The 71,777-nt window shown below is 39.9% G+C and overlaps 4 protein-coding genes and 1 long non-coding RNA gene across 6 annotated transcripts in view; 3 read left to right on the top strand and 2 right to left on the bottom strand.

The window, feature by feature from the left end:
* The first annotated feature begins 4,701 nt into the window (after positions 1–4,701).
* On the top strand, positions 4,702–12,706 carry cd3e (CD3e molecule). The gene is made up of 6 exons (XM_002932900.5): positions 4,702–5,013; positions 7,824–7,847; positions 8,400–8,609; positions 9,261–9,422; positions 11,495–11,538; positions 12,344–12,706. Exons 1-6 carry the CDS (start codon positions 4,965–4,967, stop codon positions 12,404–12,406), a joined length of 552 nt encoding a protein of 183 aa, XP_002932946.1. The 5' UTR covers positions 4,702–4,964; the 3' UTR covers positions 12,407–12,706.
* A 5,726-nt stretch (positions 12,707–18,432) lies between these two features.
* On the bottom strand, positions 18,433–23,576 carry cd3g (CD3g molecule). Its single transcript, NM_001142083.1, has 5 exons — positions 23,452–23,576; positions 22,926–23,126; positions 21,714–21,845; positions 20,135–20,175; positions 18,433–18,769 (listed from the first exon to the last, which is right to left on the bottom strand). Exons 1-5 carry the CDS (start codon positions 23,519–23,521, stop codon positions 18,719–18,721), a joined length of 495 nt encoding a protein of 164 aa, NP_001135555.1. The 5' UTR covers positions 23,522–23,576; the 3' UTR covers positions 18,433–18,718.
* Positions 23,577–29,797: 6,221 nt separating this feature from the next.
* On the bottom strand, positions 29,798–30,735 carry LOC116412324. Its single transcript, XR_004223666.1, has 2 exons — positions 30,461–30,735; positions 29,798–30,047 (listed from the first exon to the last, which is right to left on the bottom strand). It is a non-coding gene; the product is annotated as an uncharacterized LOC116412324 (long non-coding RNA).
* Positions 30,736–40,183: 9,448 nt separating this feature from the next.
* On the top strand, positions 40,184–53,502 carry ube4a (ubiquitination factor E4A). 2 transcript variants are annotated; one of them, XM_012967018.2, is made up of 19 exons: positions 40,185–40,382; positions 40,570–40,746; positions 42,593–42,705; positions 42,790–42,942; positions 43,065–43,224; positions 43,622–43,824; positions 45,062–45,253; positions 45,500–45,833; positions 46,056–46,182; positions 46,898–47,205; positions 47,410–47,542; positions 48,613–48,800; positions 48,991–49,091; positions 49,201–49,314; positions 50,163–50,337; positions 50,571–50,751; positions 50,857–51,004; positions 51,331–51,488; positions 52,160–53,502. In XM_012967018.2, exons 1-19 carry the CDS (start codon positions 40,265–40,267, stop codon positions 52,296–52,298), a joined length of 3,222 nt encoding a protein of 1,073 aa, XP_012822472.1. In that variant the 5' UTR covers positions 40,185–40,264; the 3' UTR covers positions 52,299–53,502. The 2 variants fall into 2 exon arrangements, with proteins under 2 accessions (XP_012822473.1, XP_012822472.1); XM_012967019.3 differs by lacking the exons at positions 51,331–51,488; positions 52,160–53,502 and having other exon boundaries at positions 40,184–40,382; positions 50,571–50,771; positions 50,857–50,949.
* A 16,932-nt stretch (positions 53,503–70,434) lies between these two features.
* The window catches only part of atp5mg (ATP synthase membrane subunit g), a gene marked incomplete at its 5' end in the record, with an annotated part of 4,837 nt that continues 3,494 nt past the window's right edge, over positions 70,435–71,777 (top strand). Inside the window, 1 exon segment of the mRNA NM_001170504.1 lies at positions 70,435–70,625. Within this exon segment, the coding sequence (NP_001163975.1) occupies positions 70,562–70,625 (64 nt within the window).

Here is a 71,777-nt window from a genome sequence, read left to right as displayed (position 1 = left end):
AAAGATTGCATATGAAATTTATTTGTTGGCATTCAGGCTAATATAAGCACTCTGCATGCATTCAATATGTCATAAGACTCCCTAACAGTAAGACAACCCCACAAAAAACATACGTTTATGGAAAGCAGACATTCTGCCAGATCAAAAATGGTGAACACCAAAAATCTGTAACATGTGTTTGTTTAACAGAGAAAATCAAGCTTAAATTAAGTGTTAAACATTGAATAACAACACTCCAAAGGTGTTGACTTAAGTGATCATATCCTTACCCGACTGTGCTTCTACTTACCGACCAAGCTTGGTCATGGAGCAATTAACAAGATCTCATTACTAGAACTACAACTCTCCACTGCTTCGTTCCTTACTTATTGTTGTTGCAGGACAGATTTCTAAATAATGTTAATATCAAAGACAAATAGAGGTTGTAATAGTGTAATTTCTTAGCTGTATTATGCTGTTTTTTTCTCTTTCCCTAAAAGACCTATTCTAACAAATCTAAAACAGAAGAGGGCAGTCTAGAGTTAAGTGTCTATTTATTTGAACTTTTGCACAAAGAATCAATAGTTGGATGTATATTTAATATATTGCATTTATCACATCAAAAATGGGGAAATATGACTCTCTGCTCCAAACTACCAAACTGCAAACATGCTAACCATAGTGTTTTTATATAAACATTTTGCACATTGTCCAAAAAGCTGGCTTTTACAACATCATATGCCCCATATCTGCTTACATATCAAGATATAACATTTTAAAGTCGAATGCCAGGTGTCTAAGGAACGGTTTGATGCCTAATAAATAGGATTACAAAACTATATGGCCTGTTCATAAATGAAAATACTGCACAATTTTCACATGCAAAAACAAGAATCCACAATACATAAATACACAGGGAGTAAGTGCCATGTACATGTGGTATGTGACAAAGTAGGAAGGAGGTCCCTGCCCCATAGAGCTTACAATCTAAGTGGTTGGGTAACATACATGCACAAATTGGAAGCATAATCACTGAGATTTCCTGCTCGCTCTTTATGTACATGTGTGTGACGTAGGAGCGGTGAATGCAACTCACCTGCTTACATCACACGAATGAGCATAATGATCGAGTTGTGGCACTTGCTCATTATGCACATGTGAGTGCCACAACATGGTTGTCTGACCCAGAAACATTGTTGGGGGCTAATTGTTTTCCCCAATTGTAGTGTGGGCCTTATTAGCCGTCACCTCTGGTGGGTGAAGCAATTTTAGGGTGATAGGTGTCCTTTAAAGGGATACTGTAATGATTTTTATGGGCACCTGTTGTACTACCGATGGTTGCACTCTTCAAGGAACAGTAAGAATAATTAAAGTGTTTTAAAGTAATTAAAATATAATGTTCTGCTGCCCTGCACTGGTAATATTGGTGTGTTTGCTACAGTAACACTACTATAGTCTATATAAATAAGCTACTGTGTAGCCATGGGGGCAGCCATTCACGCTGGAAAAAAGGAGAAAAGGCACAGGTTACATAGCAGATAACAGATAAGTTCTGTAGAATATAATGGGGTTTTATCTGTTATGTTCTATGTAACCTGTGCCTTTTCTCCTTTGAATGGCTGCCCCCATGACTACACAGCTCTGTTTATATAAACTATAGTAGGGTTTTATGGGCAAACACACCAGTTGCACCAGTGCAGGGCAACAGTACATTATATTGTGATTACTTTTATAAACTTTCATTTTTGGTGTTACTGTTCCTTTAATCATACCTAATCGGACACAGTGGTATTGCACTGGCTGCTAGACTAAAGGGCGTGTTTGAGAAGAACTGAGTATGCTCAGTTAGCCAAGAGACAAAGTCAGTTACTATGGAGGGGAAGGGGGGGGGGGCTTAAATAAAGAGAAGGAATCATATTTGATTAAAGAAACAGCAACACCAAAAAATGAAAGTGTTTTCAAGTAATTAAAATATAATGTACTATAGCCCTGCACTGGTAAAGGTTGTTTGTTTGCTTCAGAAACACTGTAAACTATAGCAGTGTTTCTGAAGCACACACACAACTTTTGCCAGTGCAGGGCTATATTTGTTACTTTGATACACTTTCATTTTTTGTTGTTACTGTTTATTTAAGAGGAAGCTGCAGTCTTACTAGTAACCTCTGAACAACAGAAGTGGCAGGTAATTAAATATTTTAAAGAGACTGTTCACTGATTAATTTTTTTTTGTGGGGTTTGTCCTTTAAAAAATACATAAATATTTAAAAAAATATATAAGTAAATTGCTTAGAGTGCTTTTCTATGCACTTTTTTTGTTTGTTTTTTTGTTTCACAGCTATTTAGCTGTTTATAAACTGCTAAAATGATGAATTTTGTAGCAAGAAAGCCACCTGCTGTTCAGTTCTTATGACGGTACAGTCAAGCAAAATCTACTCATCAGCCTTAAGGTGGCCATACACGTAGCCATTTCGATCTTTTGTGGGACCACTAACGTTCAGGGCTGAATCGTCAGAAATGGTGGTAGAAACAATAGAAATTATACCTCCTTCTGCTGATTCAGCCCTGAATGATTTTGCTCGGGCGCCTGATCAAATCTTTTAACCTGGCCAATCGTCGAGTTGACCGATATCCGCAGCCTTTTGCGATATCGGTCGCCTCGTCGAGCTGCCGTACACGCACCGAATATCGTACGAAACAAGGGTTTGTGCAATATTATCGGTGCGTGTATGGCCAGCTTTAGATGACTAGAGTCCTAAGCAGAGCAATTGAACAGAGTTCTACCCTTTTACTTTCCATTGTGCTTCACATACAGCTGCTCTGATTCAGTGACATTAGCGGCATTGACTGGAGCAGGAGCAGGAGCAGTGACCACCACTCTGCCAGGCATGCCTCCTTTTGTAGAAGAAATACCAGCCTTTGTATATTCTTATTTTAATCTGATATTTTATTAATAATATTGGCATTAACCATCATTTTTACCAGCCACATAGCAACCCTAGCCCTAGAGAGCAATGATGGTCAAAACACCAGTGTGTCATACGATTTATAGTAGCTGCTATTCATTTGTCAGTTGTTCACTGACAGTTTGTTTCATAAGATAAAGAAAACCCTTAAGTTTACACAACATTCCCATACTGGGGTTTTACATCAGTTATTGCTGCTACCTCTCTACCAACTGCCAGAAGATGTCCTTATTGCATAAAAGAGCAGCACCACAGCAAAATATTATTTTTTTCCAGCCTTCATATATTCTTAGTTTTCTTCCCTATTAATAACATTGGCATCAACCATCATTTTGAATTGTATTCTAGGAATAGCTCAGATGAAAGGAATAAGATGGTGTGCAGTGCTCAGCAATAAGTACCCGGGACTTATGTGTTTTTTAAAGAAGAATGCCAGCCAGGGACGATTTTAGTCAATGATTTGACCTGAGGTGGCTCTTGAAGTCTTGCCCCCAGACACCCAAGCACTTACCTTTACTGCACCAGAGGGGGTCCTTAGGGCCGTGACACACAGGAAGATTAGTCGCACTGCAACAAATCTACATTGTCGCGGGTGACTAATCTCCCCGCAATGCCATCCCACCGGGTAGAATGTAAATCGCCGGTGGGATGGTATACGTGGCGGCTTCGAGAAATCGCAGCGCCAAATATGCCATGCCACCCGTGATTTACATTCTAGCCGGTGGGATGCCATTGCGGGGAGATTAGTCACCCATGACAATGAAGATTTGTCGCGGTGCGACTAATCTCCCCATGTGTCACAGCCCTTAACGTTATCAGGAGCAGCTTTTTGCTACCTCTGGTGACTAATGGGGTGCTTCTGTGTGAGGATAGGTTCTCACGCTACCTCATGGCAGAACTGCACCTGTCCTTCATATTAGTTTAAAACGAATGTACACTTACTTGCACTTGCCCAGTACATATTCTGTATTTGCATTAGAAGCTATAATACAGTTCATTTGTTCCATTTCTCAAGTAGCAATGTATGTTGTCATGAAAGGTGCTGTAGGGCCCAGTTTTATATAATTTTATAATGCATAAGGGCTTAAATATAACTCATGGTCCCTCACACCAAGAAGGTTGATATAAATAGGAATATCTTTGCATACCGGCCTGATTCAGATGCAATTGTCCACATTTACTGAGGTGCCTAAAGCTGGCCATACACTGAAAGTTCTGCTTGTTTGGCAAGGTCGATATGGGTAATAGTGTACTGATCTGCCCATATATCAGTCAGACAGACCACTCTGAGTGCCCCATACAGAAGCAGATAAGCTGCCAAGTCAGATTGTCAGCAGCTTTTATTGGTCCATATATGGCCACCTTAGTTTAGAAATCAGCTAGCAGCTTTTAGCAAAGCTTTTGTAAGATATTCTGTCCATCTGATATACAGTATTTGTGCCTCACTGGGAATACTACCAAAAATGAGGGATCTAGCTGCACACATGTAATGATTTCACAGTCACCCAACAATCTGGATTTATATTTGAGTATCTGAGTTCAGATTATTATAATTTTTAAAAAATATTTTCACTAGGTACACATAAATATGTATTCTTAACCTATGTTCTATTTTTGTGAAAATTAGATTGCTTAGTTTCCGGAAAGAAAACATTTTTTTCTCAATCAGGCCGGAAAATCTGTGTGGTTGCAAATGTGGGTACGCCTCTGTACATCTGGTTTTTAGCATGTTTGAGTAGAGACATGAACAGGTGCCATATACACAGTGAGACAACACAAGAGACAAACTGCAGCAAGAGCAAAAAAAAAAAAGCTAGGGGAAGGTAGAATAAACAACAGAGAGAAAGAGAGAAGGGCATTGGTGAGAGAAAACTGACAAAGGAAATAAGTTAAAAAAGCAAAAATTTGTCTGAAAAAAAAGAAGCAGAAAGACATTAAACAGAATCTGTCCAGTAGATGTGACAAGAGAAAAAGGAGAGACCGGTAAGAAGTAAGAGAGAAGGAACATTACTGGTTTTGGAAATGAAGCGATGGATCCTGGCCTGGCTACTGGCCTTCATTCTGCATACTGGTGAGTGTAAAGGAATGGATAGCCCAGGCTTTTAGGGGGCTACAACTACCAGAGTAGCAGGTGGCATTAAGTGGGATGTGAAACAGGTATCACGTGGGAATGGGCAAATTGGCCAAACAGTAAGACCCATGGGCCTTCAGCATACATTAACCTGGAATTCCCAGCATTCTCCCAGGCCTTCTGTGAATATCAGTTTAATAGCAGCCTGCAAGCTGAGCATCATTGAAAAATATACTGGACACATTAATGATTACTACACAATACATGTATGGTATCCCTTATCTTGACAACCCATTATCCAGAAAGCTCTAAAATACTAGAAGGCCATGTCTCATAGAATCCATTTTAAAGGACATATTAACCCTAAATATAATTTTTTGCCTTATAAAAAGAAACACAATTCAAAGCAACTTTACAATATATATTCAGTACACGTGTAATGACCATTGTAATGGTATTTAACTTATTTGTATATATAATTGCTATTAAAAGCAGTGCTTGTCTGTCCTTTTCTATTCTCTACCCTGGTGGCTCTGGCATTTGAAACAATGTAACACAAGGCAGCAGACTGACAGACCTGCCTTGCTGGAGGACACTGACCTTTGCAACATTATTTAAAAAGTCACAACCAGGAGTTGAGCAAATGTTGCTTTCAATAGCAATTACATTTACAAATAACTTTTAAAGCACTAAATAAATTCATAAAGTGAAAGTTGCTTAGAATTATGTTTCTTTTATTAGACATGTCCTTTAAGCAAATACATCTAAGCTGTAAAATGTATTTCCTGATTTTTGCCCTTTGTAATAATTAGAAATGCACCAAATCCACTATTTCAGGATTTGGTGAATCCTGAATATTTCATAAAGGATTCAGCCAAATTCCAAACCAAATATGGACCCTAATTCACATAAGGTAGAGGTAAAGAAGCATTAAAATGAGCTGTGCATGTAGAACATGAAAAAAATGTGTGATTTCCTTGTTCAACTGACCACAAATAATGTAATATTAAGGGTTTGTTCAGCCAGGCACTTGTCTTCAACAATAAAACCATATTCTGTACTTGATACTAACTAAGCTGCATGGATCCATATTGGTAGCAAAACAATCCCATTGGGTTTATTTAATGTCTACATTTTTTTTTTCCAAAGTTTGAAAATCCAAATTATGGAAAAAAAACTTTAAGCATTCCAGATAATAGATCCTATATCTATAGTGTTTTGGTGAAACTTTTACCTAGTGATGCTGGCAACCAAGGGCAAATGCCTCCTTTACTTACCGTTTCCATCAAACAATTCACAGTATCAGTTTTTTGCATCCTAATTAGTTGATATTATTATCAGTCAAGATGCTAACACGCCAGTTTTCTTACTGTTAGTTAGTTAATTATGTATAACGGTTTTGTGCTTTATATATTATATCTTGTTAGGGACAGGGCATACATGGCACTGGCTCTGCTGCTCTCAGCCTGGGTTTTTTAGGCAGGTAGAGAAAAGTGAATCCACGCCAGGCCCAGACTGGCAATATGTAGATTCCAGCAAATGCCAGAGGGCTGCCGCAAGATGCCATAGACAGCCACTGGGTATCTGCACTGACAAGTACAGCTTCCACCTGAGGGCAGGTACACAAAGCAAATTTTGGCCCTGAAATGCCTGCTTTCACATTTTTCAGGTAGATCTTCACTCTGCTCAATGTACATGCATTCAGGCAAAGCTATGGAGGAGAGTAGATCAGCTTTATGGGCTTTGCCAATAAATGGATTTCCTACAAACTTGGCACATAGTTATTGTATACAGGCTTAGTCTTAGAAAACAGGTTGGACTTTGCCCTTCCCTGAAAAATTGTTAAGATAAGTTAAATCTTTTATATCTACAACAATTTATGATTAAACCAAAATGAGAGGAATGTCAGCCATTTCGCATTGCACACACTGGTTGGGGCCTTCTGTGCCCTTCCTTGCATCTGGCTCACACAATTTAATTTAGTCTAGGCATGTGCATATATCTCGAAGCTCATGCGCCAAAAGGAAAAAGGGCATGAATTGACGTGTATTTGCAGGCAGCCCAAACAAGTGCAGGCAATGCGAAATGGCTGACAGAAAACCAGCCAAAAATATGACTTATCTAGATACTGTATATACTACTCATTTAAAGCAAAGCAACCACAAACATAAATGTTTAAACGAGTATATCTTAATTACACATGGCATGGGGGAATAACCCCATCAAATATGTTTTGTATACTCATCAATTGAACCTTTTTTGAAAGTTTGTCCTGTCCATGTACATATGGAGATGTTCTGGTGTTACTTAGTACATACGTACTATGTACAAGGAAATCGTGTATGATTTCATCTTCTCAATCTTTCATTTAAGTCAGCTGTGCAACTATTAATATAGGTAAAATAGGGGAAACATAGGGAAAATGGGGAAAATCTGAAATTGAATTAGAAGATATGTTTATTTCATCAGACTGAATCTGGCAAATTGTTCTGTTGTGCCAAATATTAAACACAGTTCTTTTGTTACACTGGAAATAAGAAGATATGCTGGTCTATAAGGATTTTGTTTTGTACAAGCCTCTATCTTTTGGGAGTTGGTCCCCAAAGCACTGGTCAATAAAAATAGATAACATAACAAAAATGTGTCCTGTTTCAACCTAATAGAATTAACTGACAAGATCAAGCCAGAACCATGAAATGGGATTTTAGCGGAAGACACATGGAGCTATCAGATCTGAAAATAATTTTTTATATTTGTGTATATGGTTAGTGAACATACAATATATTAATATATCCCTTCTTAAATTTTAGAATTCCTGTCTGCTCAGACAGAAGGTAGGTGATCCTCAATATACTATTTCTCTTGTCTTTCTGCTTTTCTTTGGATTTCCTCCACACATTATTCTCATTCTTCTCTAGAGGCCACATGATGTCTTTATTTAACCTATTTCTATATCATAACCTCTCCTCTGCTCCCCCACCCAGTAACTTCTCATAAGGGGTCATTTACCACTACACATGCAGAATCACAAAGGGACACAAAATCATGACCCTTGGGGGCCCATTTATGATTGCCTAAGCTTTCAAGCCCAAAGCTTGGGCAATCATAAATCAGGCCCCTTGTTCATTTAGGTGGTGATCCACTCTGTACCTCACACCATTTTAAAACACAGAGACGCACACAAATTTATTTAACATGCTGGGTAGGGTGTTAAGTGAGAAAAAATACGGGGTATTGTGCCCATTTTTTGCACTTGGTGCCCTGCCTTGCAAATTGTAAATAACCCCTATTGTCTGTGACTTTGTATTCTGTGATGTAGCCTATCTTCTCTCTCTTCTCGCCATACTCATGTACCTTCCTTAATTTTACACCATTCCTTTATACAGATAATAAAGTCAAGGTAAGCATTTCAGGACGGACAGTTAAAATCATGTGCCCCTTGGAAAAACAGATAATTATGAATAAGGCAAAGACCGAATTGGCAAAACAGGGAAACCTTGAACTGCTTGAATTTACTGATGAAAACAATGGGATGTACCAGTGTATGGAGAATGAAAAAGATGACTCCCCAGCATACCTCTACCTGAAGGCCTATGGTAGGTACAAAGGAATATAAGCATTTGTGGATTCAAAGTGCTTTATGAGATAAAACCCCACAAAGGCAGAGAAAAGAAAAAATATAATGAAAAGACTTTCTTAACATTCTTTTCAGGAAATGAATCATAAGATACACAGAAACAGTTTATGAGCAATATGGCCTCATTTATTAAAGGCTGTGTCTTGTTCAAAACTTAAGTATGACTGTGTTATGGTGATGTTACCAGCAGCAAGAAGTAATTGATACCAAGCAGAATCTTTTTGGGCCATTCAAAGCTTTAGGAGAAGACCTGTTTCACATATACACTGTACTGAAATAACAGCAACAAGTAGGGGGGGGCAAGGGCAAGAGCCTGTCTGATCTAATAAGAGATTTTGAAGTATTTCATTATATTACTTATTTTTCCACTTAAAGAATATAGCTATTAGTATAGTAATATAATATTAGTAATAGTAATTTAAATATAGGAGATTCATAGTTACATAGTTACATAGTTACATAGGGTTGAAAAAAGACCATTGTCCATCAAGTTCAACCCATCCGAGTAAACCCAGCACACAACCTATACTAACCAATCTATACACTCACATACATAAACTATATATATACAACCAGTAATACTAACTGTAGATCCTTTTGTTTTCTTTAGTATGTGACAATTGCAGAGAGGTCTCCATTCCTGTAGTGGCTGGAATACTGATTGTGGACTGCATGGTAACTCTGGCAGTGGCTTTTGTTGTCTATTTTGGATGCAGAAAACAAACTGGGCATCTGAGAGAGGGAGGAATGTCTAACGGAGCCCGGGCTAAAGGTAGGAATGTGAAATGTTGGATTCATTCAACACTTACAATTAACAGTCATTAGAGGAACCAGTTATATGAACCATTAAGAAATCCACTATCCTTTGTCCTGTACAGTACCTCACTCTGAAATGAATTAATCCATATACCGCCACCTAGAGCCAGGGACATACTTACCTGAAGGATGTTGGGAGGATGCTGGGGGGAGCTGGAGGATGTTGGGTGGATGCTGGAGGGAGCTGGAGCTGCATTGTTCACCCCCTGCAGTGTTCACACCTCAGGCTCAGGCTGTAATCACCCACATTGTTCACCTCTTCACACCTCAGACATTGTATGTACTGCCTGGACAATGCTGCCTGTGTATAGGCAGCATAGGGTAGGCAGAGTATGTCACATAGGCAGCATAGGGCAGGGAGGGTATGGCACCCACAGGCAGCATAGGACAGGCAGAGTATGGCACACACAGGTAGCATAGGACAGGCAGAGTATGGCACACACAGGCAGCATAGGACAGGCAGAGTATGGCACACACAGGTAGCATAGGACAGGCAGAGTGCTGCCTGTGTGTGCCATACTCTGCCTACCCTATGCTGCCTGTGGGAGGTGAACCTGGCAGGGGTTTGTTCTGGGAGATTGTTAGCAGTTGGAAATAGCCATTAAATGGTCCCTAAGGTGTGTAATTATATGCTGGGGGTTACTGTGCTATTCACAGGGGAGGCATATGGATTTAAGGGTATGTCTTAATATGACATAATATAATTATTTCACAAATGAATGATGGTTGATATCCCTGCAGCGACGATTGTGATAAAATGGGTGTGGTTTAAAATGGGGGCGTGGCCAAAACTGGCTTCCATTAGCGGCCCTCCACCATGTATGTGAGAGAAATACCACAAACCACAAACTTACTAGCCACTAAAAATGAAAATAACAATTTTTTTGTTCACTTTTTTTCACAAAACAGGGGGGGCAAGGAGATATGACAAGTTTACCAGAAAATGCATATACCTCATATGAGTTAAAGGAGACATATCATGTAAAAATTAAGAATGTACCATTGAATTATACTCATCTAAACATAGAAAGATTTTGCTTAAAAAAGTTTCCCCCAAAAACCTACTAGTCCCGCCCATCTGTTCCACTTCCTGCTGGCTAAATTCTCTGGATGTGCAGGGAAACCGGTGCCACTCAGCACACTGCACCGTAGAATAGGAACCAATCAGCACCTAGGCTCACCTGAAGCCTGTCTTTGTTTGTATGACTGCAGGTGTGTTATTGGCTCTCCCCCTCCTGCTGTGCTTCAGGCAGGGATCGTTAGGACACACCCACCCTTCATTTGAAACACAGACAGAGAACTGATAGGATCAATAGGGAGCTCCAAGAAAGGGGCCATTGTTACAGATAGGATTAATGTTTAGCCCAAAGTAAAACCAGCACCGTATATTATTCACAATTGCCTACAAAATTAGTTTTTTTCCATGTATCCAATATGTCTCCTTTAAGGCAAAGGGATGAGGGGAAGGGTAGTAGGGAGTGGGGGGTAGGAAGGGGGAGTGCAGGGAAGGATTATGAGGGGCAGATGGGGTGGGTAGTAACTTCAACCCCTAGTGTAATCCTCAGTCAAGATTGTTCCTTTTGGGTGAACAAAAAAATGGAAAAAAACGTACAGCAGTTTAATTTGGAGGATGGTTTGTGAGATCTGGTGTGGCATAAAACCTGTGTAAGGGAATGGCAGTCAGGAGCAGGGGGTGGAAGCTGTGCACTGTACACAACACCAGTTTTACTCTACAAACCCTTTGGTGAATTCAAATTCCACAGGTTAAGACCATTGTTACAGGTTTGTAGTATCACAAACAATCTTTGATCCCTTTGTTTCTATCCAAATGTATGTATGTATGTATGTATGTATGCATGTATATCTTTAGTTAGAAAGTGCTACTTATGTACGCAGCATTGTACAGTAGAAAATAATGTATTATTTTTAGAATCCATGACTGGTTAATGTATGTTTCCTTTTTTTGATTGAATTAACATGATGCATTCATTGTGGAAATTTGATGTTTGTCTTTATGCACTTTTACAGGAAAGCAAGAAAAGCCTCCACCCGTCCCAAATCCTGACTATGAGGTGAGATGTGGCACAAAAGAGGTTAAGAGGTTTTTATTCTGCCTGTGGAATGCCTCAGTTGTTGTTGTTATTATTATTATCACATATTTATAAAGTGCAGCATATTCCATAGCTCAGCTGATAAAATTAATTGCAAATACAACTACAATGTTTAATGTATATCAAAAAGTTGCTTACATTTCTATTTTCTTTAATTATGCAAAAAAGAAAACATTTCTGGGTAAAGGACTTCTTTAACTAGGCTAAGTAGACAGTGGGGCTCATTTAGAAACACTGGGCAAATTTGCTCCTGGGCAGTAACCCATAGCAAAAAAAACTGTGATTAGATTTTTCCAGACAACTGCAGGTAGAAAAATGAAAGCAAACCTCTGATTGGTTGCTATGGGTTACTGCCCAGGTGTAAATTGGCCTAGTGTTTATATATGACCCCCAGTGTCTTTTTATACTGTGTGCATGTGTATGTGACCCTGCTCTGTGTATTTCCAAGGGGAAGGGTGTTGCATGAATGTAAATCTTTGAACCATTAAAAAGTGTGGCCTGTTTGTGTTTCTGAAATTGAAATTGTTTGAAACACTTCCACATTTATATGTACATGAACGTTATTGTGTAATATTTTCTAATATTATATATTGTAATATAATATATCACATAGTAGAAATCATATTTTGATTTTACATGACAAGTTAGCAATGCAAATTTGGCAAATATGGTGAGATACATAAAGCAATAAATCAATATACAGGTATTATTATTATATTATATAGGTATTATTAATGATCACGTCTTGGTGTCTCTGCCTTTACAGGTGCTCAGGAAGGGCCAACGTGATTTGTATGATGGACTGGGAGCGGCGACACGTTTTAAGTGAACCATTGGAGACTTATTGGATATTTCTATATGCTTTTTTGTGAAATGCATTTAATAAGAATATATTGTAATTATATAATTTTACTTCATTTGTTATTTACTAAAAAGGCTCAGCTAGTGTGCAAATGGAAACTAACCTAATCTGCAGGTATATGTTTCAGTGGTTATGAATTTTCTCAGAAAAAGGTATTCTCCTTAGTGCAGCACAATATCTTTATGATTTATGGATCCAGAAAGGAAAAACATTTTTTGGCTCAATAAGATATTCCCTGTTAAATTAAAAATAAACCTTATTTCTAAATATAGTATTGTTTTGCTTTATGTCCTGCACCTAAACAGCCAAGCAGCAGGTCTGACACCCCAGAAATTACGGTCAGTTGAAAACATATATTGTGATCACCAATCCGGTTTATTATATAGATAGACCACACTGGGTGTTTGCCACCCTACTTAAACCAAAAAACCAACTAGAAAGAATTTAGTGTTTTGTCTAAATTGTTAAAACTTAACATTTAATAAATACGATTAAAAACATTTGTAGTAATAAATATATTCCAATAAATAGATTACCTGTATCATTAAAAAAATCTTGATACTACAGCTAGTTTATCCACAATTATTGTACTTATGAGCTTTTACCATTTGCTCAGTATGTACTAATTGAGAAGTTTTAACCATTACGTGCCTCTAATAGGCTAATTATCAGATAGTAGTCAGTATAGGTTCGGGGGGGGGGGGGGGGTTAGCTGCACTGAAAGCCAGCCCTACGTAGTAAAACAATTAGGGCCCGATTCACTAAAGTCCGAAATAAGGAGTGCTATTTATAGCATGCGTTAAAAATCTTATCACTTCTTATTTTTCGCTCGATTCACTAAAAGGACACTTGTCATAATTAAGAAGCGATGTTCTTGGCGTTATTTATCTTATGATGACATATTTTAATGAAAAAAACTATGCGATAAGCGTTATTGACCTTTAGTGAATCGGCCCCTATAACGCTTATCGCATAGTTTTTTTCATTAAAATATGTCATCGTAAGATAAATAACGCCAAGAACATCGCTTCTTAATTATGACAAGTGTCCTTTTAGTGAATCGAGCGAAAAATAAGAAGTGATAAGATTTTTAACGCATGCTATAAATAGCACTCCTTATTTCGGACTTTAGTGAATCGGGCCCTTAGTCTCTTAGAGGGTGGCATGCTCAATCATTTACTAATGTTAAGAGGAGGGGGGGGGAAAAAAAGGGGGGAGGAAATCGAGATGAAAATAACAATAAGAATGGAAATAAATATAGAAATAAACGGGATAAATTACTGAGTCGTACAGGTTTCTCCAATGTGCACCAAGCGCTCAATATTTGGCTCAACAGCAGACCCCATTTAGCCCCCCAGAAACTACCCCAGTTCAGTCAATGCCTGATGCTGCTGTGGCTGTGGGAGTTCTCTACCCCTGTAGTTTTGATTTCAGAGTGTTTTCTGATTGTGTGTTTTTAGATGCATTCAATATATAAATATACATTACCATCATCTTTATTAGTAATAATGAGAATAGTTCTAACATAACCTTTGTGGTAAGACCAGATCTTTCTAAAACTAAATCAGAACTATGATAAACTAGGAATACAGATGGGACACTCCTTTTAAGTAACCCTAATCCCACCGAATGCATTGGTACAGTCAAGCCCTGCTGTGAAACCAGGGACCAGCACATGTCATTAATAGATGCGATCACCACCGGCGTTCCCCTGGACTGCCGTTTTCCCTCCTTCTGTTCAGGTGTCCATGGGTTAAACAGCTTTGCTTCAGTCCAAAAACTTATTGCCACTGTTTACTTAGGTCAGTGCTGTCCAACTTCTGTGGCACCAAGGGCCGGAATTTTTCCGGCCTACATGGTGGAAGGCCAATAATGGAAGCAACTTTTGACCATTCCCCTTTTTTAAACCACACCCACTTGAAACCACGCCCATGTTATTGCATGACCATACTGGTGGTAGCACACACAGGCAGCATAGGGCAGGCAGAGTATGGCACACACAGGCAGCATAGGGCAGGCAGAGTATGGCACACACAGGCAGCATAGGGCAGGCAGAGTATGGCACACACAGGCAGCATAGGGCAGGCAGAATATGGCACACACAGGCAGCATATAGTGACACAATGCTGGCACTGCTCCTACAGTCTGCACAATAACTATATATTGAACTTTTTAATTGCAGTACCACCTCAGTATATGTTCCTTTTATAGTGTGCAGGGTTTATTTGTGGGTTTCTACTGCTGTCTGAGGTATAAACAGGTGAACAATGTGGGTGATTACAGTCTGAGCCTGAGGTGTGAATAATGCAGAGGGCAAACAATGTAGGGATTAAACGGTGTGAACAACACAGGGGATTACATTTTTAAACAATACAGAGGGTTTACAGCCTGAATCTGAGGTGTGAACCATGCAGGGGGCAAGTTAATCACAGTACTGATACAATTTAAAGCTTACACAAAGGTAAGCTTCCAGACAGACATGTGGGGGGGCCACACAGAGGGGGGTCATGGGCCGCCAGTTGGACAGCACTGTCTTAAGTGAATAGCAATCCATCATGCACCTATACTCTTTTTATCTGACACTGTGGTCAATGTTAGTTACAAATGTAACAGTCACAGTAGTTATTGCTTTGCCAGTCTCTGTGCTAGAGTGAAAGGAATCCATTTAATCTCCAAAGGCACTGCATACTACATCATCTACTTTTTTCTAATGGGATCATAATCAAGGTGCCAGTAGTGTTCATCTCATTGTCTATGATCTTCTAACACAGTTTTTTTCAACCCACTGTTCTCCTTGACCAAAACACATTTTAAGCTATGAGTATTGCAAATTTAAAAAAATGTAATCTATCCGCTCTCATGGTCTCGTTTGGTGGCTTAGAATAAATCTCAATCCCAGAGGCTTTCCCTATGTATGAACCTAGTTGTTATACTTACATACATTCTTTCTTAGGCATACTGTGATTCGAGGTGTCTTGGGTGAAGAATTTCTTCTGGTATTCTTCACCCAAGTATGGCAGTAGCATAACTATAAATGAAAGTAACCCTGGGGCCATATGAAATAACGGGGGGAGACAGGCCCGACTGCTTTGCCACGGCATTTAGGGGTCAATTACATTTAAAACCTAATGTGCTTGGCAGGTATCAGGTAGGTTTAAAAATCCTGTTGGATAAGCACCCAACTTGATTTACCCAAATTACATTTTTATCATCTCAACATTGAACTCAGTCTTTACTTTGCTTAAGGAACTATTCACACATTTCCACAATAGTCCTTCCTTTCTCCTCCCTGACAAGAAAGAGCACTTTTTTCCGGTGGAAGATCAGCAGACTTTTTTGTCCGCATCTGTCCTATTTCACTCAGATACTTTTAAGCTTTTCTTTTTTTTTACATCAATGCCCTGTACACTGTTAGTGCAGCTTTCCTCACTGCACTGATTGCAATAGCAGGCACTACCCATGTGCTTATGTTTCCCAACATTTTCTACTTGCAGAGTTGCTATCAAACTCAGGAATGGCATCTCAATCTCTCCCATCAATATCATGACTAATGACAAAAATGAACATCTCAGCTCTGCCAAGAGACTCACTCTTCCTTAGACCTGTTGGCCACTCTTCAATACTTGGAGGCTATAAAGATGAATACTAAGGCAAATGCTCTTTCATGGTCTATGAACTTTTCAACCTCATTTTTGTCAAAAAGGCTATGAAATTCCCTTCAAGGTGACTGGAGGGGAAGACAGTCAGCAGTGTGTTCATTCGTTATGTTCTCCTAATAACACCAATACTCCCTACCACAGGCAGACCATTATAAAAACCTACAAGTGAGACACTACCTGAGGGGAATATCTCTGTGGCAGACTTAACCTGCTAGAAAAAATATGTATATTAGACCAACATTCCCCAGGTATGATATCAGCACTGTACAGACTATTGATGGTGAAATAGTATAAATTTTGGCATAAATTTTGGGGCGGCATGCCGCCCAGTTGCACATAAAATGTGCTCACATACGGAACACTGGGGAAGGGACGCGTAGATAACTTTAGCACGTCCTGTCCCCTGTGCTCCATATGCGACCTACAAGGATGCGCATGTGCACGATCGATCCTGAGGGGGGAGGAGAATGGGGACGCCAACTGGGTGCCCAAAAAATGAAATCCAACCCTGTAACTTAAATTGCAAATGGAACTCCAAAAAAGTGTTATAAGTGCCACCAGATGCAGAAACCACTTGGGAGCAGTATAACAAACTCTTTTTAAAATGTACCTAACACCCCATAAACTAGCACTCATATTCCCCAGAACCACCCCCAACTGTTGGAGGCAATGTGGAGCAGTGGACAGGCTCACCCACATCTTTTTGAAAAAGGGGAGGCATTTAGAGTACACCATGTATTATTCGCAGCTAAGACGCTAATAGCCAGGATGTGGAAAGCCACCCCAACCCCTACGCTCTCACAAGTTCTCAAGGAAGCAGAATACAACATGCAATCAGAAGGGAGCTTAGACCGTAACATAAAAAGGAACATCCACAACACTGCTCTCTGCAAAATGTGGAGAAGAACTCAACTAGGTAGGAATACTTGAGGCTTCTACATCTTTCTACTACTGACAGTATGGACCACTCTTCTTTTGCAAACTGCTTCAGTTCTCCCAGCTTAGAAGGATGCCTTCTTCCAACTGCATTTTTCAGATCTCTCCACAAATGTTTAATGGGATTTAGATCTGGACTCATTGTTGGCTGCATCAGGACTGGGCAGCATTTTGTATTAAATAACTGTTGGGTGCTTTTTGAAATATGTTGTAGGTGAATGAACTGCTACTGACGGCAGCCTAAAAAAGGTCAATATAATGCCTTGTGATTGCAGTCGCTCTGCTAAGTTCTGTATTGTCTCTGGGTCAGGACCCCTTTGGGGGTTGAACGAACCTTTCACAGGGGTCGCCTAAGACCATCGGAAAACACATATTTCCAATGGTCTTAGAAATCGAGACACTGCTCCTCTATGGTTGGGGACACTAGGAAGGTTGAGAACCACTGGTCTAGGTGCATAGAGTCATAGAGTGACAACTATTTCCAAACCTGAAATAAACTTTGGAAGATCTCATCTCTGCATATTCAAATCATTTTTTGAAGTGTAATTATTCAGAAATTTACATAGTAAGAAGATTTTTTTTTTTTTTTTTTTTAGGTATTCGTGTAGTATGAGCAACATCAGGGGTCCCCAACCTTTTTTACCCATGAGCAACATTTAAATTAAAAAAAAGTTGGGGAGCAACACAAGGTTGAAAAAATGTTTCTATTTAGTGGCCCAGTGTGGACTGGCAGACTACAGGAGGCTTTGTTTGGCAGTACATATGGTATTTATGCTTCCAAAATTTACTTTCCAGTAAAAAATACAAAGCACCTACTTTGAGGCCACTGGGAGTGACATCCAGGGGGTTGGTGAGGAACATGTTGCTCCTGAGCCACTGGTTGGGGATCATTGCTCAACGTGGTAGCAAACTGTGCACCTGTATAGACCTCACATATGTAGTGTCAGCTTTTGTATCAAACAGGAAGATTGTGCTGCCGTTTTTTGTGGTCCTGGCTTTTTTAACTTGAGCTTATTTGATGTGGCCATATGAAGGAAATGGTGTAACGGTTACTAGGGATTTTTTTCATGGGATAGTCTTTGCTATAATACCTGTTTGCAATACAACAATATATATTACTTTATTTCCAACAGAAGAATACAAGTTTATCATAAGTTATTAACAGTTTGTGTCATGCTTGGGAATTAGAGAAAAATATCTTCCTTCAACCTTTTCTCATTACACTCTGTACTTTTTTCCATCTGACGCTTTCTGTATTTGGCAAACACTTACCAACCGTCCCACTTGCTGTCTCATGTTGTATGTCTTTCCACTGTTTATGTTCGTATACTCTTTTTTTTTTTTAACTGGTTATAGTTTCTGTTGCTCACGCTTGTTTCAGCAACAACACAACAGTTCTGTTATTGTAATGCATTTATTTATTTAAAAGCACACACAAAAAAAAAACCAGATCAAGTTTTCTGTAATACAGGACAATATTTTTGTGACATCTCATGCTGTATAGTTTTATAGCTAAGGCCATGAAGAATCTCCAGTATGTGAAACTGTGTTACATTCTGCAACACATGCAGATTGGTATAATCTTTTACAAACTGTAAATTTACAGTTTATTTTTCTTATAGTCGATTTATAATTCATATTAGTCACTGATGATCTAACCCTGAGTCACGCTGGGGCAGAGTCACTAGCGTGAGTTAAGATGACTATAAGTATCCTCTGACCTTTGCCCAAGAGGCTGAAGAAAAAGACAGAAAAACATGATCAGTGATACATTAAACCTTACAATAATGTCGCCCCTAAGCTGTGTGCATGTACACAGGTTATGACAATAGCACATACAACACATTGTAAAAGCAAACAAACATTTTTGCATCCCCACAATGCATTGCTGTTTGATTTAGTAATTCTCAATCAGAAACGTTATTAAATTTATTGGATTGTTGTGTATACAACTTATTTATGGTTGCGATATTTAATTAGTAAAGAGTTGGTTAATGAATCTGTTGTAGTACGCCTTGTCCTTCTGAGGAAGCACTTGCTGAGCATAAAATAAGCTGAGGCCAAAAAGGCTATAGCTTGCTTGACGTGCATTTTTATTCACACGTTGTGATTGTATATTACTGGAGGGTGCCAGAGGGTGCCTAGGAGGATGAGCATGAAAGATAAGAGAAGCTACACTGTTAGGGACTAATGTACAATTTACTGTATATATGGAGAATATAAATCTCATGATATAAAGCTGATTAGTAATTAATTCAGATTATTAGTACCTGGCTGCTCTGAAACTGGTGCAAATAGCAGCAGAATGTAATAATTAGCCCTATAGTGTCAGCTTATTTGACAGACGCCAGCCTCATTTTTCTGCCTGATAATTTGTGACAAGCCCTAAGCTTAGCTTCTTAATAGCTGCCTAGAGCACAGAGGAAAAATTCTGAAACAATGGTCTCTTAATCCAGGTCACAAAAGTAATTTTTCATCATACACTACACTATACCATTTTTTAATTGTGAAAAGATGTGGGTAGTTTACTCCAAATAGTGGTCCTATGCTTTAGTACACAATTTTTAAACGATTAGCAATTTATATTTGAAAAGTATTCCCAGTATAGCGACTATCTATAATTATGGTGGTGCGGCCAAGACAGTGAATCTTTGGTGGCTGTAAGAGCTAATCTTGCAAGGACATAATATGGAAAGGGATTCTGGGAGACAGTACTATGAATTCTACTGGGGCTTACGGGGGTACTGTTTAGCTGGAGGGGCTATTGTTGGGTGCTCAAAAAGTTTTGGAACTGTAGACAATGAAACTGTCATGAGGGCTGGGCCTGCTGAGAGTTGATAGAAAAAGCTAGAGATCCGTGGGACCATTTTTTGTGTTGCACTGCTACAACTGCATTGACTTTTAAAGTTATCAACATTTGTGTGTCTGACATAAATGCAAAAAAAAGTTGTCTGCTGTGTCAACTGTCATTTCATATAGATATTAAACAAGTAGTGGAGTAGATCCAAAAATATTAAGGACTATAGATATTAAATCATTTTTAGCCTCCCCAAACAAAAAAAAATCACCATCCGCCTATGCTAATAAAGTTTGTACTTACTTGGTAAAGATCATTTTGGAGCAAATTCTGCTTGTCAGAAGCTGCAGAAATGGAAAATCATAGATCATTAAAAAAAACTGACAGTAAGAGAATATCTAATTCACAAAAGCTTAACTGCATATAAGAGAAATATGTTAAAAACAAACTACCCTCAAACATTATCATTACTTAATGGTGCAGTAGATGGCAATGCTTATGTTGTTCCCTGTCTCTGTTTCACCTTCACCTATCAGATATGCACTTTAATTTTCTAACTTGCAGTAGTCTAATCAAAGCAAAGTGCTGAGCTATAGTTACCTGCACTGATTCTGAGCAAGAAGCTAAATAACCCATAAGCCACAAATTAAAAAAAACGATGACCAATTGCAAATTGTCTCAGAATAGCACTTTCTACATACTAAAAGTTAATTTGAAGGTAAATAACCCCCAACAAACAAAATATGTTGGGGGAGTGTTTCCCAGCTGTATAACAATTAAACAAGAACAGTTAAACACATTATATGTTTTATTTTGTAATTAAAACTCCATATTTAATGGCTGTTAAATAAGTAACACACACCCTAGCCACATTTAACATGCTCAAGTTATAATACATACTAACAGTTTAACACAAGGACAATAAAAACTGAAAAAATATTTTCAAATAGCATTAAATAAAGATTTAGGGCTGAGAAAATACCAACCAATTCATAAATGTTTTTCCGGCAGAATAATACCAGTAACTATATTTAGTAAGCAAATAACGAATCCCCAGCAAAATCACACTGTTTTTTGACATCAGCTGTAAAAAAAAACTGATAGAGCTAAATTCTCTGCTATAACGTAGGTGTGCCTGTGAACAAAATGATCTACAAACAATGCACATTTAATATTTTACTGGGATTCAAGTATTTGCCTCAAACTAATCTATGTCAGTTACCATATCCCCATATAGTACACATTTAAAATCAAAACCAGACTGAGATTTAATATAGTCCCTGGCATTTCAAGTACAAAGAGGCCCAAAACAGCCCCCCAAAGGCCCAATAAATAATACTGTGCATGTGTGTGGGGAGGGTATTTTCCAGTATTTACAGATTGCCAGTCCTGGCCTCAATGAAACTTACACCCACACTTATTTTTCTTCTAAAATGTTATAGTTGCTTTTTCACACTTGCACATACACACATACTTTCTGTACTCATAGGACTGTCGCTACTTAAAAAAACAGAACATAAGAATGACATATGACAGGTATTCTATAGCTGGGATTATAAAAAAATATACATGAAAAAATCAGTTACCGTTTATACCATTAGGTAAACTGACATTTACTACACACTGGTGTGCTGAAAATGTATACCTGGCTTTAACTACAATAGTGTAAGAGATAAAGCTCATCAGGACAGAGCAAATAACCATAATAAACAGAAAACAGAAAATAAAACAGCAATTTTAAATCTTGACTAAAAACGTAAACGTGAAGTAAACTAAATCATTAATAGTGAAAATTTCTAGAAATGTATTATAAGCAAAATAATTTCGCAGTCTGAGTTTAATTAACTTTAAAATGGATTTCTTACAAATATTCGTCCCTCACCTCGTGCAGGTCTGCGGGACTCTGAGCCAGAAACACAATATACAGCTATGGCAATAAGTCCTATCATAATGATGTCAGCTACAATAAATCCAGATATGGTCCCAGTATCCAGCTCTATGCAGTTCTGGCACACTGTGGAAAAGAGAAGGTTTATATATGGGAAAAGCAGTTTGTTTTTTAATATTATAAGAAAGCGAAAGGCTGTCGGGTAAGTAATATAGTAGGGCAGGGCAACAGTTAGAATTCTTTAATATTGTAAGTTAACCAAGCTGCTATTTGTAAGAATGGGTGGGGGAAAGAAATCAATGTTATCTGCATTTGGTATAAGGGAACAAGAATGGGTTACATATTTCAAAATGTATCTAGTAAGCTAAAAGATGAGTTAACTGGTGATGCACAGAAAGAGACGCCAAAGTAAAACCTGTGATAGACGTCTAGCCAAGTACAGAGAAATACGTTAGGGATATGCCTATGTGCTCTATAGACTGCAGTGCATAATTACTTTCTGGATAAAGGATCTTTCCATAATTTGGATCTCCATACCTTAAGTCTACTAAAAAATCATTTAAACATCATTTAAACCCAATAGGGTTTTTTGCCTCCAATAAGGATTAATTATATCCTAGTTGGCATCAAGTTCAAGGTACTGTTTTACTATAGCAGAAAAAAAGGAAATAATTTTCATAAATTAGAATTATTTTCTTTTAATGAAGTCTATGGAAGACAACGTTCCCGAAATTTGGAACTTTCTGAATAATGGGTTTCTGAATAATGGATCTCATACCTGTAACACAATTGGGGGCAGATTTATTAAAGGGTGCTCACTACAGAAAAACTCACCTACTTTCTATTTATTCCTGTGGGATTTTTGGAAGCGTATTTATCAAATGGTAAACCGTAACTTTCACCAAGTGATAAATACACTTCTTAAAATCCCATATGAATCAATACAAAGTGGGTTTTTCTGTAGGGATCTCTAATTTCACACTTTGATAAATCTGCCCCCAAATGTGTTACTATGTTAGAGTGCATTCTCTTTACATAGGGGTGAACTCATTTTTAAAATGACTAAAACACTGAAAAAAATTGTGATTATACAGTGCCTACAATGCTGTGCAGCCAAGCAGGATTTAGACCAGTGTTCCAGTATGGAGAGGTGTCAAACAATGATAAAAAAGAAACCAAACTGTAAGCCATATAGATTATACTCACTTCTCACAAACACCTCAATAGACTTCTCATTTTCATTCTCTGATGCTTTGCAAGAATATGTTCCTCGGGGGTCATTCCACAATGAGCCCAAATCCAAGTCTGTGTTATTCGCCTCTATTATTTCATTATTATGTTTCCAAATAACACTGCTAGCACTATTGCATTTCAGAGTCAAATAATTGTTTTTCACCGAAGCATCAACTGTCAGGGGAAACAATGTTTTTTGAGTTATTATAATAGTCCACTGACAAATGATTAGTGATGTATTATTAAAATAGTGGTCTAGCTGAAATTTCCATGTTTATATCCGTAAGATAGAAGAAGATAAAGTCGGGTTATATGGGAAAGGAAGAGAAATTTAAAAAAAAAATCAAACTTCCTTTCATTGCTCTGCCACTATCCAAACCATTTGTTAGATTTGGGTCTCCATCTTTTTTTTTTTCTTTTTACATCAAATTATCAAACAGAACCGACAAATCCTCTTCCAACACAAAAAATATTTTTAAAGAAAAACAGGCATACATACTTATTTTGCATGTGGCCTTTAAGGCTAACATCAAAACCAGGATCCAAGCAATGTGTAGGGGATTCTTCATTGTACCTTGTGTAAGTTGTTTGGGAGTAATGCGTGATAGGAGCAGGTGGAAGAGCTGTATCTGTATTGTGCAGGAAGCAGCATCTGTGGGGTTTTTGGTTTAGAGAGCTGATCTGAGATCTTAATCTTTTTACACACCCACCTACTTCACCTAAACACTTAAGATGAAATATACTGTTTTACTCCCAAATGTTAACATGGCAGATTAGTATTATGGTACATTAATAAATGTACACATCTCTTGCGACTGCATACACATGGGCACTCAGCAAGACCTGCACTACTATGTTTCAGTGGGTAAATTATTTGATCACACTTTGCTCCTATACTTTATATGGGGGGCAGAGGTGGTTGTGTAGTAAGTGCAACAAAAATACTGTAACTGCACCAACACACTTCAATTGTGCTGCATGTAGTCAGGTCAAAACTTTGCAATGGAGCACTTGGGTCCCTAGCTAAACCATGCTGGGTCTAGCAGTTATCGGTAAATTTGACTTTTTGCTTCTTATCTTGAAAGTTTATCTTGGTTGTATAAAGTCAATGTGTTGTCAGATACCCTTGTTGGACGTATAATATTAATGTGCTTCAGGCAAGGTGGTACACATTAAACCCATGTTTCAGTAATCACCATGACTTTCAACATCTGAATATTTAGAGAGCTTCTTATGGTAAGCATGCCTTTTTCCATTCTTATTATCTCACTATTACCCAAGTTGTTTATCTAATGTTCTGTACACTTATGGGCTTATTTATCAATTTTCGAGTTTGTGAATTCGGGTTTGTTTTTCTAAATCGAATTATCTCGCCTATCGAATGATCACTTATTTATTTATAAGAAAAACTCAATTTAATAAAACGCTTCAATATACAGAATTTTAAGAGCTGGTAAACTCGAAAATGTTGAGATATTCAATATCGACTTCTATAGAAACTCGCAAGCTTTTACATGACAAATTTTTATATTTGGGTTTTTGGGGGTTTTTTTCACTTAAATACCAGGCATTCGAGTTTTCGAACCATAACTCAAATTTTTTAAGTGCAAAAAAAATTTCAACTCAGACATTGATAAATCACCCCCTTACTTTTTCTTTTTAAATGTGTACAAGCCCTAGAGAGAGAGACTGCTTTAGTGTCTGTTCATTTTATACAAACCAGATACACAAACCAGATACACAAAAAATATATTTTTGTTTCAGTGTTTTCTTACATTGCACTTTAAGTTTAAGGCTCCTACTTTTCTTGTCTGTCTTTTCTGCAGTGCAGAGTTATACTTGGTTAGGGTTCAATATTTTATCTTGCAATGCTTCTGTACATAAGCAGCAATTCAATTGCTATTCAGTTCATTTACTGTATATCTTCACACGTGTGTACCCTCATGCAGTGATGCAAGTGTTAAATTCTTACAGCAGGGTAATCATTCCAGCAGAGCGTAAATGTCTGCTATCAGGTTTCTCTTATGTGGTTACTCTTTGTACCTGGCATGCAGCTACATTGAACTCTGTTTTTGGGTGAAGAGATATTGAAAAAACAGAATAAGGGTGAAGACACATGGAGCTACTAGTAGCTGCTACTTGTAGTGGCTACTAAAATAGACAATGCTGATCATTTACTGATAACAGTCTCAACATGTGTTTTAGTAGCAGCAATTCTCAGTATTGTCTATGGCAAAGTATTTTCTGGCATTCAGTAGCATTGAAAAAGTAGCTGTTACTAGTAGCTCCCTGTGTCTTCACCCTTTAGAGTAGTGGTACACAGAGAGATTAGTCGCCCTGTCATAAATCTTTGTTGTTGCTGCGACTAATCTCCCTGGAATGCCATCCCACCGGTTAGAATGTAAATCGCTGGTGGGATGGTATATGCGTCGCTGTGATGTCCCGCAGTTGCAAACAGTCAAAAACTTTGGGCGACTGCGGGACATCGCAGAGACGCATATGCCATCCCACAGGCGAGTTACATTCTAACCGGTGGAATGGCATTGTGGGGAGATTAGGTACCCGCGACAACAAAGAATTGTTGTGGGGCGACTAATCTCCCCATATACCACTGCCCTAAATCTGATCATATATGAACCGATATAATCGTATGAAACATAGGGGCCGATTCACTAAAGTGCGTTTTAACGTGCGCTATTTATAGCGTGCGTTAAAAATTTTATTGCTTCTAAATTTTCGCGACTTTTTGCACGATTCACTATTAGCACACTTGCGCTATTTTACGCGCGATAATGCATGCAATATTTTTGACGCGAAAACAGTACGCGCGATAAATAACACATGCGCTACTTGTCACGTGCGCCACTTTATGCATGTGCTACTTTTCGCGCGCTAATTAACGCATGCGTGCTGCTTTTCGCGTGCACGCTAATTAAAGCAGGTGTGCGCTAATTGTCGCGACTATGCGCATGCGGCAGCATAAAACTGGTGCCATTTGCTGCATTTGAACTGGGAGAGCACAGAAGTGCTGAAAGAGAGAGAGCTTGAGAAAGATTTGGGTTTTTTTGCACAAAAATCATGGAGGCTGCTAAAAGGAAGCGTCAACACCTTCCTCCTAATATTTCGCCTAGAACTGACAGTGATGCAGAGGGGCCCCTTTACTTGGGGAGCCCTGATCTTTCTGAGCCTGAGGCCACTGACAAGGAGTACCACCCTGAAGAAGCCAGCGAAAGTGAGGAGCTTCCCCCCACCTCATCTGCCAAAAGGAAGAGGTAACAGCAGGAGGGCAGGCTCCGTAACCTAAAATTTACGGAGTTTGAGAATGAGGCGCTGGTGGAGGGGCTGGTGCCGGTATACCACCGGGTCATTGGCAAATATGCCAGCAAGACACCCACTGCTACAAAAACTAAGGCCTGGAGGGACATTGCGGAGCACGTTAACAGCATGGGTGTGTGTCTCCGCAATGTCCAAAACTGCAAAAAAAGATACCAGGACATCAAGCGGGTCTTGAAAAAAAAGCTGGCAGAGGAGTCCAGGTACAGGTAAATATCTTACATTCATCTTTCTATTTAACACTCGCTCATCTGCTTTTCTACTCAGCTGGCTTTTCCTTTTGGCTTACTGTCTTTCTTTCCTTTTTGCCTTCTTTCCTACTTACTATACTTGTATGTATGGCACGCCTATTATTATGTGTGTAACTTATGTCCTCCAAGCTGTGTAGTACAACATCAAATTAGGCCAGTAAATAGGGGGGGGGGCATTTAAGAATATTTAGCTAAATACTTAGGGGTCCGTTTACTAAAGTGGCTTAAATTAAGTGGGAGATTTTAGACACAGAATAAATGGCAAATATGTTATGGCACTTTATTAAATGTGAAACAATCTAATATTGCAATTATTCTGGCAACAAAACATTTGATTTGCAGTTATCACACTCGCCAGAAAATACGCTACGTACTAATTAACGCAAGCTTTACTATTCAGCAAAATGGGCTAAAGACAAAATTGTTGGCAGAATATTTGCAAAAATTTAACCCATATAGCATATTGATGCTGTTACTGATAAATGTAAGAGTGTAGGAGAAACTACATGAAAGTATAGAATACCATATCAGGGAAGGAAAAATAATTAGACATTACCCAGTTCAAAAGTAGAAAACTAAAAACTTTTACTTTAACAATAAAATATTTTAAAATAGGAGATAAAAAGGAAAAAAAAAAACTTAGGGCTTGCTGCCCTTGAGTTCATCCACGTCCCTCCTTAGTTCGGAGCTAGGCCAACTCAGCCTTGATGGTATCCAGGAGCAAACCTGGTGGCTGGGATCCGGGGGTCTGGGGGGAGAACTCAAGGGCCTGGGAAAGTGGGGGGAAACTGGGGGAGGAGTCAAGGGGGGGGGAGTGTCCAGGGCCTCTTCGGCCTCAGGGCCCTCCTCAGCCTCTGGGGCCGCTGGGGCCTCATTGGGTGCTGGGGCCTCATTGGGTGCTGGGGCCTCATTGGGTGCTGGGCAGGTGCTGGGGCCTCGGGGGCCGGGGCAGGTGCTGGGGCCTCTTGACCCTGTTGTGCCTGGGGTTGTGCCTCTGGAGGGAGAAGAGGCACCATGTCGATAATGAGTTCTGTGAGACAGTATTGCAAGATGTTATTTCAATCTATTATACATATATATTTATACATTCATACATAGAGGGCCACCATCCTAAATAACGGGGTCCCTCACAACAACATTTTTTTGGCCCCCCTCCTCCCACTGACCCCTCCTCCTGTGAACCCTCACATCAATACAAAGGACACACAGACATTGTTAGCCAGGGCCCCCTAAAACATTTTAGGGGGCCAAATGACTCATACTATGGGCCGCTCCCTGCTGCTTCCCCCCTGCTTTAAACTTGTTTATGCATATGTATTTGAAAATGTGTGTATATTTATATATATATATATATATATATATACATATATACATACACACACACACACACACAGGTATGGGATCCCTTATCCGGAAACCTGTTATCCAGAAAGCCCCAAACTACGGAAAGCCCGTCTCCCATAGACTCCATTTTAATCAAGTAATTCATAATTTAAAAAATGATTTCCTTTTTCTCTGTAGTAATTAAACAGCACCTTGCAATTGATCCCAACTAAGATGTAAATAATCATTATTGGAGGCAAAACCATCGTATTGTGTTTAATTCATGTTTTATTGATTTTTTCTTAGACTTAAGGTATGGAGATCCAAATAACGGAAATACCCCTTATCCGGAATACCCTTGGTCCCGAGCATTCTGGATAACGGGTCCTATAACTGTATATATATATATATATATATATATATATGTGTGTGTATATGTATTTGTTTTTCAAAATGCCACAACATATTTAAAATTCCCTCTTTATTGTCAACTTTATTGTGTATTTTTGAAAAAAACATGCATATATACACATATATATATATATATATATATATATATATATATATATATATAGAGAGAGAGAGAGAGAGAATATACATTTCAAGTTCAAATTACTTGCTAAATCTTTTAAGAAACGTATTGTGTAAAACCATATTAAAGTAGAATAATTACCTGCAGCAATTTCGGATATCTCCTGAAAGTTCCTGCACTTCAGGTCTGACCAAATCCGCTGGAGCAGGCGGAGGTCCATTTCCAGGTTGAAGCCCCTGAGCAACCCAGCTATTAGGTCGCGCAGGATAGCCCTCTTCCTTTCATGGACCCCTATGGGCCCCAGCGGCAGCCTGTCATACCCTGAGCGCAGGAAGAACTCTATTATATAGCGCCTCTCCCCCATCTCCCCAGCTCGGACCCCATGGTGCTCTCAGTGTGGTGACAGCAGGCTCAATGACACAAAATGGCCGCAAGTCGCGCGTGACACGAGATTACAAAGTCGCGACAAAAAAAAGTCGCCAAAATATAATTAGTATTGTATTTGTGCGATTTGTCGCAACTTTGTAATAGTCACCGCTATAGTGGCGAATATTATGGCGATTAAATATTCACCTCTATATTGGTGAATATTATGGCGACCATTCCACTATTCTTGCTAACAAATATTCTACTTTAAAGTTAGCGACTTTTCATAGACCATACTCTTAGACAATTTAAACGCACTTTAGTAAACAGACCCCTTAATGCCCTGTACTGTCCTTTATCAAGGAGGATTATTGTTTAAGCATTGGTTAACACAGAGAGAGTATAAGGGAGAGCCCTGGGAGTTAGCGAGGCCACTTAGCAGCAACTTGCAGCATTTTAGTATGGTTTTGGTGTCACAGCCTTAGTATTGTTACACTTGAAAGTAAAGGCAATTGATTGGGGCAACAATGAGTAACAAAAAGTGACTGTGTTGTTATGGCTTGCTTATTGGAGACAACACAATAAAACCATTTGTATATTTTCTTTAGATCAGGAACTGGAGGAGGGCCTGCTAAGAGGGTGCATTACACCCATTATGAGGAGCTGCTGCTGCCGTATATACACCGGGAGAGCGCGCGAGGTGTCTCCGGCACCTTCGATACAGATCGGAATGTTGGCCAAGGTAGGTGTAATGACAGTAATCCAAGTGTATTTACTCTTGCAGAGAAGCTTAAGATTAAAGTTACAGTATACTGACACAAAAAAAAAAGTTAAAATATAAATCTACTTAAAAAGTTGCCTATAGGTCGTGTTGATCATTTTTTACGGATAGGGCTGCCAACAAGCTCTACCAGCACAGCTCCCCCTCCTGAAGGCTCAACTAGGCAGCTCCACAAAAGAAAATAAATGTGACACATTAGGGATTTGTGGAACTTCTCTTTTCTTAGGCATATGTTTTTTGCCAAGTGTTCTTTTTTTTTTTTCTTTTTGTGTTGCGGGTGGTGTAATAACCTGCTTAAAACATTTATTTGGGAACTGTTCCCTCACAATAAAACTTTGGTTTTGGGAAAAGTTGTTTGGTATTTCTTGTGTATGGGATTAAAGATTGTAGGTACTTACAGGCAAAGTAATTTGCAACAATTTGTCCCCGGACTTGACTCCCTCGGGCATCCGCACGTTGGACAGGATCCGGTGGATGGACGGGGTCCTCAAGGTCATCGGCCACCTCAGCTGTAAAGTTGTGAGGAACACGGGTCAAAAACAAATCATTACAGTAATGATGCTTCATCAGGGCCGCTGCTGGCCAAATGGGTGCCCTAACCAGAAATTTACTTTTGTGCCCCCTCCCTCAAATATTACGGAAGTAAAAATAAAATAAAAAAAACACCTACTATAGGGGCCCCACACACAGTGCCCCCAATTGCCCCATAGACAATGCCCCCATAGTAAGTGCCCCCAATAGCCCCCATAGATTGATAGGTATGTTATAATATATAAAACTGGGGTTTTTTTTGGAGCAGCTGGGATGGTGTCCCCCTGGGAGTTGGTGCCCTATGCAGACTGAGTACTCTGCTTATAGGGAGCGACGGCCCTGTGCTTCATTGTTATTTGTATATGACAAGAAAACTTTAAAAATTGAAAACCTGGTAGGCCGTGCCGGTTCGCCAGATTGTGCAGTACAGCACACACACCGATGATGTTGGCAACTTTGGTGGGGCTGTACAATAGGCTGCCTCCTGATTTATCGAGGCAGTGGAACCGGCTTTTGAGGACACCAAACGTCCGCTCAATCACAGACCGCGTTCTCACGTGTGCTTGATTGAAAGCACACTCCGCCCGTGAGTGTGGCCTGTGAATAGGTGTTATGAGCCACCGACCGCACGGGTAGCCAGCATCTCCTGAAATAAAATAAGATGGAATAAGATGCTGCAAACAAATAAGCTGTTTCCAATCTCCCTGTGTCAAAACACGGCCCTTTTGCAACAGATGTGACAGTGTGAGTCTGATAGGTGACACTACAAGCAGCTGCTTTGACTCTCCCAGTGGCAAAAGAGGACACTTTACACATTGCATTACAAGCTTATGGCAGGCAGGGACTGGTTTTACAGTGGGACACACAAAGCATATGTGGCCAAGTTGTGCTAGATAAGTGACACAAATACTTACCTAACAGCCACCCGTGAGGCATTTGTCCTGTCTCAAACGATTGGTAAAGCCCGGACTGTCTTAGGATGTAAGCATCGTGAGAGGAGCCGGGGAACCCAGACACAATGCTCAAGATGTTCATACAGCCGTCACATACCACCTGAACGTTTAGGGAGTGGTAGCCCTTTCTGTTGCGATAAATGTGCTCCCTGTCTTGGGGGGGTTAAGCGCCACATGGGTGCAGTCGATTGCACCCAACACATTGGGGATGCCACTTACCCTATAAAAATCCCTCTTCACGGTGCGCCACTCGTTCCGATGTTGTGGGAACGAGATAAAATTCCTGGACACCGAGCAGATGGCGTCCAGGACCTGGCCAAGGCACCTTGAAAAGGTGGGCTGTGACACCCCCCCATAAACCCCCCCACCCTCTGGAAGATGCCAGAGGCAAAAAAATGCAGGGAGCACAACAGCTTAACCATCCCGGGGACAGCCCGGCTTCGGCGAGTCCGTGGTTCAAGCGCAGGCTCAAGCAGCTCGTACAGGCTGGTTATTGCTACCTTATTGAGCCTGTACCGCCTGACCACTTCATCCTCACCTAAGCCCTCCAAGGTGGCCCTCTCCCGGAACAGCCGTGGCCACATTACACGTGAAGGCTGGGGGTGTGGCTGAGGGTGTTGCTGCGCCTCCTCCTCCAAATCGCCAAAAAAGCCCACTACGTATTCCATGTTCAAAATGGGAAAATGTGCTCTGCCAAACACCTCCCCCCAATCAGGTGCTTAAATATGCACATATTCGCATGCTAATTAACGCATTTAACGCTTTAGGTACTTTTGTGAATCATTACTTGGAAAACATTAGAAAATCGCAACTAAAAAAATATTTACCGCTACAGTACTGCATATTATGGCAACTAAATATTTACCACTACAGTACTGCATATTATGGAGACTAAATATTTACCGCTACAGTACTGCATATTATGGCGACTAAATATTTACCGCTACAGTAATGCATATTACGGCGACTAAATATTTACCGCTACAGTACTGCATATTATGGCGACTAAATATTTACCGCTACAGTAATGAATATTATGGCGACTAAATATTTACTGGTATAGTAGCGAAAATCCATACATGCTAAGACTTTAGTAAAATTTGGTAAAAAGACACAGACTTGAATAAATCACACTGTAATGTCCATATTTTATTGCCAAAAGCTCATTAACTGTACTTTTCTATAATTATCGCCTGCCTGAAGTAGGTGTTAATTTTCGCACAGACTAATGCGATATTTAGCGCGCCTTAATGTTTGTGAATCATTCGTTCGTATTCTTTTCAGTCGCTAATTACCGCATTGCGATAAAATTAACGCGCGCGAATTAGCGCATGCGATGCGCGACTTACCGCATGCGGTAATGCTGTAGTGAATCGCGCGCTAATTGTCGCAACTTATTTAACGCAAAAAACGTGCAATAAATTTTATCGCACTTTCGTGAATCAGCCCCATAGTCTGATACGATTTTCAGGCTGTGTGTGGGTTCCAAATTATCATCCCGATCATTTTCGTACCATGGTGATCGATCATTTAGTCAATAGGACAGGTAAAAATAAAATCTGTGCATGTATTGTCTATCTGACGATATCCTTGGGGGACCTACAATGCATTTCCAGAAAGTCACTTTAATATAATTGGTGTCTGCCAACTATTTCATGTTCACAACATCCTCTGATTTGTTATTTTTAGGGCTTTATCCTACAATTTCAGTCTGAATATTAGTTTTAGATTGTTACATTTAAATGTTGCATTATTTGTGAGTAACCTGTGGGTACCCATGGATACCCAAGCCACTAAAGCACTCTACAACAATCTGATCCGTATCTTCTGACAGTCTGAAGCTGTGCCTGTTCATATGAGGCAGAGGAAGAGAGCAGATTAACCTCAGACCCTTACTATTCAGTAATCGAATAAAACGATGCTCCATTACAATTATATGGTGAAATTTGGGGTGAAGACTTATATGTTAACCTAGCTACTTTTAATTATATTACTCATTCGCTGATACAAGTGTTTTTTGATTGCTGTAACCATTTTAGCCATTTGAACAAAACACTAGCATAATCACGTTAGTTATCTTAGGCAGCAATATTTTGGCCCAGAATGCTTGCAATGTCGATGCAGTGTGCATCACAGGTATAACCTGCTCTTTGCAGCCTCCTGCTGGTAAATGTTGGAAAATACAAGGGGACGTCTACCCCACCTTACAAAGTAATTTATAAAATCCAAACAGTTACTCTTAATATGACACATGAAACAGGACAAAGACAACATTTATTCAAGGGATATTTATCTATATTACATTTCCACTCACTTAGTACATATACTAAATTGGGTATCTAGTAAAGAAGGGAAAGACTGGATTGAACTTGAACAAACTTTTGCTCCTTGCCCCCTTGCGAACCTACTCTGGGTAAATAGAGATACAATGCCAGCAGAGGTAAAAATACACCCCGTTATCCAAGCAACCCTTAAAACCTGCCCACATGTACTCCAACCTCTGATGTTTTGGGGTTTTTTTTTAACTTCAGGCGTTTGAGTACAGTTTCACAATAACAATACGTACAGTACTTGAATAGTAGTATTGCAATATTAGTTACACATTAGTAGATTCATAGACATTTATTACATAGCATAGCGGCATTCTATTATGGTTTAACTCATATGAGCCAGAACTGACTTGGTCCAAACATAACCCTATGGGGTTGGGACTTACGTGGCCCAGTCCAAGCATTTATCCCATATCTTATGGTATTTCTTTGGGCTACCCCTTTTACAATAGACAAGATTCTCCAGATTGGATACGCGTTTAACTTCTAGAACCCATTGAGCGGTATTGGGACGTGTGACCTGCTTCCATTTCCTTGTGATGAGCTTCTTCGCTATGAATAATGCTTCATTGATAAAGGTACTTTGGTGCCGTGTGAATAGCTCTTGTATTCCTATACCAAATAAAGAAACCCGAGGGGATCTAGAGAGCTGTATTCCTAGAGCTGTGTCTATGGTGTCGAAGACTTCATTCCAGTATGATGACAAAACTGAACATTCCCAGACCATGTGAATAAAGGACACACGTGGTGTACCACACAAAATATCACTCTCTCTCCGACCCATTAACCCTGCACATTCTGCAAACTGCAAAATCTCTAATACCCAGGAAATGGAAAACAATGGATTGCAAATGTGGAGGAGACACGAAAAATGGATAACTAACATTTACGTTACAAAATATTGAAATATATGGCCTCCTTGGGTTAACTTCACAAAGTCCCTTTGATACTATGGGAAAGGAATATTACTACCGCTCTCTGAAAAGAACAAACAATAATGTATAAAATTGACCATCTACTTAATCATTACAGCAAATACATCACTGAATATCTATGCATGTAATCCTGTTAAGATTGATAGTAACGACTTGTTGACAGATCTTGCTGTTATAACTTTGAAATCAAAGGTTTCTATCCACTGATTTCCCCTCCCCTAACCTCCCCTCTTTCTTTCTGTACCCCCTTCACTTCATGGAAAATACAAAATAAATAAAGTATTGAAGAAAAAAAAAATATTCTAGGGGTGAAATGTTAAAATAGAGCTAAATAGAACTAAAGCTTAACAAATAAGTAGGCTAGAAATGCTACACATTATGTTTTTAAACGCTTCTCCAAGACAACTAGTCCTTATGCAGAGAACTGTGAATCCAAAAATGCCCCCAGTAGCTCCCCATCTTCTTGTCTGTTGATTCCATGCACATGCTCTGTGCTGCTGTCAGTTACGGAGTTTAAAAGGCCGACTCACAATATACAATATATATAGAATAAAAATGTAACAGTATAAGGCTGATTAGTAATTCATTCAGATTTTTATTACATGGCAGAGCAATTTGCATCAGATTACATGCACGTCATCATTCTGCTTGATGATTTGCGACAACCCCTGAGATTAGCTTAACAGATGGTAAGAGCACACTGAGAACGTGCAGTGTCACTGACGCTCCTAACAAAATCCAAGATGATGACCCCATGTGCCCAACTTTGAAGGCCTGAATCATAACTGTTAAAAAATTTCTAAAAAGTTCAGCATATAATATAGGGCATTTCTACTCATATTTGTTTTAAGGGTTTAGTTCTCCTTTTACAGCACCTTAAAGGACAAGGAAAGGCAAAGTCACTTGGGGGTGCCAAAATGTTAGGCACCCCAAGTGACTTTAATCGCTTACCTCGTAACCCGGAAAACAGCACCAGCCCAGGGTACCTGGAGTGCAGCGCTTCCTCCTTCCAGCTTCCTTTCTGAAAATGCCAGAGGTCGGCGCATGCGCAGTAAGGTTAAAAGCCGACTTTTCTGTTAAAGTTCGGCTTTTCACTCTACTGCGCATGCGAGCGCAGGGAACCCGGAAGGAGGAAGCGATTGCTGCTACCCCAGGTTGGTGCGGTTTTCTCCGTACAGGGGCACCAGCCCGGGGTAAGGGGTAAGCGATTAAAGTCACTTGGGGGTGCCTAACATTTTGGCATGCCCAAGTGACTTTGCCTTTCTTTCTCCTTTAAAGGAACACTTCAGTGTAAAAATTAAACTGGGTAAAATAGATAGACTTTGCAAAATAAAATGTTTTCAATATAGTTTGTTAGACAAAAATGTAATCTACAAAGGCTGGAGTACACACGCATAATAGCCAGAACACCACTTCCTCCTTTACAGCTCTCTAAGCTGTTACCAGTCAGTAGCCAATCAGTGACTTGAAGGGGGGCCATATGGGACATAACTGTTCAATTAGTTTGTGAGCACAAAGGTCAGATTCAAAAAAGCAATCTAACTGCCCACCAGGGCTGTGGAGTCGGTAGACAAATTCTCCGACTCAGACTCCTCAGTTTCTGATACCTCCGACTCCACGACTCCGACTCCACTTTTTAATATGCTAATTTATTTTATACATCCAGGAAGGGGCACTTAAAACACAACTGAACTGCCATTCAAGCTGGAAAAAAGGAGAAAAGGCACAGGTTACATAGCAGATAACAGACAAGTTCTGTAGAATACAATGGTGTTTTATCTGTTATCTGCTATGTGCCTGTGCCTTTTTTCCTTTGAATGGCTGCCCCCGGGGCTACACAGCAGCCTATTTATATAAATTATAGTAGGGTTTCTGTAGCAAACACCCCAGCTGTACCAGTGCAGGAATGGCTGCCCCCAAGGCTACACAGCGGGGTATTTATATAAATTATAGTAGGGTTTCTGTAGCAAACACCCCAGCTGTAGCTGTGCAGGAACTGCTGCTCCCGGGGCTACACAGCGGGGTATTTATATAAACTATAGTAGGGTTTCTGTAGCAAACACCCCAGCTGTACCGGTGCAGGAATGGCTGCCCCCGGGGCTACACAGCGGGGTATTTATATAAACTACAGTAGGGTTTCTGTAGCAAACACCCCAGCTGTACTGGTGCAGGAATGGCTGCCCCCGGGGCTACACAGCGGGGTATTTATATAAACTATAGTAGGATTTCTGTAGCAAACACCCCAGCTGTACCAGTGCAGGAATGGCTACACAGCAGCTTATTTATATAAACTATAGTAGATTTTCTGAAGTAAACACACAGTGCAGGGCAGCAGCACATTATATTTTAGTTACTTTTATTCACTTTCATTTTTTGGTGTTACTGTTCCTTTAAACTATTGACTATCCATTCCCTTCACGTATACAAGTATTTCTAGTCCTGTAAATTTTTTTTACTTAATTAGTTATCAGTGAGAGTTAGGCTAGGTTCCCAGTGGGCATTGTGTTCCCAGTAACAGAGGAACACGACGCAGTGGAGCTGCCGCACCGTAACTGTGCGTTACGTCCCATTTAGTGAAGCATACAGTCAATGAAAAGCTTCATGGTCGCTCAACGTATTCGTTTATGCACTGCGTGCATTGAGCTTTATTCTTATAGCAGAGAAGTAATTAATTATGACTGTTTGTGAATTGGGATATTTAAACTTGCTTTATTTTTTTTTTATTATTCCCATTTAAATTTAGTAGGAGTTCATTTTTTGCCGACTCTGACTCCAGGTACCCAAAATTGCCTCAGACTCCGACTCCGACTCCACAGCCCTGCTGCCCACCCCCCTCCTTCAAGTCACCAATTGGTTACGGACTGCTAACAGCTTAGAAAGCTGTAAAGGAGGAAGTGGTGTTCACTCAGGCTTTTGTAGATTACATTTTTGGTTAACAAACTATATTGTTAGCCAAAAAATTTTTGCCCAGTATCATTTTTACACTGTTCTTACAACTATTTTTTAAAGGCACTTTTAATTGAATGGTATTTGATGCTATAAAATTAAGATTAATTTACTGATAGTTTAGCCTGTTTGTTTTGTAAAGTTATATACTTTTCTATCAGTAGAGCTACATCTTTAGCCATAATGTATCCTGGCTTCAAACTGACATTTTTGCCACCTGTTCCTTACTTCTGTTTTAACATAGTGTTGCCACTTCCTGTTATGCTGTTTTTTTCTAAGCCGAGGAAATACAACACTGACATAGTAATTAATAAAGGTAGATCTAAAGGTTGTGTAAATGCCACAGGTAAACTGCAAGCATCTTTAGTTCTATTTACTCTAAGCTTTTTGTTTAGCAGTTATTTAGTTTGGAATTTTAGCTTCTATCTGTTGCTAGGGTGCAAATTACCCTAGCAAGCAGGTTCTGGTTTGTATGGTGACTGGAATATGAATAGGAGAGGGCCTAAATAGAAAGATAGAAATAGAAAAAGTAACAATAAAACTGTAGCCTCACAGATCCAATGTTTTGGGGTTTTTTTTGCTTCTACTAACTTATAGAACTTATATAGAACATTAAAAGAAAAGAAAAGGTAAAAACTAAGTTACCTTTATCAGAAAGGTCTATGTAAATATAGTCATAAGCACTCACAGTGATGCTGCACTATCAAAAGAAACACAGGATTTCTTGTCTCTTTTTTGTAAATATGATGTTCCAGTGTCTGACTTCCTCTCTCAGAGTCTGCCCACCAGAATGCTAAGAACTCCCTCCCCCCTCCCTTAGGAATGTGTGATCTGAGCTATAAGGGCTCTGGCACACGGGGGAGATTAGTCGCCCGCGATAAAACTCCCTGTTCGCGGGCGACTAATCTCCCCGAGTTGCCTACCCCTGCCATCCCACCGGCGAACATGTAAGTCGCCGGCGGGATGGCAGACGCGGCGGCGCGATTTCCGGAAATCGCCGAAAAAGACTCGCGAGTCTTTTTCGGCGATTTGCGCCGCCGCGTCTGCCATCCCGCCGGCGACTTACATGTTCGCCGGTGGGATGGCAGGGGTAGGCAACTCGGGGAGATTAGCAAACATAGAACGCTTCTAAAGCTGTTTACTCAGGTATGGTAATGGTTTCTGCAGAATAAATATATTGTTCTAGGTGGCACTAATGTGGCAAATCTATTGGCAGTAAAATGCCAAAATGACTTTCCCTCTCCTTTAACTGTTTTGTTAACTATTAATATAACCTACTTATTATAAAGTAACCTCAACTGTATATATTGAAACCTATTTACTGGATTATATAATTCTTTACAGCAGTAGGAATGACTGGTTATTGGGCCCCACAGCAAAATCATTGGGATCCTACACTTAGATAATGTATGCAAAAACATACGTTACTTTCAAAGAAACTTATGTAGCCCACTTTATCAGATTCTGTGGCACTACCTATTGGAGCACTATACTTTGGCGCTACAGGAGTCCTGAGCCCCCGCTTACTATGGGGGTTAACAGGGATTTCTCCCTTAAAGGCGTGCCTCCACCCAGGGATGATCTTGTGGAACTATAACCCACACCCTGGGAACTTAATGTTTCACTAGTACCTCTGCTTGGGATCCACACACAGCCCCCGGTACCTTGCCCCTCCCTGGGGTAGTTGCTTACCGGCAGGTAGGTGATCCTTGGTGCAGGAAAGATCCAGTTACACAGTTTATATGATGAATCAGATAAGTGCTTTATTCAGGCAGGACCTCTCCAGGAGTGGCATATACAAATCAAACAGCATGCAGGGCTTTTCCTCCTTACTACTCATTGAGAACCTTTTCCTGTTGGGCAACTCACGGTACTCGCGCCAAGTGTCCCCTTCTAGGTGATCTCCCCGGTACTCACGCCAGAAGGCACCCCCTCTTGGGGTCCTTCCCGGTACTCACGCTAGGCAGCCTCACCACAGGCAGCCCACCCCGGTACTCTTGCCTAAGCCCCCTCAGATCCAGCCTCCTGAACTAGCGGTGACCTTGTCCACCTACCTAGCCACTTGTGGCCCTGCACTCCAGCAGATGTAATGCCGGGAGGTCTTAACCTCACTACCACTCCTGGAGGGGCAATGTCTGCCCATTCTAGCTAGGTGACCTACATATCACTCCTAGAATGATCTCTTACATGAACTACTATCTTAACTGTGCCTGGGGTACTCCTGCCTGGAGCAGTCCCCAAAATGTCTGCCTCACAGCACATGGCTGCAACCCCTTATATGGGCCTATGCACCACCCTGTGGCCATAACCCGAACTCCAGTCATCCCAGTGTCCCTGTTACCTAGGGGTTCCTGTCCTAAGGGCCCATTTTTGGTAAACCCCTACATTTACGTAAACTCCACCGACCCACTATGAAAAGACTGACTTATCAGCACATCAATTATTTTTACTACCGACTATTGGTTGGGCCCCTCAGTAAAATCATTGGGCCCTTAATCTTACGTAGTTTACGTAACTTTTATACCAAGCATTGACAGTGCAGAGCAGGGGCAGCAAGGAGTGCAGGGGGAGTCCCAAATTGCCACATAAACTACAGTATGTCTGTCCTCCAATAAAATAATACTGGCATGCTGATATATACAGTATATACTACCAGCATATGCGTATTCATAGACAGCACATTAATACCTGAGGAAAGCTAGTTAAGCCAAAACATGTCGTGCTCAAACTGCTGCAATAAAAGTCATAAGTTACTTCGTCTGCTCTCTGGGTTATTTCTTTAAAGAACATCAATACAATTCATTTAAAGGCAAAGAAACATAATTATTAGCTGTTAATGAACATCTCCGAACATTGCAAAGAAAAGGCCACAATCTGGGTCTAACCTATCGAACTATAGACGCTTTCGTTTTTAATTGGGCGCCGCGCCGATTCGTGACGTATGACGCTCCAACGCTGTGTCGATGCGGTGCGATGACGCCTGGCTACGCGCCGCACTGGTGCGCTGACGTCAGATTGGCGCGACCTTACAATGACGGACCAAGAAAACAACAACAGCTTTTCAGCCAATCCTTTTGCTGCCCTGTTTGGGTCTTTGGCTGAGGCTCGCCAATTTGTGGCTGGTCAGAAAGAGCAACTCAGGCAGACTGGTAAGTGGGAAACGTTTGCTTGATATGTCCTCTTTTTATTTAGTTCAAGTAAATCTTTCAATGACAGCACCATCGACAGCACCACTAAATTGGTGTTTGGCTCTTCTCTATTACTCTGGCTTGCTTTATGTTGAGTCAGATCAGAGCATTTTCCTAAAACACTAGTTAACCAACCTTTATATTCCAGAGGATGATGCTGAAGAGAGCCAAGATGAGTCAGACAACAGCGTGTCAGAAAGCCTGGATGATTGTGATGACTCTGTGGCAGAAATCAGTCGATCTTTTCGGTCCCAGCAGGAAATCTGTGAGCAGCTAAACATTAATCACATGATCCAAAGGATCTTCCTCATTACCTTGGACAACAGTAAGTTACTAATTCCTACAAGATGTTTTAGGCAGATGGATAAGCTGCGATAATTTTATTTTCCAAAGAATTTGTTAAACTGCATGTGAAACAGCATTTTTTTTGCACCCTACCTGAGATGTTTCATAATGAGATAATGATGGAGATAAACTGATCCACAATATCAGATAATCATATAGAGTGTTGGAATGTATTACACTAGCAGAAGAATCTGTTATATTGCAAGGTCTAGTGGAAAATAGTTGGAAGTTATCCAAAATATGTGTATAAAAATTATTGGTTTCATCAGCTTAATTCCAAACAATAAGCAGAAAGTTACATTAACTGGAAAATATTTCATACATTTAATATAGGCATAGTAATGCTTAATCAAACAATACATTATTCAATTAGATTTTATGCGTTTATTAAATATTATATATGAAACAATTCTATTTATATATTACTTACTTAATAAACATTGTCAGTGTATGGTCCCAGAGGTGGTGGCCAGCCAGGGTATTAGGTTTTTTTTTGTTTGTTTTTTTACTTCATTTTGGATTTTATTAAGTTATTATACTTTGTTGTCTTGTGTAGAACAAATAAGGCCCTGAGCCAGGAGCGGTAAGCATGGCAGAGCTCCAACCAAGGAGTTTTATGACTTCCAATACTATGCAAGCTTAAGCAGATTTATTTAGAGGGGTCTTAGTCTATCTGTTTGGATTTAGTTTGAACAACACAAAATCGGTGTGAGCTATTGACTCCCTTTGTCAGTTAAAATAGCACAGAAAGATATAAAGTAAAAGTCTAAAATATACCTAATCTCTTAATAGTGAGATGTGTAAAGTCCTATATGAGAAATATACCACATCTATTTGCCATATGATTTACCCCTGGGGACAAAGTAAAATTGTAACTAATATAAGCTGTGTAAATATGTGTGTGTGTAGCACTGCATGCTACAGGCTTTATTTCAAGAAAAAAAAAAATTATGGTTCAGTGTTTTGTTTATGTTCAGTGACCTTCCTCAGCAGGTACAAGTTTGCTCAGCCTTTCTGTGTGACATTGAAAGGAGACATAAAGGAGAAATAAAAAACTCTAATCTGTGATAGAACAGTAACACGTCTGAGCACATCAGTGGTCAGAATGTCCTGTCTGCCATTAGGCTAATTTAGCACTGGCAAACTTTACAGTTTACCCACATATGTTGTTTTCTATACACTACATCCAAATAAATGGATGATCACTTAAGTCAGGGGTAGGGAACCTATGGCTTTAATAAAATCTTTAATAAAAAAAATAATGGGGGGCGTGGCCTGCGCTTGGCAGATAGATGTGTTCTAAGCCTTAGAACGCGTCTTCTATCCACCGAGCGCAGGCCACGCCCTCGTCCGCATCGCATCCTTGCCACCCACCCTACCTTGCCCCTGCACTCGGCGGATAGAAGACGTGTTCTAAGCATCCTTGGGACCCACCCTACCTTGCCCTGCAGCATCCACGGCCAAACATGTATGGCTCTCAAAGAATTACATTTTAAAATATGTGTTGTTTGTGGCTCTCTCAGCCAAAAAGGTTCCCGACCCCTGACTTAAGTTAAGCTTGCATGGCTTATTTGCGATTATGGATACATTCTTTCTAGTATGCATTACTACTTTTTACTACAGTACTACATGGATTTTTTTAAGGCTGGCCTTCTCCTTCCAGCAAATTTGCACTACCAGATAACTTTTTAAAGGAGGCAAGGCTCATATTGATAATTGTATCATTGCTGACAGTGCTGGTTAATAAAGTGTTTTTTAGATATTTGTAAGTGACTCCACTATTTCCTTACCTGTTTGTATATAATATGCATTGCTTTGTCTTGTAGGTGATCCCAGTCTGAAGAGTGGGAATGGAATTCCTTTACGTTGTGTGTATTTGGAAGAGCTTGGATCAGAGCTGGATGGGCAGGACTGGCTTGACATGGATAATGTTGAACAGGTATTAACAAGAGCGCTAATGGATGAGGCCACACAGCATAGTATAAACACAGTATATTTTGATCCTATTTTATGTTTCCTGTAGGCTCTGTTTACACGACTACTTCTCCCAGAGCCAGGAAAGTATCTAATCTGTATGACATCCTCTGGAGCCCCCAATTTATCTGCAGAGAGAGATGCTGGAGAGAAACAAATAATCCCATTCTTATTTTCCTGTTTTCGTAGAGCCAAGAAAGAGGTAAGAACTAGATTATGTCCTAATGCATTGCAAATGATCTTGCCAGTAGTTTTGCAGCTCGTTGTTGCTGTAAATGTGTAGAAATAAGCGAAATTCAAGTAGTCCATGAGCTTTTATTTTAGGTCACAAAAGTGCCTGAGAACCTTTTACCATATGCTGTACGCTGTAAAGCTCTGACTGTATCCAATGCTCGTACTGTTCTACTGACCCCAGAGATATACCATGGGCAGGATATTGCCACACAGTTGGTGGACTTGATGCTAGAAGAACTCAGAGGAGCAAGTAAGTGCACTGTGCCATTTTGGTCCAAAAATACTTTGTATTTTTCTGACTAAATTCTAATTAAATGAAACAGAATTCAAACTGAAGTAGCTTTTCTTTGACAGTGACATAGTTTCATTATGGAAAGATATACAGTCTGAGTGTTGAATAGAACTGTTCTTTAAATGCAGTGACAGAAAGGCCACGCTCTATTGGCATGTTAATACATAGATTTAATTTATCCCATAAACCAAAGTTCATTTTCAGAGATTTATATTGTAGTTATATCCAAAACTAAATGCTTGGGTAAAATATTTGTTTATACATAACCACAGAGTGAATGTTGTGCTAGTGGAAAATGAAAGGGCCATTGGCCAGTATGCTATCTGTTGTTCTCTTTACATTTTATTTTTCTCAGATTTTGAAGAGGTAAAGGAGTTCTTGGAGGAGGTGATAGAGGCTCTTCTGAAAGATGAGGAGGTCCGCTCTTTTAGTGAGGTCTTCCACCCAGTATTCGATGTTCTCCTGGAGCGCGTACAGGATTTGGACCTTTGTCAGATGCTACTCTACACTTACCTTGACCTTCTTCTATACTGCACCCACCAGAAGGACATTGCCAAGGTATGTCAGAAATTCTACTGTCGCATAAAGAGAACAGCACTACACTCTGACATGTTTGTTTGTACTGTTCAAAATACTTCTGCTTTATCGCTTTATATTTAATTCCCTATTATCTCCCATAAACCCAGTTTGACCATTATTTCCCTAACATATTACAATTTAGGAATATTGTGTCAGCATATTGCAGTGCTACATAATTGTAAACAAATAAAGAAATTAAGGATATTTCCAGTAAAACAGTTTTTTAAAATCAGAGTGTACTGCCAAAAAAACATAAATTGGCTGTACAGGGTGCAGCAAAGGAAACCTAAATTGTGTTGTAGGTAAAGATAATCAATCAAGTATGACAATATTGTTTAGAATTGCACAGAACCGTGATTTTATTTGTATTTATACAGGTGTGTTCTGCATATGTCAACTGAGGTGTATAAAAATACTAGGGGTAATATGTTTGTGGTTTATAGTATTTTTTTCAGTCAAGGCAGAATATATTTTCATGTGTATAGTGAACAATAGGGTTTTTCTCTGGTCTTTGTTGCAACATTTGTGTTTCAGCCATTATTATTATCCACAATAACTTAACTTATGCCTCTTTGACATATATTCTTCTTTTTGTATGTTTTGATCCAGTCTTTTTTAATATTTTTTTATAGTTTTGTTTTAATCAATGGTACACAAATTAAAATTCAGTGGATTGCAATCCTTGTCTACCTACGAAGTAGAGGAGTATTTGGCCAACATTAAGTAGCGTGTATTGAACTCTAATGTACATACATTACACCTTTTGGCCTCTAGCGATTAAGGGCCAAGGATGACAAGTGCATAAACAAGGGCATTCAGGCAAAAGTCATAGAAGGACAGATAATTGATAGTTGAACTGTAAGCACAGTTTGTTTTAATTAAAGGTTGAGTCACAAGTTTTACACATTTAAATTCTTTTTACAACAGAATTAAAATTGGGGCTACTCAGCTGTTCATTTCCTCTTACATACTTTTTTGTATGAGAAATTCTTAAGCAGAATTAGGATCAATTTAATTTAAATATAACCTTTAGTATAATGTAGACACTAAATTGAGGCAGCTGCTTTCTATTTTATTTTTATTGTTTTAATTGCTTATCTGTTCTGCCTCAGGCCTAAAGTTTAAATATTAAATAAACTAAATACGTTTTCTGTTTGTTGTGGTCACGGACTACGCCTTCTGCTAGATTTTTATTAAATTGCTTTGCTGTGTACAGGTGTTTGTGGAATATATTCAGCCACAGGACCCCACAAACGGGCATCAGTATCAGAAGACTCTGTTGGGTGTAATCCTTAATATCTCTTGTTTACTGCGCACGCCAGGGGTAGTTGAGAATCATGGCTTCTTTATAAATCCATCTCGCTCCAGCCCTCAAGAGATCAAAGTACAGGAATCTAATATACATCAGGTAGGAAATTCTTTTCTAGAACATTTTCCTTTAAGGACTTTGTTTTCTTTCTATGGAGCATGTACTATACACTATGCATGACTTTCTGCACCATGCAATTGTATTTTTTTTTAAAAGGTTTTTATTTTGCACTTTCAAACAAACAACAATAAACAAGAAAAGAAAAACAGGTACATGCAATTGTATTTTACTGCTTTTCTCAGAGGCACTTTGCATTAACACAGCTCTATTCTTTCCCTTGCAAAGTTTATGGCTCAGTTTCATGAGAAGATTTATCAACTTCTGAAGAACCTACTTCAGTTATCCCCAGATACTAAGCACCGTATTTTGTCCTGGCTGGGGAACTGCCTGCATGCCAATGCTGGTCGTACAAAAATCTGGGCTAACCAGGTGCCCGAGATCTTCATGCAAACCTATGCATCTGACAGTTTCTTCCTGAACCTTGGAGCAGCCTTACTCCGCCTCTGCCAACCATTCTCTAAGCCACGTTCTGCACGTCTGCTGACTTTTAACCCCACCTATTGTGCTCTAAAAGAAGTCAATGAGGAGGAACGCCGGAGCAGGAATATGCACATGAAAGGTGCGCAGAAAAACCTGAAGTGGACATAAAGTTTTCTATATATACTTATTCTGTTCTCTCAGTACTTGTGAACTTACAGTTTGATTTACAGTAAACAGTTGTTGCTATTAAATGAATCTCTGCTTGTAATTTATATTTTTGCTAATGTGTTATAAGTTCTAATATTACCCTGCACACACTTTCAGTGCACTTCTGACACTTATAACATTCTTCTTCATACAGGGTTGGATAAGGAGACCTGCTTGATACCAGCTGCTGCTGACCAGCAGCCTGACTTTCCTGAGAACTTCAACTTGGTGACAGAAAACCTAGTGTTGACACAATACACATTGCACTTAGGCTTCCATAGGTAAAAGCTCCATAATGTTCATAGTAAGGTACCCTGAAACTCCACTCATTCAGGGCTATACATGTAAATTTATCTTATTTTCTGGCTGAGCAGATGTAACAGAAATGTTGTAACTAGAATTCACCAAAGTTTTCATATCCTACTTTAAGGTCTACACAGGCAGTGGTTTAAGTATAATTCATATATTTAATTCACACAAGTACCTAATCAGTGACTTTATGTGTAAAATGCTTTTGTAGGCATCTGTGACAACTATTGTACGTTTGTTACATTTCAAATGTGAGGGAATGCTTGAGTTTTGACTATGATAAGAATGTGCAGCCTTGTTAAAAAGGATTGAGAACAAGTGACTTTAATGAAGCATATGCTAGTTCCCTTGGGATGGGGGGGGGGGGGGGGCATTGTTCTGCTTTTATTTTACACAGCTTAATGGGACCCTAACTGGAATACTTCATATTAGGATCAACTGAATGTCTAATAAAATTTACAGATATACAATATAAATATTATATAAAATACTGCTGTAAATTTTACATTAATAGTGGCCTTGGAAGTTATATGTAAATTATATTATATGTTTAAAGAAGCAGCATTAGCAGTGCAGTTAGTCTTTTAGTGATAAAAAATAGCAAAAAAAAAAAGATGCACACAGAGCATTGTTAATGCAGAAAACAATTATGAGATTTATAATAACAACTGTCTTCTTTTCACAAAGGTTGCATGAGCAAATGGTTAAGGTCAACCAGAGCCTGCATCGGCTTCAGGGTGCATGGAGAGATGCCCAGCAGAGTGGAAGCCCCACAGCAGAGAACCTTAGAGAACAGTTTGAGCGGCTTATGACCATTTACCTATGTCTGAAAACAGCTTTGAGTGAACCCCAAATGCTTCAGAACTGTATTCATCTTCAAGTGTCAACTGCACTGCTCTTAGTGCAAATTGCATATGGCAACAAAGGCACAGAACCAGTGGCCCTCTCTTTTCCTATGCCTAATGTACAGCACAGTGCTCTGGCTTATGTACCAGGTAATAGAGGCATGCTAAATGTATTACAGATGTAAAGAATGCACAAAGAAAGTGCACCATTGAACACAAGGTTTTCTAGAGCCTGTGCCTGCATACTGGGCTCCTTTGTGCCTGTGAGCAGTGTGTCCTGCTTTTTGCTCTGAATTCACCTATAAAGGTCAGGAATTCTTGACTACATGAGTTTTCATTCTCTGCTCCTTTCAGAATTCTTTGCTGATAATTTGGGGGATTTCTTCATATTCCTACGCCGTTTTGCAGATGAAGTTTTGGAAACTGCAGCAGACTCCTTAGAGCAAATTCTTGATTTTATCACTGTTTTTACTGGCAGTGTTGAGAGGTAAGAAGTGTGAAGGCTAAGCTTAACAGACATTTAATACACAAAAAGTAAGCAGGTCAAAAAGGTGTTTGGAAAATTCAAGTCAAGATTGTCTATTATTAAGATGTAAATAAAGTTTAAAAAAGATACCTAAGCATTAAAGGAGATGTCAACCCTAATTTTAATTTCACTTCTAATGGATAGGGCGCCTTACCCCCACTTAAACCACATAAGTGCCGCTCCCTCAATCTCCTCCTACAGCCTGCACCACCGCATTCTTTTCTGCTCCGTTTTGCATGTCACCTGGCGGCCATTTTGCCGGGTGACGTCATCGAGAGAGCGCGCCTGACCTCTTCAAGGATTTTTTTTTTTTTCAAGCTTCTGCTTTTTTTAAACAAAGCTGTACAGACAGCTTTTTCCTTAAAATGAAACTGTTAGGGCATTAAACAACAATAAAATTAAACAGGAATGTAGTGTACATTGCTTAAGTATTTCAGCAAACACTGTTTAAGCTTGCAAGACTCACTTATAAAATGCCTGCAGATCAGATTCAGCGGTGAAAAGGTTAAACTTTCCTGCCTGCAGTCAGAATAACGTGTTCCAAGAGAGGGAGCAGGGAGCTCTTGTTTACAAAAGCAGAGTTAGTATAGCAACTGCGTATGAGAACGGCTCATTGGAGGATTGACTGTGGGTGTGGTTAAAGATTTCAATCGTCTGCTGTGTAGAGAAGAGATTCATCTCAACTGCGCATTCTCATTAAAACGGCTTGGAACTGCGCATTTGCACCACGCCAGGCAGACAAGGAGATTCTAAAGGGAGGGGGGAGAGGGAGTTACACAGCTCTGCAGTGAGAGAAACTCCAAGGGATCTCTGCAGCTTCACTGTTTGCTTCTGAGGGACAGGAGTGGCAGGTACTTAAACAGTGCTGTGAGGCTTTTCTATATATATTTCGATATGTCCTTTAAAGACGTAAACACACAGGAAGTTTACTTAAATACTCAAAAACCAAAACTAAAAATACCAAAACTAAGATTGTGGTTTAGAATTTCTGTTTTGTTGTTGAATTCTGAAGTAGATTTTTTGCTATACAGAATGAAGAACCCCCACTTGCGGGCCAAGCTGGCAGAGGTCCTAGAGGCAGTGATGCCACATCTGGAACAGGTGCAAAACCCCCTGATTTCTAGTGTGTTCCATCGGCAGCGTATCTTCTGTTCATACCAACATGCCCCTCACTTGGCGGAAGCCCTCATTAAGGTGTTTGTTGACATTGAATTCACAGGTAATAGTAGAAGCATGTGTTTCTTAATGTTTTTGAATAGTAGCCAATTAAAATCCCATGCTAATGCAAAAAATGTATAGCCAGTATTTGATTAAGCATTTCACATAACCGGAATGATTTGTTTAGTGTAAAGTGCATGTCTCATACATATTCTTTTTGAAAATACTAAGAACTTTCTTTGTCTCTACAGGGGACCCTCATCAGTTTGAACAGAAGTTTAATTATCGGCGACCAATGTATCCCATACTAAAGTACATGTGGGGAAGAGACAATTACAGACAAAGTATAAAGGTTAGATGTAGTGTTTGATTATGCTTGCAAGATTGGTTATGTTTGCTTCTTCAGATAACTACAAAGTCCCAAAATTTTTCAAGACCTGAAAAGATTTTTGTGTTTTCAGAACCTAGCTGACTATGCCTCTAAAAATCTGGAAGCAGTGAACCCACCTCTCTTTTTACGGTTCCTTAATCTCCTCATGAATGATGCTGTATTTCTGCTTGATGAGGCAATCCAGGTAACACAAAAAGAACTTGGCTAGGTTTCTGTGTGCTGAGTTTACTTGGAAGGGTTGAACTTGATGGACTCTGGTATAGTTACCCTATGCAAATATACAGGCGCAAGTAGGGGGATATGTATTGTCCCCATCCCTGCACTGTTTTGACTTCTGCTTCAAACCCTTACCCTCCCCACTCCTGTTAGTACTTTGTCCCTGCCATTGGTTTACAGGGACCTGACAGCACTGAAAAATGAGCTCTTTGTGCAACAGGCCTTAAATTGGAGGGGCCTCTTGCATAAAAATTAAATTAGCCCTGCAGTCATCCTTTGATAACTGCTGAAGCCAGCAGAGGAAAAACTACTTTTGAATATTCTCTTTTAAAAAAATGGCTAATTAAAAAATTAAGTGCACCTAAAAATGCTCCGGGGGTGGAGCAATTTTGTATATTTTATTTTGTGGTGCCTTTAGTTAGCTTGTAACAATGGACAAAATAAAAAGAGATGTGTTTAGTTTCCCTTTTAGATTGCATCATGAAAATGACAGTGATCACATTAAATGGCACCTGTGACAAACCGAGCCCAAGTTTTTGTAACCCAGATTGTGCGCTTTATTAGCCCGCATCTCTGGTGGGTAGGTGCTTATCAAGTAGTTATTACTTTTATTATTTATTACACCTTTTGTCGGTTTATTTTTCTTCACCTGTGTTCATACGTCCTTACTTTGTGCTCTGGTCCTGTCTCTAAGTTCTCATGTGAGTTTTATTCTTTACTAGAGGAAAGGTTAATTAGACTGTAAGGCTGTGGGCATAATCAGTATATTTTTGTCACTGACTATTCCCTTTATGTTTCTCACTGCTATATTTACAGTATCTGAGCAAGATTAAAGTTCTGCAGATAGAAAGGGACCGAGGTGAATGGGATGCATTGAGCCCTGAGAGCCGGCGGGAAAAGGAGTCCAACCTCCTTATGTTTGGCCAGCTGGCCCGATTTCATAATATCATGTCGAATGAGACCATTGGAACCTTGGCCTTCCTTACCTCAGGTATATTGTAGCTGATGATGCAGCATTACAAAGAGTAGGATGGATTTTCAGCATAAATTCTATTTATTTTGTTGAAAAAAATCTGTGCTGCCCCTTTTAATGTAAGTACCTGTACTGTGATTTGTGCTTGTAATACAAATGAGTCTGCAGTCCTTACTGCTATTGTACCTTCACTGCACAAGATTGTGCCAACCTACAGAAGGGTATTCACATTACTCCTTTTCCTTTTCCAGATATACGTTCTCTCTTTGTTCAGCCATTTCTTGCTGATCGCACTATTTCCATGCTCAACTACTTCCTGCAGCATCTTGTCGGGCCTAAGATGGGGGCCCTGAAGGTGAAAGATTTCAGTGAGTTTGACTTCAAGCCACAGCAATTGGTGTCTGACATCTGCACAATCTACCTAAATCTCGGGTAAATTGTAGAAGCGAGAAGTATGTGTTTGCATTGTTCATATCTGTCTCTTCTATGAATGCTATTTCTGTGCAAAATAAATCTCACAAGTTTTGTTTAATCCAGGGAAGAGGAGCATTTCTGTGCCTCTGTGCCTAAAGACGGACGCTCATATTCACCCATGCTTTTTGCTCAAACTGTGCGGGTACTAAAAAAGATAAATAAGCCTGGAAATATGATCGTGGCATTCACCAATTTAGCTGAACAGATCAAGGTAAGATAGATAAGGATACACATGTCTAGCACAAAAAGTTACAGGACAACAAATAGAATATAATTGGCCAAACACCATTAAAAGCCCTGACTGCACAATCTTTTCCTATCTGCTGATTTTATTTATATTACCACTCCTTGATATACATTAGCTTATGGATCTTATTTTTTAGCTTGTATCACATTATCATTTTTCGCTATCTCTTCTCTACTGAAAGCTTAGGAAGGGTGGAATTCTGCTGTATCTGTTCAAGGCAGTAGTCAAGGTTTCATATACAGATAAAATCAGGAAGCAGTAAAATGTTATTTTTCCCGTGTTTATCTCAGTCTTTGGCAGACCGGCAGCAACAGGAAGAAGAAACATTTGCTGATGCCCCAGATGACTTCTTGGACCCTATTATGAGTACGGTCATGTCTGACCCAGTAATTCTACCCTCCTCCCGTGTTACTGTGGATAGGTCAACTATCGCCCGGCACCTTCTGAGGTAAATATTTTTTATTTTACAGGCTTTTATTTAAAGTAGAATGACTTGTCTGATACCAGTGTCATTGACCCAATATGTGGAATTTATGATTGCGCTGTTATACAGGAATCATTTAGTGCCTTTAATATATTGTGTTGTGGGGGTAATATTCAGGAATATGCTATTGTACTGCTGTGTGTTCTGAGGGAATGCCTTTTAAATTATGTATACAAAAGAGAATTTTATGGAAATCATTTGTGATGAGTTAAAAGGCTGAAGCAAACACAGCTTATAGTAAATAATGTTAGTTTTTTTTTGTTAACTGAGATAGGGTAGTTAGAACTGGTTTTTACTATGCTGGGCTGCTAAAGGACTGTTGACAACAATTTCTCGTTCTTCATCCACCCCTGCCCCCTTCCCTGAATCACATCTGCCCTTCCACTCTACTAATTGCTGTTGTTAACTAATAAACATCCTGTAAAATTCTGTAAAATCTACCCTGAAAAGCTGTGCTTAGTGATGTTATCAGTGACTATCTGTGCTTAGTCATGTAGTTTGTGACTTTTGTGTGTTTGCACTTTGCATTTGGCCTCATACTTTAATTGTGTCATAGAATCTTTTTTGTTTGTTCCGTACATATCTGTGCATCAAAAGAAATTCAGAAACGCAAAAATGTTTGGTATTTTTTTCAGTGACCAGACTGATCCTTTCAACCGAAGTCCTCTAACCATGGATCAGATCAAACCAAATGTTGAATTAAAAGACAGGATCCTTCAATGGCTAGCCCAGCGGAAGCAGCAGAGTGAGAACCTTGGCCCCGGATCATTATAGACAGACTTCTGTACCAGAAATGGATATTTCAGTTTCCTTTGGCAGCAGATGATATCAATGCTAATGTCATTTGGTTGCAAGCAAAGACTTATCAGCTGCCACCTTGTTTTCTATCCACATGAAACACATGTATGCAAAAACTCAGTGAACTACTAATTGTAAGACTGTGGGGATTTCCAGAAAGGACTTCTTAATATAAGGTATCTGTAAGTAGTGAGTTGACCAGTGTCTTGCTGCTAGTCTCATCTATAACAGGCATTGGTAGCTTTGTAAAGTAGTGGCCTGCTTATAAGTTTGGGGATGGATTAAGAGGCATTTCTGTCATCTTCTGTGTCTCTTTGCTTTGAAGTTGTTAAAATGTTAAATTTCCATTTACATACCCCACACACAGCCACATTCTGTTTGTTGCTGCACATACCAAAATGATATGTGTAAAATGCTTGCTTAGGTTGTGAATAAATGTAACTTACAGGGTGCATGTTCCATAAATATGTAGAAAGTATGTTGAACAGTTGGTACATACTTTTTATTTGTTTGTAGTGTATAAGCCCACAGGATCCAATAAGATGGATTTGGAAGCCACCAAGTTACTGCTTAAACCCATATCTGTGACTATGCCAACTCATGGTCCCTAGAGAAGGCCATGCATAGACTAATAAGTCACATAATTGTTTAGTTAAGTCACCAATGTGAATGCATAGATTATATTGCTCCAACCAATGTGCCAATCAGTTGAGAGACTGTACAGAATTACTGGTCCCTTCCAATTAAAAGTAAGCTGATGGCCTGTATATAAGCCCTTTTGGGTTGAATTTTGTTTTTCTCTTCTTAGTTAATCTACTGAGGACTGTAGGCCTCTTAAACACACACACACCACACACACATGGCCTGTACATGCACAAAATGAATCTTCCTTATGTTTAAGGGCCAACATACAACTTTTAATATACACACATTTCTTGTCCCATATTGAAACAGATTCTCTAAAAAATATCAGATTTATGTGTCACTTTCCGTTTCTGCTACCATTTCTTATGCAACGATGTCTAAAAAGTCAGCCCTAAATGTTTACACACAAGCCTACCACAGCAAAGCTGAGCCTGTAAATTATAAAGATATAAATCTCTCCAATGAATTCAATCAGCTGAATTGAGTTGCTTATGTATCGTAATCCAAAGATTAATAAATATAAAATCAACAAACATTTGGAGGATATGGTCTCTTACTGGAGTAGCGTTGGTGCTGGTGGAGTGTTGTTCTGCAGTTCAGAGTATAATATACTAAACAAATAACTTCTTTAGCTTAATACAATAAAAACAAATTACAATCACGCATTGCCCACCCAGAAGGCAAGGGTGGCTGTTATGGGTAGTTATGAGGAGAAGAACAAAAAGAACCAAGAGATTGTGCTGCACTTTACAACTATGCTCTGGATGGTTATGCCAAGTCTGTATTAAACATAAGTTAGGTGTTGAAAGCCAAGGGCCTTTCTTATAATGCTGTTGGGCACAGTGCTAGCATCCAGAAAAATCACCATGTCAAAATTCTATTACAGGGTCTAGTACATTCTGTTTATGTTGTAAAGATAACCAGAAACCTTTTCTTCAGCCATCTTCTGACATTATTGTAGAGTTCCTACCACACAGATTTGACAAAATATTTATCTTAAACACATTTAAGGGCTCTGGCACACGGGGGAGATTAGTCGCCCGCGACAAAACTCCCTGTTCGCGGGCGACTAATCTCCCTGAGTTGCCATGACCCGCCATCATGTAAGTCGCCGGCGGGATGGCACACGCGGCGGCGCGATTTCCCGAAATCGCCGGAAAAGACTCGCGAGGCAACTCGGGGAAATTAGTCACCCGCGAACAGGGAGTTTTGTCGCGGGCGACTAATCTCCCCCGTGTGCCAGAGCCCTAAGAGTTGAGGTTTAGTTCTTGGGCCATTGATCCTTTCATTTTCAGATTTTATCTTATGGTGGGTGAATAAAAGCCTTTGTCACTGTTACCTGGGAATTTATCAGTTTTCCAGGATAAGGCAGTATATAAACTTAAAGGGATTCTGTCATGATTTTTATGGTATACTTTAGCAAATAATTCACTCTACCATTTAAAATTTTATTTTTGAACCAACAAATGTATTTTTTTTTTTAGTTGTAATATTGGTGTGTAGGCAGCCATCTCAGTGCATTGTGCCTGAGTCTGAGCTCTCAGAAAGAGCCAGCGCTACACATTAGAACTATTGTTTCTCCTACTCCAATGTAACTGGACTTTGATTTCTTACTATTGAGTGATATTTTGATATCTACCGGGAGCTGTTATCTTGCTGCTGTCCCATTGTTCTGCTGATCAGCTGCTCAGGAGGAAGGAAGGGGGGTTAAATCACTCCAACTTGCAGTGCAGCAATAAAGTGTGACTGAAGTTTATCAGAGCACAGGTCACAAAAATATTAGCCATATTCTTCATTTCTCTTGCAGAGGTTGTCTGTGGGACACAGGGACCATGGGTATAGCACCCTTCACCAGGATGCAGAACACTAGAAGTAAGAAAGAACTCCCCCCCTGCGACCAGTTAAGACTGCCATGAGAACTCTGCAGTGTCCACCCCCTACTTGCGATCTGCAGTGCTGGGGCTAATCACTCTCCAGAGCAGGCCACACAACATTCTCCTGCCCCTTCAAATTATGGGGCAGCAGCTGTCCAGCACTGGCAAGCTTGGGTCTCTCAAGCACAAGGATCTGGCTCTTCATGTCTCCGTAACTGTATGTGCCCTCCCTATGGGTTGCGGTCTTTACAGTGCTTTCTCTCTCCCTTACGCGATGGCACCATTTGGGAGGTTCTTCTTCCTTGCGACTCCTTTCTCCAACGGATCCTTCCTTCCGACTTCTTCCTGTACACGCTTATCTGATCTTGCATTATCTCGCGCATCTACAGACATGTCTCTTCCACTCTACTGTAGATTTGTGCCATTCTCCAAAACACCTCCTCCACTTCAGACGCGTCTACCACCACTCTCCATCCTGATTGCACACACTCTTTGGCAAGCTGTGTCTCTGAACTCCATCCTGAACTTTTCCTCCAACATAGATCCTTTACACCATATCTGAGGGTACTTTAGAACAGGGGTGCCCAGACTTTGTCACCCTGTGATCTACTCTTGCACCTGGCCTCTGTCATGAGATCTACCAGTTAAAATAGTGTGACGTCTATCATTTGGCGCAGTAGGCAAGAAAAAGTTTCAATCGACGTTTAATAAATACACATAGCAATATATAAACGCAGTGGCAAATTCACATTTAATGCCCACATAACATTATCCAAGTGCCAACTTCAAGTTTAATGTGAAAGGATTGTATTAGTTTTTACTTCCCTTCTTTATGGCCCACTTTGCAGTCTGCACTCAGAAACATATATAAAGTGGGAACAAATATATACAGCAGCCCTAAATCCTCTGAGGCCAATTCTCAGGTACAGGAACTGCTGGCGCTTCCTCTGCAGGACAATCCAGGGGAAGGCTCTTTCTCTCCAAGGGCAAAATATACCACTGCCATAGCATTCAAGAACCACCCCATTGGGCCCTACAACTCTCCACGGGTACCCCCATATTAGCAGCGTGTCTGGACAAGTTGCTCGACAGACTTGACCAGGGTGCTGCAGACACCAGATCCAAAGCATCCAAACGCACTGCCCCACCCTCCTCAGCAGAGGAGTTTGATGCAGAGTCCCTTCCTCCTTCCCTTCCCTGGGACTCCCACTCTCTCAGTGAGGGAGAACTTTCTTCCAACCATGATGAAACTGAGGACCTTTTCAAACCTTTCTCAAGCCCTTGGATACCTTAATCACTGCAGTATCAAATTGCTTAGACCTCAAGACTCCTGATTCCTCTCAGGCTCTTTTCAAACAAAATAAAAAAAATCTGTCTATCTTTCCCTACCACTCCCAACTTGACACCATTATCCAATCTGAGTGGGATCATCCTGAAAAGTAATTTCAGGCAAACCGCCGTTTCCAAAGATTGTATCCCTTCCCTGCTCTAACAAATGTTCAGCTCCTTCAGTAGATGCACCCGTATCTCAGCTTTCCAAAAACACAGCTCTTCCTGTCCCCCGATGCATCTTCATAAAAGGATTCCATGGACAAGAAACTGGAGGGATTTTTTAAGTCGGTTTTCGCCTCCGCTGGTGAATCCTTACGGCCCATTATAGCCTCTGATTTGGTCAGCAGAGCAGTCCAATCCTGGTACTCCTCTCTTATAGAAGGGATGAATTCCTGATCTTTTAGGCAGGAACTTCTTTCCTTAGCCATACAGATCAAAGAAGCCAATGATAACATCTGTGAGGCCTCCCTCAACACTACCCAAGTGATCAGTCGCACCATGGCCCTGTCGGTAGCAACCCTGTGGCTCAGGCTCTGGACAGCCAAGGCACAGGGGGCAAGAGTAGTCTTCTGCCACAATCTAAAACCCGATCTTATTTTTGGAGAGGTCATTTTTTTTGCTCCGCTAAGCAAACCAAGGCCTTTTCCAACAGAGATTACCCTTCCTAAACCTCCGGTTTCAAGAACCACGTCCAATCCCGGTTTTGCTCTAACTGGCAAGGCAAGCGTTCCCAACACAAAACACACCACAGCATGACTTCTCCTCTCTGACTCCATCTCCCAACCCAGTCGGGGGTAGACTGAAACATTTTCAAGAAGCTTGGCACCATCCCAGATTACATCAGCTGCCAGAAGCTATACCTGGGAGAATGGTCCCTTCATCCAAAGATGCCATCAAGGAAAGGTGGGGCTACCAGAAGTGGACCATATGGCCGCTCGCGACAACCGCAAGGTTCCATGATTCACTAGCCCTTGCAGCAGATGCCCTAATGGAGCCATGGGATTTCAGCCTTGCATATGTGTTCCCTCCTCTTCCTTTGCTGCCCAGAGTCAAGGTCAAAAGGGAACGCTGCACTCTCATCCTAGAGGCTCACCACTGGCCAAAAAGGGCATGGTTTTACAAGCTAGTGCTGGATCCTTGGCTTCTTTCTCCCATTTTGGACCTCCTATGCCAAGGTTACATACAACATCCAGATCCCAAGAGACTGAGTTTGACGGCATGTCTGTTGAGCGCTTAGACCTTCAGTGTAAGGGCTTTTCGACCGATGTCATCCATACGATGCTGGCGCCCAGGAAGCTAGTTTCTTCCAAAGCATATCACAGAGTATGGAAGTGTTTTCGTGATTGTGTCGCATTTGATTCCTTTTCTCTAGCCTGCATTTTTGACTTCCTGCAGGCTGGTCTAGCCAAAGGCCTAGCCTTAGGCTCACTTAAAGCACAGGTCTCCGCGCTCTCTGTTCTCTTCCAGAGGAAACTTGCAAACCTTCCTGTCGTACGCACCTTCCTTCGGGGCATGGTACACATTGCTCGCCTGTTCAAGGACCCCCTGCCTCCGTGGAACCTCAACATAGTCCTTTGACGATTCGGGCCCATTCCATTAGGGGCATCAGCACCTCTTGGGCCTTCAGGAATCATGCAACTGTGGAGCAAGTTTGTAAAACAGCCACATGGTCCTCTATTCATGCCTTTACCAAATTTTACAAATTTGATGTTTTTTCAGCATCTGACGCACACTTTGGCAGGAAGTTGCTGCAGGCTGTGGCTGTTTAAGCCTTACGTCACTTCCTCCCTCCTTATATTTAGGGGATTGCTTTGGTATGCCCCGTGGTCCCTGTGTCCCACAGATGACCTCTGCAAGAGAACTTCCCACTCTGGAAGCGGACTCTCTGTAGGTTTTCCTGTTTATTGGGTTATTCTGTATATAGTTAGCCTGCTACTTCTCTTATTATTTATCTAAAACTGGCTCTATCTGGTGGATGTGAGGGGTACAGCAGTAGGGGGAGGAGTTCTTTCTTCTAGTGTCCTGCCTCCTGGTGAAGAGTGCTATACCCATTGTCTCTGTGTCCCACAGATATCTGAAGAGAAAGAGATTTAAGTTGGCCATACACGCATAGAAGGCGCCTGAGCAAAATTTGCCTTCAGGGCTGAATTGGCAGAAGGAGGTAGAAATCCTATTGTTTCTACCTTTATGTCATGTCAGGCAACATTGCCCTGGCTTTGTAAAGAGGTAAACCTGGCATGGTAAATTGTAAAACCTGGCAACATTTTGCTTTGTGTCCACCAGACACCCTAATTAACCCAATAAACCTGGTCACCGACTCCCGCAGAGACCCTTAATTGAATATGCAACCAGCGACTGCGGGAAGGTGACAAATTCAACAACCTCATCAGACCAGCCGTAGCCAGCCATTTGGAGCTGAGGCTATTGGTTTCTTTGATCTGTGATCAAAGAAGTCAGTTGTGGGCCTAGAACAGCAGGGCAGGGTGCAGCTATGAGAAAATATGGATTATAGAAAGGGATCCATATCTCCTTGGCTGTACGGTTCACATCCTCATAAATCACTTATTGTTTATGAGGGGGCCCCATGCTTCCCAATGATACCAAACAAGGACTTCCTATACCCACCAGTTAGGAGGGATAGTTTCTGGGGGACTGGGGCATGAGACACCCCCAATGTTTGGTATCATTTTGATCGCCCACATATGGGTCAAAACAAGCCCCTACTTTCATAATAATATCGGGCACTGGCAAGTACCAATATTATATGACAAGAAACTGGCATGAAAAGTACAGCTCTCTACAGGGGAAGGGGGGGGTCATGTGACCAGTTCCTGGGCACTCCCTCCTCATGCATACGGTACTGAGGGGGTGGCCCAGCGGCACATAAAAAGCCCACATGCCCAGGTATTCTTTAACTCATATTTTGAGGCTCCATGTTCTGTTGGATTGTGAGTTCAATTTTCCTAACTTGCCTCAGGAGGACACAAAAGATAACTCGGTAACGTACTTAGGGTTTCTCTGTGTTTTTTTTCCCTTTTATTTTATTTACTGTTTTGTATGTACATGTCTCTTTTTGTAAAACCTTTCTTACCTTTGTAATATTAAATATAAAATTTAATAAGTTCTGTCCTTTGGCTCTATAATGATCTCCACGTACCTTGTATAGCTACTCAGGCCTAAGGGTATTAACTTCTTGGCTGTGTGTGTGTCTTGAGTGGGGGGGGGAGCTCATTCAGTTCATTTTTATGCACTGCTGTTACACAAGACTATCTGCATTTCTAGCAATAAATATAAATGTTTTTTCATTTGTATAAATGTGTTTTCATTGTATACAGACATACCTGATTCCACAGTTTCAGTCTCTGGAATCAAGTTTACCTGTATAAAATATTTTTTTTTCTGGAAGTGTTGGTAGTTTATTTTTTCAGCACCTAACTGAATGAGCTCATTTCAAAAAGGGGGGATTATTTTTCCTTTCAAGTGTTATTTTACGAAAGCTGAAAATCTGAGGAAATTGGTCTCTATTTGTCATACCTCAAGGAATCAAAATGGAATTCTGAGCATTGAAATTGTTGAATACTCTTGGATTAAGGAATGCATTTCCAAGCTTTTTCAATAAGTGGGCTTGTAAGTACAGAAAGCTCATTCTACCAAAGCATAACCCAGTTATGAGGCATAAGGGTAAAAAGATTACGCTCCACAACATTAATTCAATTGTAAGGTAGAGGTTGCCACATCAGGAAAAAGTTGTAAATGTTCTTGTCCAATAGACAGACTCCATTATAAGCACATAATTCTAATTTAAAACAGTACCTTGTACTTGATCCCAACTAAGATATTAATAATCCTTATTGCAGGCAAAACAATTCTATTGGGTTTATTCAATATTTAAATGATTTTTAGCAGATTTAAGTTATGGAGATCCAAATTACGAAAAGATCCCGTATCCGGAAAACCCCAGGTCTTGAGCATTCTGGATAACAGGTCCCATACCTGTAATATAATAAGTAGTAATGTAATCATATAGTAGTGTAGCGATCTCCCTTTGGGCTTCATCAGTTCATAGTTTGGGACAAAGAGCCTTGTGAACTCTGTCTATTATTTGTAGCTCAGGGTTGTATTCCAGCAGTCTGGTGAGCAATAATTCAAATAACTTCTGCAGATCTGTAAATGACTCTGACACATTATGTATTTTGATATTATTGCATCTAGATTTGTTATCTAGACCTTCAGTATGATTTTCTAAATCTGTCACAGTTCTCTAAGGAGGAAACTTGTTGCTGTATTTGTTCATGGGGTAGTAGTTATGTGTGATATTAAATTTCTATTAAGTCTGTGTGAGTGCCTATAGAGATTATTTCTTTGGAAAGATCTGCTATTGCAGATTTGAGTTCAGCATGATTGGCATTATTATTATCAAAGAGTTTATACAAATCTGTATGTAGATCCTTTTTGAGCAAGTAAGGAGGTTGCAAGTCTGTGGCTTCAGGCCCAGGGTTGCTGGAAGGAGAGCCAGTGCAACGATTTTTCGCCTCATGTCTGCTGCTTAAAGAAGTTTTTCTACCTCATTTTTTAAAGTGCATTGGCCATTGCGCAATCTCCAGATAGAAATAGGGCCTCACAGACATGGGCGTCCGCAGAAAATTTTCCAAGGGGGGGCAAGTAAGCTAGCATCATCCTGCAACAGATAAATATATATATATATTTTTTTTTTTTTTGCAGGATGATACTAGGGGAGGCTAAATATGGCCCATACACAGACTGACCTACAGCTAATGTGACACTTAGTGGATTCGCTGCTGACGTAAAAAGTTAACCTCCCAACTACCTCTTGCCATTCCCACTGACTCCCAGGGATACTGTACAAAAGTGCGGGTGGGGGTGCTTTTTTTTTACCCTAAAATGTTTAGTATTAGTAGTAAAAGTATTCATACGCGCACTTCTGTTAGGGGATCTGCAAACATTTGTGTTTGTGATCAGTTAGCTTAAAGGGGTAGTTCGCATTCGAATTCACTTTTATTTTTAATGGTTTTTCAGTTATTTAGCTTTTTGTTCAGCAGCTCTCCATTTGGTATTTCAGCAGCTATCTGGTTGCTAGGGTCTTATTTACCCTAGCAACCAGGTAGTGATTTAAACAAGAGATGGGAATATGAATAGTTAAGGGGCCTACTTGGAAAAATAAGTAATACAAAATTATAATAATAATAAAATTGTAGCCTCACAGAGCAATATTTTTTGGCCCCCATTTGAAATCTGTATAGAGGCAGAAGAGAAAGGCAAATTATTCAAAAAAATTAATTAGGAAGACCAATTGCAAAGTTGCTAGGAATAGGCCATTTTATAACATACTAAAGGTTAACTTAAAAGTGAACCACCCCTTTAGATGTGTTTATGTTAGTTTTATAGCAAGAAAGGCAGTGGGTACTGACTCCCCATTATATACAGTGAGATGCAGTCCGTATTTACAAACCCAGCACATTATATGCCATGAGGAGCAGTGGGTACTGATGGCAGATATTCAGGCCCTGGCACTATAACACTGGCACTGACACACAACATTGGCCCCACTGTAACTTACTATAAATGAACAAAACAATGACAAAAAAAAAAAAAAATAGTAAGTGCAAAAAACAACAACACATATATAAACACACAATGAGCTTTTTCAGAGGGAAAGAGTTAACTTACCCTCCATGTGTTAGGGTAGGGGATAGATTATAAATTATTATAGATGTCAGGCAAAAAACAATTTAATGTCAGCTAGTGATTCTTTAGAACTGTATAGTACCTGTGAGATGAAAACTGCAGCAAAAGTTGAGAGTTGGTTCTTAGGTAAAGTTACAGGGGCAGATTCTTCTTTTCAGTCTTTATTTCTGTTTCCAGTTTGCAAAATCTCCCGATCCCTGTGTGCATCTCTGCTCTGATTGGTCAATTTTACTGTCTGTCAAGGAAGCTGTGCTCTGATTGGAGAATCCACAAGAAGAGCACAATCAGAGCACAGCAAAAACGGGCTTGAGGGCACAGTGCAGAAACGGAGTAAGGTTTTTGTTTTTTTTGCTACTTTTCCAGGGGGGGGCAAGTGCCCCCTCTTGCCCCCTTCTGTGGACGCCCATGCTCACAGATATAGCAAGATAAGAATGAGGTGCCCCATCTTGCAAAGTGTCTACAACACTTATATGCTCATTGTGCTCTGGGCAGCTGTTGAGGAGCTAAGCTTAGGGGTCATAGCAAATTATCAAGCTCTCATGTTCTATGAGTATATAGAAGAGAATCACACAATACTTTTAATTTGTCCTTTTAATAGCAAATATATTTATAAATAACTGTAAAACTAATTGAAAGTTGAATCTATGTAGTAAAGCTGCTTATAATTACATTTTCCTTCACTATGCAAAGATATTTGGGTGAAAATCCCCTTTAAAGGAGAACTAAACCCTAAAAATGATTATGGCTAGAAATGCCATATTTTATATAATAAACTGACTGCACTGGCTTAAAGTTTCAGCATCTCAATGGTACAGTGTCACAGGAGCTCCCCATCTTGGATTCTGTTCCCCTCCTGGAACTGTCCGGGACAGTGCACATGCTCAATGTGGTCTGAGCGGCTGCTGAGAAGCTGAGCTTAAGGGTCATTGCAAATTATCAAGCAGAAAATGAGGTTTGTCTGTCATATAAGTTGATGCTACATGGCTAATTATTCAATTCTGATGCAAATGCCCTGGTTTTAGATCTGTCATGTAATGTAAATCTGAATGAATTACTAATCAGCTTTTTACTGTTACATTTATACTCTATTAATGCAGTATATTTTGAGTCGGTCCCTAAGCTCAGTAACTGACAGCAGCACAGAGCATGTGCAGTGAATCAGCAGAAAAGAAGATGGGGGCTACTGGGGCATCTTTAGGGCACAGATCTTCCCTGCTAAAGGGTTGTGGTCACCTTAGGCTGGTACAGAAATCCAAAACATAATGTACAACATTTCTGCCCTACTTCTTTAGTTAGGCTTTAGTTCTCCCTTAACTATCCATTTTACATAAGAAATACTTAACCAGTTGGTCAGGAATCTTGTATAGGTTTTCTTTTTTAATTTAAATTTTTAAACTTTTATTTGTGATGTCATATTACATAACAAAGGTACAGTTTTACAAGAGATTGTACTGAGCAATGTAAATAAACTGCAAATCAACACAAACAAGTTTTGTTTCTTGTGTCTTATTATTGAGGAGAAAGAAGGGAGAAGGTAAAAGTTGAAGGGGGGTAGAGAGGGAAGGAATATAGTGTAAGTCATGCTCTTTCTTTCTCGAACTCCCGTCTTGCAAGCTGACATGTAATTGTAAGATTTAAAGTGGTATCTTGTAACATGGGATTCATTCAATGACCTTTGTATAATTAGTGTTTATATACATTGGAAAACAAAGGTATAAAATGAAAGGACAAAATGTCAATCAGAAAAGCAGGAAAGATTAATTCCACTAGTAAGTCTAATCTCAGGAATTGGGAATCTAAAAAAAGGAAAGTACAAATAAAGTCAACAGAGTGCCTGCTCTAGCTCCTCCTCTAGCTCTGGGCGACAAGACTCGTCAAAAATAGTGTCTTTTATGGAATCATAGTTGCTGAGGCTACCATTAGGGCAAATGTCAATAGGAGATTTCCCATAGTACAAGAGAAGGTATATGAAAACCCTATACATTTTGCTCAGCTGGGTCTCAACATTCCCATAAATGAGTTTTGATTCTATGCAGGGTGGGTCTTTGCTACTCTCTAGTACAGAAGAATTTATTCCTACATTAGAAAATAATTTGAGCCACAAAGCTGACCAATTAGGTCTATGGGAAAAAAATGATCAGAAATCCTCTTTAGGTAAATATGTCAGTTTTGCACAATAAACATCATCATCAGCAACAAAAGAGCTTGCAGGAAACAAGTAACAAGAAACAACCAACAGTTTCCTCCTGTTTTACCAGTTTTATTGATAAAATTCAATAAATAACTCCAAAGTGCCCTCTTCTGCTTTAGACTTAGCGATGAGGTCTTATGAGGAAAAGAAGAAAAAAAAAAAAAAAAAAAATATATAGTGTAATACTGTTATTACTTCACAATGTGCACTCTCATGTGCTTTTTAACACCAGTGATGACTTTTACTTATATCACCCTTTTGTGCCCAGTTGTGATATCCCTTTCCGATTGCCAATCTACTTACAGACCCCCTTGGGTTTATATGGCATCCAATTGGTTCACTTGTAGCTCACGACTCTCTGCTTTCCCACCTCTTAGTTTCAGGCAGTGTTAGGAACCACTTCACATAGGTAAATTTCCAACTTAAACAACTTTAGGTTAATTCCACGACCTTTCCGCTTCCCTTCCCCTTCTGTGCACTTACTGTGGGATAAATGCATACGCCATATGTGTAAAAACTTAAATACTTTAATATAAATAAAACTTCCCAATACACTCACAAACAGAGTATAGGATGCGCATATTAGGAGTCACATGAAGTTTGCAGGTGTAAATGTCACTGATGTGTCAGAGGGAAAATGGCTGCCGGGCCTGATGAAGGCACAGGGACAGCTTCTCAATTGCACACTATTATCTTTTTAGTAAAATGTAGTGATTAATTTAGCCTAGCTATTTAGAAGCAGTCATGGATTATCCTTTTCTAATAACATACTAACTCTCCCATAACTTACTGTACATATATTTATCCTTAGTCAGATGGTTATATTGCTCTTATAATCCCCTACTTCTTCTCTGCCACATAAAAATTCTAATGACACCAACTCAGCATCGGACTGGGCAGCCGGGGTACCGAGAAAAAACCCGGTGGGCCCCGGCGGCCCAGATCCGATCCCCCCGTCTCCCTCCCCCAACACACCACAGGTAAGTTTCACCTCATTTCACAACTGTGTGCTGTAATATTGGTGTGTAGGCAGCCATCTCAGTGCATTGTGCCTGAGTCTGAGCTTTCAGAAGGAGACAGCGCTACATATTAGAACTGCTTTCAGGTAACCTATTGTTTCTCCTACTCCCATGTAACTGGAGGAGTCCCAAGCCGGACTTGGATTTCTTACTATTGAGTGCTATTCTGATATCTACTGGGAGCTGCTATCTTGCTCCCTTCCCATTGTTCTGCTGATTGGCTGCTGGGAGGGGGGGTGGATATCACTCCAACTTGCAGCACAGCAGTAAAGTGTGACTGAAGTTTATCAGAGCACAGGTCACATGACTGTGGCACCCTGGGAAATGAAGAATATGGTTAGTCCCATGTGAAATTTCAAAATTACATGTAAAAAAATTGTGTTTTTGAAAAACAGAGAAGCTCTATTAACTGATGGGTTTTGAAAAAAACATGTTTTCCCATGACAGTATTCCTTTAACTATGGAAGGAGAAAACAAGCACAAAGCAGCAGGGACTGAAAGGACACAATCATGTCCGTTGTATTGGTATTACAAGGTGGTTACAATATTGTTGCAAAAAAAGCTCCCACATTGGGTAATATACTTTCACCAACTCTGTGGCGGTCCCGGCCTTTGAGAGCGACATGGCTTACAGTAAAGGGTACATATCGCTGTGGAGCACGCAGATGTGTTACTTGTTCACATATCAGGCAATCCACTACCTTTAGTAGTTCAGTGTCTGGGACAGTATTTAACATGCATTTTTATGCCAACTGTAATACGCGATATGTTGTGTATCTTCTAACCTGTTCAAGATGTAGCATTCAATATGTTGGCTGTACAACACGCTCCCTTAAGAGCAGGATGAGGGAACATATTAGACATATAGCTGCTAGAAGTAGCAACAGTCCCGTGGCTAGACACTTTTTACAATGTTGCCAATCTGATGTATCGTTTTTGCACATTCAAGTCATAGATAAAATTCTTCCTGATGCAAGGCGCAGTGACTTATATGCTAGGCTCTTACGTTCTGAAGTCAAATGGATATTTACTCTTGATACACGATATCCTAATGGCCTCAATTCTATTTTTGACATTAGCTGCTATGTTTGAATTTATGAGTCTATTTATTTGTACATAAAAGAATTTCTAACATTAATGTTGCCATTCATGTATTAAATTAATATTATTTACTTTTTACTATATTTATTGATATTGATGTATTGAACAGTTTACTTGGATTGATTGGATGTATTCTACATATGTATTTTACAAAAAAAAGTCTTTTTTAAATGATTGGCCTTGTTAATATAGCCTACAGTTTTGATTTATACAGGTTCCAGATTCCACTATGTGTGCTTTTTTACTGATGGGGGTGTATGTATTGATGTCTTAATTTGCATGTTTAATTGCTTATGACACTATTTAAACCCTCCTACTGTTGTATATGTATGCCTATGAGTAAGTGCGTTCGCGCACGAAACATGTCAGGCGTCTAGTTTTTAGATGGAACAATAAAGACCTGGTTTTAGCAGCATGTCGTGTCCGGAGATGTTTGGAGCTCAACTGTATATGATATTGTTTTTTTCTGGCTTAAAAATCTCACTTGATCCTTGACTAACAAGGCGTTGTATTCCCCCATTGGGCCATCAGTACACAGGATCCATCGTGGCCATGTAAATCTAGCATGATGCAAAGCCAATCAGTGTTTGAGTGAGGGCAATTAAATGATCACAGGCAGTTGGAAACATGCTGTTCAGTTCTGAAGCACAGAGGAACCTTGTTAGAGCTGCCATTGATTTATGTGATGCCATTAAAATGCCACCTTAATGCCATCCTGAAGACTTGTGCCCCCTACAGGGGAACTTTACTAAAACCAATGTCATGGTATTTCTGTACAGACAGAGGAACCTATAGGGAAGTGTGGTAACAGCTTTGCTTTAGGTCTAGTAACCTATAGGAACCAATCCAATGCTACCTGCTGATTGGTTTCATTTTACATGTGTTTTCATTACTCACTTTGGTGGTGTTCATGCTGCAACCTGCAATGTTCCACTGTTGGTGGTTTTCTTTAATGTGGTCTCTCCTTCAGTTATTTCCATTTACACCACGTTAGCAACCAGACCATAATACCTGCTGTCTTTATGCAAGAGCATTAGAGCAATACAGGAGTTGCTTGTGAAGGTTCTGGGCAGTATTAGAGTACTATAGGAGTTGCTTGTGAAGATTCTGGTCAGAATTAGAGCAACTGCAGGTTCTGGCCAACATTAGAGCAACTGAAGGTTCGGGCCAGCATTAGAGCACTATAGGAGTTGTTCTTGAAGGGGATCCTTTATGTCCATAAGTGTATTGATTACATGCAAAATGTGCAATAATGTAAATAATAGATATAAAATAATGCTAATAAAGTATTATGCATTCCCCCTCCCTTTACCCATATGGACAGGCAAAAAGGACAAGGACCCCACCAACCTATGTATTTGGCTTGCCTTCAGGGTAATGTGATCATTGGCTTATGTGTCAAATATTCAGATCAGGCCAATTTGTCCCACCGGGATACCCCAGTCCGGGTGAGCCCTGCTGCGCTCCTGGGGTGTCTGGCGGGGTTGGCTGCTGGTGGGCCCCACTGTTGGTCTAAAGTGCAAGGTGGCAGGGCTTGGGGGCTTGTCCTAGTAGGCCCCGCCCCTGTTGAGGTGTGCATTGGCAGAGGGCAGGGCTGGCATCACAGAGAAAAAATACCCATTGACTTTAACACGTCTTGTGAATTTTCACCATTTCCCTCCCTCAGTCGCTAATTACTAACAGTAAGTGTGGGATATGTAAATTGGTAGCTAATATCACTCTCAAGCAGGCTGTATAGCCCTAGCGCATCATAATGCCAGACCAGCACATATATTAGCAGATCATTGGGGCCAATACTGTTTTGTCTTTACACAATATATAGCCTGGTGGTCTTTTCAGATGGACAGTGTCCGTGCAGACTGTATGTATAAATATATTAGACCAAAATTGCACCCATTACAATGGTTATCCATGCCCATTCCATAACTCAGTGGTAAGCATTTTTGGGCCATGGCCTTATTTGCTGGCAAAACTGTTATTAGCCAAGGAGAAAGTCTCTAGAGTATTCCTTAAGTGATTCTATAGGCCGGTTCTCATTCTCTTTGGTTCTCGGACCTTTATAAATTCTCCTCCGCATTTGCGCTTGTGCTCCTTGGAGCATGGAGTCCTGTCCATAAACCGCCTCACTACTTGTGCACAGGGACCATTGCATTTCCACCAGTGGCGCTTCAGTGACTCGTATTGTCGAATGAAATCATGATAAATCTATAAAATAACAACAGAAATATAATGGAACCTGATATATTATTAAGAATAATGAATACAATAATATTAGAAATTGATGGTACTATACAATGTAATGTATAAGTGCGTGTAAGTATATACAGGTATGGGACCCATTATGCAGAATGCTTGGGACCTGGGGTTTTCCAGATAAGGGGTCTTTCCATAATTTGGATCTCCTACCTAAAGTCTACTAAAAAAAAATTTAAACAGTATTTAAATTCTAATAAGGATTTATTATATCTTAGTTGGGATCAAGTACAGGTACTGTTTTATTATTAGAGAGAAAGGGGAAAAAAATAAAAAATGTGAATTATTTGATTAAAATGGAGTCTATGGGAGATGGGCTTTCTCTGATTCTGAACTTTCTGGATAATGGGATTCCGGAAAAGGGGTCCAATACCTGTACTGTATATATACGGAACATACCGTTATATTTGCGCCACTTTCTCTATTGATTAACTCCATGTGATACTGAACTCGCTGGTAGTAGTGGATCATTTCATGCAGGATTCACACCCCTATGGCCAGTTACTCTCTCCCAATCTTGCTTGTCCCGCCCCCTAGTAAATTAAAATTAAAGGAACAGTAACACCAAAAAATAAAAGAGCTTTAAAGTAATAAAAATATAATGCACTGTTGCCCTGCACTGGTAAAACTGGTGTGTTTGCTACAGTAACACTACTATCATTTATATAATAAGCTGCTGTGTAGCCATGGGGGCAGCCATTCAAGCTGGAAAAAAGGAGAAAAGGCACAGGTTACATAGCAGATAACAGGCAAGTTCTGTAGAATACAATAGTGTTTTATCTGTTATCTGCTATGTGCCTGTGCCTTTTCTCCTTTGAATGGCTGCCCCCATACTACACAGCAGCTTATTTATATAAATTATAGTAGACTTTCTGAAGTAAACACACAACTTTTACCAGTGCAGGGCAACAGTACATTATCTTTTAGTTACTTTTATACACTTTCATTTTTTGGTGTTACTGTTCCTTTAAATTTACCACAGCTGCTGCAAAAAATTCTAGCCTATCTACATTTTTCACTTTCTCACCTACATTATTTTTTCAGCCAGGTGTCATTTCTAATTAACAGACTGCACTGCTACCTTGCAACATTGGGAGTCCTAAGTTGGATTCTATCCAAGGCACTATTTACAAGGATTTTGTATGGCTTCCCACACACCAAATACAGTATATACAGGCAGGTGAGCTGGTTTCTGATAAACTTGAACATAGCATCTGAATTCTTAGTAAGTTATGTTGAAGAAAGACATACATCCATCACGTTCAACCATAATGCCTATATATCACCTGCCTAACTTCTAGTTGATCCAGAGGAAGGCAAAAAACCCCATCTGAAGCCTCACTAGCGTATATGAATGGGATAGGCAACTTAAATTGTAGGGTGCCACTGGGACACAGACTAATGTGAATGATGTATAACTGTAGTGTGTCACAGACTATCAGTGCTGTATAAATAAAGAATGATAACAGAAGTCCTAAACTGCGGAAACGAATTCTCAACCAGCAACAACTCAGTTGCTACAATTCACTGTTTATGCAGAACAAGCGCTAACACGTCACACTAAAAAACATTTTAATTGTAGTCTTCCAATTATTAAGCTACAAGCACGCACAGGTCCATATTACGTCTTCTCTTTAAAGCTGATAACATTTATAAATGTATCAGTACCAAAGTTTAACCCTTACACGCTGTTACATGTAGCGCACCGATGCAACTACAAACATTGCATTTCTAGGTGAACCAGAAGGTGACATTGAAAGCCGCTCTACATTGTAGTTTTGACACTCGTTTTCTCTCGGTGTCTGCCAATCAAAAGTCTTCCGCAATACCGCAGCAAATCAAAAGCTGCGCAGATATATATTATGACCCCGCCCCTCCTGTGATAGGTCACGCTTGCAGGAACTTTGTAACTATTAGCTGGATGGTGTGAGGTCTGTAAAATCGTCTTTGCATTGATTGGCTCAGGGCGGTCTTTTCAGTAGTAGTTCAGTCTCGTCTGCTCTCGGAGGGTGACATTGGGCGGCGCTATTGCAGATATTCTTGTTTCTCGTAGCCGGTAGAAGGAGGTCAGTCATCCATTTCTACTACGGGATCTGCGGTAGGCCTCGGACGTTCATCATGGCTCAGGCAGCACAAAAACTTGTAAAGGCCGTAACCACAAAGACTCCTCAGCTTATTGGCGGTAAGAACGTATAATCGGCGAACTTTGTGCTGTGGGCTTTCTACGTGGGGTTTAATTCTGTTCTGCATGAGGCATGGTCTTAACGCGGTAACCTTGGCCACTGTACCGTAGTAAATGCTTTATTTTAGGCTTTTAGTTTGTGGTGTCAAGGTTAGCTATTTGCAGGGCACGGAGTAGTAGGATTGCTGGTCTTACATCCCTGCTGTCATTTGCTGACAATATTCCTCTCCTACTAATTTAAATTTACACATACCTTAATTTAGGTCTGTGTATCCTTGGCTTTTAGCAGCATTTATACTGTGTTTTCTTTTTTTGTATTCAAGTTTCTTCTTCAGAGGTCAGTATTTGAAAGGGACGCCATTCAAATTATAAAATAGAATATGCAATAATAAATATACAATATTAATTAACTAAAGAGAGCTCAAGTAAAATTTGAATTAGTGTTCCCCTGTACTGACCATCCCTCTCCTCAGCTGCAGCATGGAGCCCCCTGCACCTTGTGTCTTTATAATGCAGATTTGTGCAGCAGGGTTGGTGACATGTCAGGTCACTTGTCTTTCAGTAGATATGTGCTGCTTCCTAAGGGCCAAGATACACTGCGCTACTTAGTAGCAGCTACTTGTCACAGCTACTACACACCAGAAAATACCCTGCCATAGACAATACTAAGAATTGCCTCTGCTAAAACTCATGTAGAGAAAATTATCAGTAAATGATCAGCATTGTCTATTTTAGTAGCTGCTACTAGTAGCTCTGTGTGTCTTCACCCTAAAACTTTACACCACTGCTGTTTACTTACTTGCATGGTTATAGGAGTCACAACCAGAAAACAGCAATAGAAAATTAATTTTTTTTTTTTAATTTAATATTCAATGGAAAGTTGCTTAGAATTACTACTTTTATTATTAGGTGTAGTGGAGAGAATAGTAAGGTCCAGTCAGTCTGTGTATTTTAAGAAGTGTGTATAATATATATATATATTTTTATATATACAAGCATAGACTGCATCCAGGCAAGCTTTCCCCTTAATATATGAGTGCTGACCTAAATATTGAAGTGTATTTCCATATGTCAAAAAATGGAGCAGTCATGGGACTTCTAAACAAGTGAAATTATTTGTTGGTGGTTGTCAACATTTCGGTCCTACTATGA

Source organism: Xenopus tropicalis, chromosome 7, assembly GCF_000004195.4.
Source record: "Xenopus tropicalis strain Nigerian chromosome 7, UCB_Xtro_10.0, whole genome shotgun sequence".
NCBI lineage: Eukaryota > Metazoa > Chordata > Amphibia > Anura > Pipidae > Xenopus > Xenopus tropicalis.
This window is presented reverse-complemented; position numbering and strand designations above follow the sequence as displayed.

What these genes read in the sequence shown, in the direction of transcription:
- cd3e (XM_002932900.5), top strand. Translation starts at nt 4,965, where the DNA reads ATGAAGCGATGGATCCTGGCCTGGCTACTGGCCTTCATTCTGCATACT. An exon ending in GGCCTTCATTCTGCATACTG is followed by an intron (nt 5,014 to 7,823) that starts GTGAGTGTAAAG and finishes CTTAAATTTTAG; the next exon opens with AATTCCTGTCTGCTCAGACA. An exon ending in TAACGGAGCCCGGGCTAAAG is followed by an intron (nt 9,423 to 11,494) that starts GTAGGAATGTGA and finishes GCACTTTTACAG; the next exon opens with GAAAGCAAGAAAAGCCTCCA.
- cd3g (NM_001142083.1), bottom strand. Translation starts at nt 23,521, where the DNA reads ATGAAGAATCCCCTACACATTGCTTGGATCCTGGTTTTGATGTTAGCC. An exon ending in AAAGGCCACATGCAAAATAA is followed by an intron (nt 23,127 to 23,451) that starts GTATGTATGCCT and finishes TTCCCCTGACAG; the next exon opens with TTGATGCTTCGGTGAAAAAC. An exon ending in TCCAAAATGATCTTTACCAA is followed by an intron (nt 18,770 to 20,134) that starts GTAAGTACAAAC and finishes CTTTTTCTTCAG; the next exon opens with CCTCTTGGGCAAAGGTCAGA.
- ube4a (XM_012967018.2), top strand. Translation starts at nt 40,265, where the DNA reads ATGACGGACCAAGAAAACAACAACAGCTTTTCAGCCAATCCTTTTGCT. An exon ending in AGAAGAACTCAGAGGAGCAA is followed by an intron (nt 43,225 to 43,621) that starts GTAAGTGCACTG and finishes TATTTTTCTCAG; the next exon opens with ATTTTGAAGAGGTAAAGGAG. An exon ending in TTTACTGGCAGTGTTGAGAG is followed by an intron (nt 47,543 to 48,612) that starts GTAAGAAGTGTG and finishes TTTGCTATACAG; the next exon opens with AATGAAGAACCCCCACTTGC.